Below are 72089 nucleotides of genomic sequence, written 5' to 3'. Positions count from 1 at the left end.
CCTGTTCTTCTTATAACAAGTTTTACCATTTATATGTAAATGGGAAAAACTCAAATCATTCTTTTAGAATTTTTTCTTTTTTTTTTTTTGCCTTTTTTCACAGGAAAGTTGAAAGGTGTTTCAGTCAGACAGGTAAGTGGTCCTCATTACGTATTATAGAAATATTAATCAGCATAATTACATTATCATATTCATTTGAATTATGTATATGTCTAGGAATTTCTTGTTCTGCGTTTTGTATTTCTTACGAATTGTGACATCTCATTTAAATTAAGCCAACAATATCAACATTTGTTTTTAGAGCTAACACATTTGAATAGGTTGCACCATAGACTAATAAAAGTATAGACAAAGAAATCCTCTTACCTAAATTCTTTGACTGAGTGTGAATTGAGTCAGTTAGATATGCACTCAATTTTTAAAATGGCAATAACTATAAATTTTTAAACTATTTATGCTGGTAAAAGACATCTACATCCTCATAAAACATTTTTTTTGAACGGGAGGTATACACTCAATACCATCTTCTGGGATCGGATCTGTGGTATCTTCGTTGCCTCCAAACTGTTAGTAAAATGCTCTATCCATATCCTGAGCACTATTTGTATCTGTAACCAGATTACCTTGCTCATCTCTGCTGGAGGATTGTATCAAATCCATCAGTTTGATGTTTCACTCTATGGTATAATTTTCGGACTTCATTCTGGCTCCTGAACATCTCTGTCGTTTCACATTCCATTTTTTTATTTTTCTCTTTTTCCTGTGTAATAGAAGTTTCCCACCCTCGTTTTCTCTCGAAATCTCTCTAGTGCGCTATAATTTGCTACTGATTGTAGATTAGACCTATATGCCGCAATTTTCTCTTTTGTAGCGGCACGGTGGAGATATCTGGAATCCAAGTATGGATTTGGCGGCTGTTTGCATGGAGTGGGCAATACTTTGCCACTGTGTAGATATGTTATCGGAACAAGGATCCCAACTTCCGCCTTGTGTCCGTCCATACTTTATTTGCTACGTTTAATCAGGGAACGTACGATCGTATATCCAACATGCTCGATGATGAATCTATCACAACGTGATCAATTTGATTTCTTGTTTTCTGATCTATTGACAGCCAGGTGCCCCTATGAATGTCGAAATGCTTAAATCTGGTACTGCTAACTACCATGTTTTTTGTCGCTGCAAAGTCTATCGCACTTATTCCGTTGTCAGACTGAATTTCCCGACTTTTGGGCCAAGGGTATTCTCCTTTCCAATTTTGGCATTAAAATTCTCCAGAATAAATGTAATGTCATGGGCCAGACAACGGTCACATGTTTCTTTTAAGCGCTCGTAAAATACATATACATATCTTTGGTCTGTTTCCTTTTCTTCATGAACTGATGTTGAAAAATTTATTTTATCCGAATTTTAGCAAGTCTTTCATCGGGGTAAAGCTGGAGATCAGATGTTTTAAGCTCCGACAAATCCTACTACAAATCCGCAACCAAACTCATGTTTTGTGTCCTGGTAGCTATAGTACATTGCGTCACCTTTAGGTGTTGTCGCTGCAAAGTCGATCGGACTTATTTAGTTGTCAGACATTTCACTGTGGAGACTGAATTTCCCGACTTTTGGGCCAAGGGTTCCAATTTTGGCATTAAAATCCTCTAGAATAATTGTAATGTCATGGGCCGGACAACGGTCACATGTTTCTTTTAAGCGCTCGTAAAATATATATACATATCTTTGGTCTGTTCGTCCTTTTCTTCATGAACTGATGTTGAAAAATGTATTTTATCCGATTTTTAGCAGGTCTTTCATCGGGGTAAAGCTGGAGATCAGATGTTTTAAGCTCCGACAAATCCTACTACAAATCCGCAACCAAACTCATGTTTTGTGTACTGGCAGCTATAATACAGTGCGTAACCTATAGGTGTTGTCGTGACGCCTTTCCCAATTCATCGTACATATTTCCTGTCTGACATTAATATCGTCTTGTATTTTTCAAGTACATCTGCCAATGCGTAAACTTTCTATAAAGTGTCAGAACGTTTCAGATGCAGTTTCGCAGATCATGGTCCTTAAAAAACGGAGTTGTCAACTTTAGAGGGTTTCGTTTCTTTTTCTTTGTTATTTCATAGTATGTTACTTTTTGGAGAGGTGGGTTTAGACTCTAAACTTTAGAGTTGTGTCGTTCCGAAACGAACTGGTTCAAAGAAACTACTCCACAAAAGGAACGACCGGTACTAGGTCCGACTATGCGGTTCAGTTAGTTCCTTTTGCTACCTCGTTCGTTTTTCTCCCATTCTTTTTGCTCTTCTCTTTCAGTTAGTTCCATCAGTTCATTTAACATCAGTTGTCTCTCTCTCCCTGTCTTTTATTAGTGAATAAGAAATCTCATAGTGTCATTTCGTTTTTCATTTCTTACTAAACTGATCTTAGCCGAATTAAAAAAAAAACAATTGAAGTATTTTTAATTAGCAAAACGATTGTAAATTTGTTTTAAATATTTGTAATCTACCATGAAAGAAAGCCGAAAACAATTTATGTTTCTTTTGTTTTGATGAAGAAAAAGCACGAACGATATGAACTGAGTGAACGAGTATGAGTGTGGGTATACATATAAAGGTTGGTACTAAAAGGAACTATGGAACTAACTGAACGACCTAGTACCTTTTGCGGAACGGAACGGAAAAGATCGAACCGCAAAATGAACGAGATTGCCCAACTCTAGGTGGGTTACTAGCCCAACCCAAGTTTTTAATGTTCTTATGGGTGAACGCGTGGCACATTTTACCTCACTACCTTTAACGATTGTTATACCTTCCACCATATAATGGGGGATATAATAAGTTGAAATTCTACATCGATATAGTCATATCCGTCCATCTGGGAATAGATGAATAAAATGTTGGTTAAGTGTATTGTATGCCCCTAGAACTTTTGGTATTAAAAAAGGGCTATACAGGTCCACGTTTTCGTATAACCCAAATATAACGTGACGTTTCAACGCTTTAAGAAATTTTGAAGGTACTAGTCCCATTTGCCTTCCGAATTGGTTATAGTTTGGGATATTTGAGACACGTCACGGTATAGCCCCCACTTAAAGTATTTTGAAGATATTGACCACATTTACCCAAATAATTGGTAGTAATTTAAAATCTTGTGTATCCAGATCTTAAAAAACATTTCTACAAAAATTGTTCCACGTTTGAGCATAGGTTGTTTGAGTAAAAACTTTCCATCGAATTAGTTGTAACATGGAATTTTGTGTTTTCAGATGTTAGAAAACATTAATAAATAAAAACTGTTTATATAACGGTACTGCCCGATTTCAGGTATTCTGAATTGGCAGTTATTTGGCATTAAGTGTTCCTAGTAATCAACAAATGCCTCCACCAAAAGTTGTAGACATACTCGTAGGTCCATGGTTAGGTATAGCCTCATTTAACAGTACCGTTCGATTTTCGGTATTTTTAAGTTTCATTCTTATCCAGGTAATGAGCAATACCGCGTTCCAACCAGGGTTTCGGAGTCGGAGTCGGAGTCTACGAGTCGGAGTCGAGCAATTTTGCTGGAGTCGGAGTCGGAGTCTGAGTCGAAAAAAATAACTCGACTCCGACTCCGGGCAAAATTTTTTCCACGTTATAGAAATATAACATTCAACTTGGAACAAGAACATTTTTTTTAAATCATCATACATATATTTTAAAAGAAAGGTATAAGAAAACATATATTCAAACGGTATATTATACTAAGTTAAAGGACCATTCACAGGGTATTTACTATCCTCTGAAGTGTAGTCTATTCAACCCTATTTTGTTGATCCAATTGATTCCTTACAGTTTTGCAAACAAGAGTAAAGTTCTATGACAATAGAATTTAGATTGGACCTTTAACCTCTTTCGTCAGAAGTCTTAGTTGTCTTCTCACAAAGATCTATTGGTATTCTCATCTTCTTTTTTTGATGAGTCATCCTTGTCTTCTATTAAAGACATTATGGTCTCTATGGGAAATCTTACTGAATACCCTGTGACACAAAATAAAAGTCAAGAAAGCCCGAATTGAGAGCCCCAAATGATCTTATAGCTGGAATTTCTGAGTTATGACATAATGAATTTTTTGATCGACCCCCATCAATCATTGAGATATTGTTTCATAATGTTAAGATGACATGTTTTCAGTTAAATAGAATGAGGAACCTTTCTCTCGAATATGCTGTCCTTCTAGCTCAGTTCCTTCCACGTCCTTCTTGTTCTTGAACTCTAAAAGTAAAACAAAATGAAATTTTCTACAAAAACGTTCCACCGAAAATTATATTTAGGTTTTCCTTATCCAAGAAATCGATATTGTCACGTTTTCAAAGCACTTTATCAGTTTTACTCGTTACTTTCTCAAAAAAAACCGTATGTTTATGTATTTCGGTAAATTTTGCAAAATCTATTAACTATATATGAAATTCGGATGGTTACGCCTCTGAATTAGAGCATCATAAATTCGTTGTTGGTCAACGACAGATTCATCCTGCCATAACTCAGAAGTCTGACAAACGACGAATCTTTCTTCTAGGATTCATTATATACTCAATGAGGGCTTTAGATGCAGACATTCAAATAACCGGATCCGCCCGCCAGCATGCACGAAATTCAATTAAATACATAATCATAAAGTTTTCATAAGAAAGGATCGGGTAAAAGTGATAAAGGACAATGAAAACATGACAATATCGATTTCTCGTCCTACATAAAATTTTCCTAGCAACATTTTTGTAGAATATTTTCATGCACGAAATCTCATCGTGTGCGAATTTTTCAGTTCGATCGGAACAATATTGCCTTAGTATGAGCGTTGGATGGGAACAATTTATTTTATTTTGTATGAGGCATATAAACGGTGTTTTTCTCGAAATCGGCCGCGAAAATATATCACAAGTGGTTTATTAGTTTTCAAGCTAGAATTGGCACCGCAAAATGTTTTAATAAAAACAGTGTTTCGTAGACGGCCTCAAAACTTCGTAATATTATTCTATTTTAGATAAAGAAAAAAATCTGCCAAAAAATTCCGTAGTTTTCTCAAAAAAAAAAAAAAAAAAAACTTGAAAAATGGCTTTTATTGAGCTTTATAATGGGGGTCTTCTTTTAAGGCTAAGCACACTAAAATGTTGGCTTACATCCATTCTGAAACTCGGTCATGAATTGTTTATAATTTTTATTGCATGTAGTCCTTATGATTTGTATTGCCCCTCAGATATTTTGAAAGTTTAAAGATTTTCTCACGCGGAAGAATTCCGTCCAGAATATACTCTTGCAAAAAAAGGAAAACCGACAAAACCCTTCTAACTTTGCAATTTTTCAATGTAATATTCAAATGCATTCCAATGAATGCCCTTTCCAATGAATATGTAACGAAAAACTAACGCATTAGCCTATATAGGCCAATATATAGGAAAATGATAAAAATTTGTGAACATTTTATTCATTTTTAGTGGTTTAGGAATTCAGGAATTCACACTCGGAGTCGACCCGGAGTTTGAGTCGGAGTCGGAGTCGTGAAAAAAACTCGTCTGGAGTCGGAGTCGGAGTCGAGCCAAAAATACCTCGACTCCGAAACCCTGGTTCCAACACCCCGTCATACACAAAGTCAGATGGAAAAAAGCAGAAACCAGATCGATCATCCATCCAGTGTATTATATGTGCGATCAATACAAGCAGGGGACAGGGATTCAGAACATTTCCTTTTAACCCCTATATATTGATAACACCCGACGTTTTTCGACATTTTCAGCTTCATTTTCAGATCTAATTAGCTGTAATTTGGCATTCGAAGTTCTTAGTGGCCAGAAAACGTCTCCACTAACATTTTTGGATATATGTCCATGTTCTATGCCTCCATTTCAGTTATTTTTAAGATTTTATCCATATTATTTGTCTGAATTTGCTGCAATTTGGAATTTAGGGTTCAAAGTAATCAAGAAAACTTCTCCACTAAAATTGTAGACATAGGTCTAAGTTTTAGTATATCCCCCATATAACGGTACCGCAATGTTTCAGGTATTTATTATCTAATAAATTAAATTGTATTTGACATTTAGGATTTTTAGAGACCAACAAACTTCTCCACCAAAAGTTGTGAAATTTTAGCTAAAATTTGATGTTTGGGGTTCCCTGTGGGCAAAAAATAAAAAAATCAGTTTAAAATAAAACCCACACACAAAGACACGGTTTAAAAAATATATAAAAATAAAAAAATGAAAAATTTCTATTCCTACTATGGTTTGTGCATACTCTATGATTATGTAAGAAAACCCAAAACGAAATCATAGACATGTAGCAAACATTACAAAAAATATTGTTTTCACTCTCCTGCAAATTCTATTTTTTAGACTTATGTTGTTATATATAAAAACCGCAGAATTATTCGAATTGTTATCATATAGTCAGCCCTGCCCGACTTTGATAGTTTCCTTACCGGTTTTATTAGAAATATTCAAAGGTTTAATTTTTAACCTGAATAAATTTATTGACACATTGTTGACAAGTTTGAACATTTAACCAATTATCACATGAAATGTTTTAACAATACCGTCCTAGAAACGGTCTTTTCATCGTTGAAGGGATTTTTAATTTTTAATGTGGAATGTTTCCTTTATGGGACTAATCACCGAAACGATATTACGAGATAATTTAATCCTAAATAATTTACTAATAATACAATAATTTACTAATGACTATAACATCAGTAGTTATCGTTGTATTTCTATGACCAATTTTGATTTTGAAAGTATGGACAAAAGTAATAGCCCCAAAAATGTTATAAAATTAAAAACAGTTGCTAAACTTTACTTGTCAAATTTGCGGAGTAAAGTGTTGAAACCACTCAGTAGTTAATATCATCAGACCGGAACGTGTCAAAGTAGGAAAAAACGGTGTATCCAAATTCATACTAGTACTGTTAAGTCCCAGTAAAATGCATAGCCACTTAAGCAATATTAAAATAAGTAAGCGAGGGCGATATACAGGGCGGGGTTGTCGCTTGTCGTCAGTGTTATTTGTTTCACTTCTTAATCATTTTCTATAGGACATAGTTTTTAGGGTAATTTTGATGCACATTATTAAAATTTCTTGATTTCTAAATAAATTTACGAAATATATGTGATTGGATAAAAAATATTTTAAAGATTAGACCAAAACTTATTACCAATTTACCCAAGTCCATCTAAGAGACAAAACTTGTGTTGAATATTCAGTCATTTAATCTTAAATTCAAACTTAACCTTTTTGTTACAGATGGATGCTCCTTTTTAGTTTCGCAACATTCGAATATTTGCGGAAAAGAAGTTTTCGTTGCATGGACATTGTGTCAATAAAAGCATTTCCTACATTAATATCTTACGTAGCTCTGGATTCATCACAAACAGAACAGGACTGTCGATTTCATTCTCTGTCCTTATCAAGTGCAGCAGCCCATGCCAGGACATGCAAGGCAAGTATGTGGTATCAAATACAATATAAAATTATAAAATGGTTTGTACTCGTATTTGCCACAAAACAAGTTCCTGGATAATATTGAAAACACAATGAAAATCGAAACAAATGCCACAAAAAGTAATATGCAACATTTGCTATGGAGTTAACTGGCAAAAGCAAAAGAACCCCCCACCCCCTTTACACTACGAACCCATCAATATCGACCACCCTTAACAGTCTTGTCGTGTCGATGACAATTGCTGATAGCTTCTTTCGTTGGCTGCAACAACGCTTGGCGAGGCCATTATGTAAATATTTGTCGGTTAAGCTGTGGGATTTTTTCGTTTTCAAGTTTTCACAACCACTCCAACACATATTGTTCAATGTCCTTGCCAAGAATGTTGGCATTCTTTCGGTTGGAAAACGCAGATGTTCTTGGAATGAGGAAACAAAATCATCTGAAAGCTGAGGCTTTAAGTATTTGATTTGATTGTTGTAAAATTGTTTGCTAGTTGTCGAATGGAGTGCATGTTTAGCCCTCACGATGTAGTGTTTGGACTTCTATAACATATTAAACCGATCATTATTGTCGACAACTTGTTACAGAACTCAATTTGCAAATTATGTCATGTTAAGCATAGTACATATTATTTCTTCTTGTTTGTTTTATTTTAGGTTAGCATTATGTGCATGGATGCACAGTGTTGACGGTTCCCTCGAAGAAATATGTTGACTAAAGTGAACCAATGGTAGTATAAGTGGTGAACGGCTCCCATATAAATCGCGATGTGTTTCGGTATAAAGAAACGAGAAATGTGCAAATCTGAATTACCGTATTCATTATGCGGGTAGATATGATTAATGTATGGCTAAGATCATGTGGTATTTACACCACAGCTTTAGCTTTCTTCTGATCAAAATACTTCTATATGAATTTTGAGACACCTATACTATAGCAACTATCTCAAGAAACCCCCGATCGATGTTGTCGTATTTGTACGGTTGATAATAAAGTTCGAATTAAACAAGTGATACCCTACACCACTACCCTTGTGAATAAGCTTCTCATTCGTAAACATTTATTTAAGGGAGATACTAAAGTTTTCACCTATCTGGCTTTTATACCAAATGATTTAAGGCGAACTGAACCAAAATAATTAATACATATTTATTTTTATATTTGACTACTGTCGACATCTACTTGGTACTGATTGAAAGCTTTGCTAGTCTTCTTGATTAGCATACATTCATTTCACCAATTTTGGTAACGCAATTGGGAACATTTTAAAGCTCAGAATGTCTTCATTGTTGAAATGCATCCAACCAAAGCTGAGATACCCGTCAGTACAATTCAAATAAAAAATGGGTAAGTGGGATCTGCGCCAACCTATTTCGCATCATAATAAAAGTTAAATCTTTCCTCATCCATTGACGGGCTTTCCTTTTGGAATAGGACTACTAAAAGCTGAGATATTCGAATATGAATAAAACTTTGAATTTTTGTCCACATAAGTTTTTTTGCCCATTCCGACTTGAATATTATTCCACCATCACCAAACTCAAAAGGCTTCTTCCTCTATGGGACCCCCATTAACTCTCAAATGATCCGATCAAAATTGCGACCTGTAGCGTGTAGAGATGGCGCGTGCCTAAAAAATTAGGCACGAACATGCACGAACACGGACCAAAATTTTTATGCACATTCACGCACAAACACGGCGTTTTTCGACAAGGCACGAACACGCACACTCACGCACCTAATTACAAAAAAGGAGAAATCGATATTGGTGTACATTTATTTGTTTTTAAAACATATTCATATGTACTTCTAATTTTTCTATTCTTATTTAAAAACGTCATTTTGTCCAAGTTAGAACTCAAAAGTCTAGTACGCCTTTCGTTGAGAATATTTCCAGATGTGAAAAAATCTCTCGCTCGTTGCTGAGCTGGCGAGTATAGCCAAAAAATTTCCTGGCTATTTGTTTTAAATGTTTTAGATTAGACTGTTTCCAAAAGTTTAAAGCATCAGTCTGGCTAGATAGGGCACTCGATAATAATGTGGCATTGTAATTTCCTGCTCATCATATGTTCTCACTTTGTATATCAATTAACATTGCTTTTACATTAGCTAATGAAAAACCATCTTCTTAAACGACGAAAATAAAAACGTCTATATAAGATGTGTCATTGTTGGTACAAAGCTTTTAAGCAATGCACTATAAGTAATTTGCCCAGTTTTTGAGGCAAAAAGTCGATTTTGCAACTTTTAATAATAATAATTTTTTAGTTGGCATTGAAAAACGAACATGCCAAAATTTATTAATATGAATGATATTTTTGAAAATAGCATCATTATCGCGGTTTAAATTGCAGGCAAAGTGAAAATTTCGAAGAAAAACTAAAAAATATATATTGTGAGGCATATTTCAATGTATTTAAAACCGCGGAAAAATAAACCAAATATACATATATGTAAAATTAAATAGATTGGCAATTGCGAGAGCAATTTATTTAATATATAATATAGTTAAAAAATTTTTGGTAGCTACCAAAAAACTCAAAAAGTCAGAAATAAATATTATCTTAAACTCGCTTCATATAGACTTATACTAAATTGGCCGTGTTTGGCCGTGTTTGGCCGTGATTTTGCCACCTAGAACACATTACTGAAAGTCTTCTGCATTGGTATTACTAGGTTTCAAAACCCGATTTTACCCGTTTTTTGATATTTATGAGATTTTGTTAAGTTACTTCTTAATAAAAAGTCTCTAAATTGTGGAAGTTTGGTTTGAGGAAATAAATAATAAATATAAAAATATTGTTATTCACAATTTCATTGCAAGTAAAATAAGTAATGGCGACAAATTGTTCGGTATATCCGTGGTTTTCTATAAACGGTGCGGCAGTAGTAAACTTTATTTTATCTCTCTTTTACATATTAATCATTGATACGGTTTAAAGAAGTACTAAACTCGAATTAATAACATATAATCAAAAATATACAAAACAGTAGTACCAATTCGTTGGAAAATCTACTCGCGGGGACAAAATTTTTGTTACTTACTACCGTGATCGTTTTCAACAGTTTGTTGTGTATAAGAAAACTAATGAAAATGGCATTGGAAAAAATAGCTTTGTTCGTTATATACGTAGTAGCTTATAACCGCTGTTCGTTATATCCGAATTTATCTGTAAAAATCTTTGTTTTATCCCACTTTTACGCATAAATAATTTAAAAAAGTTAAAAAATACTTTAATTCCGCTGTTATTAATTTTTGACTCAAAAACAGGGCAAATTACCTATAGTGCAATGATTGTTTAGTTTTAGCTTTCAAATCTTTCATGAATTGAGCAGACTTTCAAAAGTTTTTTAGACCAAAGGGCAAAAATGTGCATAGTAGGGTACTTTTCCGATCATTATGTATCGGAACATTTTTTGAATATTTTATGGAAACCCAATAGAAGTTCTAGCAATGAAAACTTTAATTTAGATATACGATCCAACTCATTCTTTTGTAGCAAAATACTCTTAATCTCATTCTGGACTTGGTATATGCTCTCAAGCATAATATATGTTGAATTCTAACCTGTTCTTATATCTTGTTTTAACATTTTCTACAATTTGTTGCTTAGCTCCGAGTGTTTAAAATATCTTACAGCGTTTTTTGGGCAGTCAATCAGTTTTCTCAATTCGGGAAGAGCATGTTTTTCAATAACATCATCCATAACAGATAACATAGTCAGATCAACATCTGATTTGCAAAGAGAGTATATTGCGTTAACCCTCAGAGTAGTTTTTGTATTTGCTTCTCTCATGAACAAAACAAGTGAGCCAAGGCTATAGTCGGGTCAGGGCCGAGTGTGTGATACCCTATACCACTACCCCTGTGCATAAGCATGTGACTGGTAAAATTTAAAATATTAAAATTGGGATAGCTTAGCGCCTTTGCTATGAATGGCTTCATTAATGCACGTCAATTTTGTTGAAACGCATTTATGTGCATCGTCAGTACAACTCAAACAATGGAAAAGTGGGATGTTCGCCAACCATCAATAGGCTTATTTATATGTGAGACCCCATGTACCCCCAAAATTTCGTGAGGATCCGATCAAAATTCCGACCTGTAGTGTGATTGCACAAAAAATGGAAAAAAGGATGCATTACCGACTATTGCGATATCTCTGTTGTTTGACCAGCTATGACAACCCACTTTACATCGTTGTAAAGGTGATATTTTCTTCTTTCATTAGCAGGTATTGCTTTTGATATACCCCACATAAAAGCGCAGATATTCGCTTTGAAATAAAATGTTGGCTTTTTCTCCAAATAAGTTTTCTGCCCATTCGGACCCCTGAATATTATCCGACCATCACCAAAATCAATAGGCTTCTTCCCCTACGGGACCTTCATCAACTCCAAAAATTTGGTGTCGTTCTGATTAAAATTGCGACCTGTAGCGTGATTACAATGTTTAGATGGACAGACGGACGGACGGACACACATAGCCAGATCGACTCAGCTCGTCGAGATATTCATTTTGGTATATATATATGGTAATTTTAAAATTTCCTTTGCAATTCCATTGGAAGAAATGTTAAAAAAAATTTTGTGAGCACATCCGCAATTTTTAGAACATAGATTAAGAAAAAAGTCGTGGTTTCAAATCTGTTCGCGTTCACAAAATTGGATGCTGCGCTCCAAAGTTATGGGGGGTTTTATTCCCTTATAAAGAACAAATATTTAAAATTCAATTTTTGCTGTAATAAGAAAATGTATATATAAAGCGTTAACAGCATTTAAAATCTATCCGTAGATGCCTAAATATTTACTAAATGTATTTCTATTTTCGCGGAAAATCAAGAAATACTGAAAAAATCTTGGAGTAAATTTAATTTATTCTAATTTAGAGTCCAAATAAAACTCGAAAAAAATAAATTAAGAATACGTACGTATTCTAGACAACGCGTAGAAAAATATGAGACCAAAATTTTAACGATAGGATTTATAACTGCCATATTACAGCAACAACAAAAGACGAAAACTTATTGTTGGAATATTATTTCAAAAAAATATTTTTTGTTTAATACGAAAAATAGAACAAACATTTTTAGGAGTTATCCTACTATTTCGCTAAATTTCGATGCATGGACTGACGGACTTCGCTGAAACTTCTTCAGGGAAAATGCGATGACAAACTCGAAAGTGTATTTGGTTATTTTGATAAATAATAGGATTATGAAATAGAAAGTAATATTGAAATTACAACCAAAGAAAAAATATAAAAGTTAAAAAACGTATAATTCGCGAATTCGTTAAAATCAGTTAAGGCGCATGCGCTTTTCAGATACAGCGAGTTCATCTCTATCAATATGTTGCGATTTTTCCACTTTTCATTCAGCGGCCAAAGTGTGCCGTCAGCTGCATCTTACTGTTCAAAAAACCTTTATGTGGGTAAAAATTGCGCGATGTACATAAGATTATAAGGCGCATCCGATTTCAGTGACCGCCTATAAAAAATACGTCATTATAACAAATTTTAAACAAATTCGTCAAGAACCGCGGATGTGCTACTAAATTCCATTTTGTACGAAATACGAATATTTCTCCAGAATCTCGGCAATTTATGCCACACGGTTTTGGAAAATAATATAATCGCGTATAAAGGATTCCATTTATGTAAAAATAACCAAAGAAAATCGCGGTTCAATGCGCGGAATCATCAAAATATAATTTTGCAGAATTTCCTACTTTCAACGTATCTATGACCGCCGTTTTAGTGGATGGATTTGAAACCGAAAGGGTTCATTAGATCCCGCGCGTAAAAAAACTAAAATCACGCGGGGTTCAAGGGTACCTGAGTCACAGTTGTAAATTTCGAAGCCAAAAAATAGGTTTTTAAAGAAAATTTACGCACCAAAATTTCAACTTTGGACTCCTATTACTAGGGAGCTGTATGAAGCACACTCATGAGATATACATCAAACGACGTGGAATCACGAGTTCTACAATCCAATAAATAGTTTGGGTAATTATCTGCTTGCGCCCTCCAATTATAAGAAAAATTCAAAAAACCCAAATTTCAAAACTTCAAAATGTCAGCATCGATTTTAGGGGGATGCAGTGTATATATCGAAAAGTCATACCCATGTTGCCCAAGGGGTATTCTTCAATTCTTTCTTTGAGCTCAGGTCTGAATTTTCCGTGGTTTGACCAGAAATCAAGAAAGAACACAAAAAAACTTTTAAACTTCAACACATTTTTACCCATTTTTTAATATTACCACCAACACAGCTTCCACATAAATTATTTGTTATTGTTCATTTTATGCGACCGCGGCTAAAACACTTCAATTAATATAAATATATTCATATTGTATAAAATATATTGACAGTTCGCGACGTATTAAATGGTGAACCTCAACTTCAACGATTGTAAAACATTTTTGAATATTACCATATGTATGGGTCTACGACCATTACTTCGATGCGTTACAAACTTTTTGGCCAAAACTAACTTATAATATCCTCCCCACATAGTGGTGTAGGGTATAACAAATGGCAAACAAACATCATTTTTTTCACTCATACTCTGGCCTCTCCATAACAAAACGGCAATAAGTGTCAGACTACAAAAACAAAGCAAATAATTTTAGGAATATGTTGGTCGGTTTTATATTGTTGTTCGATGTTCGTGTTTAGTAAGGTATCTTGCACGACTTTTAAAGGGAGACCAAAAATTTAGCACGATCGTGTCACATAGTGCAGGTCGTGTTTAGTCGTGTCGTGCAAAAACGTGTCGAACAAAAAAACACGATCACGCACGGCCAAAAATGCATTCCGGCACGACACGCACAAACACGGCGTTTTTCGGGAAGGCACGAACACGCACTACTCACGGCACGACACACGCCCACCTCTAGTAGCGTGATTAAAAAATGGAAAAAATGGAATATATTAACGACTATTGCGATATCTCCGTTATTTGGCTACGTACGCCAACCTTCTTAGCATCATTGTAAAAATGGGATTTTCTTTCTACTTTCATAACCCCAACCAAAGCTGTGATATTCATCATTATAATTAAAATCGCAAAAATGGAAAGTTGAGTTTCATTAGCGACTATTGCGTTATATTCGTTGCTTGACCACCTACGGCAACCTACATTTATTTGCGACTTTTTTGATATTTTCGTTGTTTGAACACCTACGACAACCTGCTTTACATCGTTAGAAAGGTGATATATTATGCTTTCATTGTCAGGTTTTGCTTTTGGTATACCCCTTATAGAAGCTGAAATAATCGCTTTGGAAAAATACGTTGACTTTTTTCCAAATATGTTTTTTTGCCCATTCCGATCCCTAAATAATATCCAAACATCACCAAAATCAATAGGCTTCCCCCCTTCGGAACACTCATCAACATCCAAAATTGTATCCGATTAAAATTGCGACCTGTAGCATGATTACAAGGTTTAGATGGACAGACGGACGAAGGAACGGTCACACATGGCCAGATCAATTCAGCCCATCGAGACATTCATTTTGGTATTTATACATAAGTATAAATCTACGACCATTATTTCGATGCATTACAAACTTTTTGGCCAAAACCAACTTATAATACCCGCCCTATAAAAATGTACCTCATTCTTTGCATCATTGGCATAGGTTCGTAAAGATAAATATATATGGGGAATTCTGAGTGAAATCGAACACTATTGCAAAAAGTGATTTTTGATTTCCGTTATTTTTTGTTGTGTTGATACTGCTCCCTCCTCAGCAAAACATTTCAGTATATTTTCAGATTTTTTTGACTAACGGTTCCAGAGATATCGGGCAATGAAAGCTCGAATTCTGTAAAAACTTTATGCAAAGAAATACTTATAACTTCTTTAACCCTTTGAACCGCGATTTTTTTCCTTCGAGATAAAAAAAATTTTATATATGTATTATGATTAGTAGTCGCAAAAAATAAGTGCTCTAAGGGAGTGACCAAATGTTGCCTGTGGGCAACATTGGGCCATTGTGGGTAAAAAAATTATTCATTATTTATGATGTGGAAAACCATAAACTAATGAGTTAACTCCCTAAAATTGAAACATATCAATAATACTGTGCGACACGGAAATTATTAACCATATTCTGACACCGCAGCGTGATAGAAGACCAAAAATAAGAACATACGTGTCCCAGCGTTTTTCCCCATCACTTCAACTTTCGCGGTTATGGGCCCCCAAATACCTGGGGCCTTGATGTCAAAAGGGATCATTTTATCACTCACATATCTTCTAATTTTTTTTTATTTTCTCGGTCCCTTCTGCATAGGTACTAAGCCGGTCAAATTTCAAGAAAACAACGGAACACAATAATGTAGCAAAGATGCCAGTAAACAACTTTCTGGAACATACGAAATGTCTATGACCGGTTCTTAAATGTGCAAATAGCCAAAAACTTTTGAAAATATTCGATGTTTATACTTGTTTCTCCGATACCGGTCCACAGATCGGTAACCGCCCAAAAATTAAGGATACAGTCAACTACAAAAATGTACCTAAGATTTCAATAAACAACTTACTAGAACATAAAAAGATTCTAGGAACGGTTCTGTATTGAACGGTTTAGTATCTATGGAGCAGGGACCGAGAAAAGTGGATAAAAATCGCATTTGATTTGCTATTTTGACCATTAAGAACAGTTTCTACAGAGTTCGTATGTTCTAGAAAGTTGTTTACTAATTAATATCTAAGGTACATTTTTCTACTTGGTTGTTTTCTTCAATTTTAATCGGTAGACTAAAATCCGAGAAAAAATTAAAAGGGAAATTTGACCTTGACGATTTTGACTTTGATGGTGAAGTTGAATGGACTTTATGTGTTCACAATTATTATTCTCTAAGACGAGTGCTACAACTTTTCTTCTACGAGTAAACCCGAATTCTTTACGTTTTAGAAGATATGTGCCTGACAATATGATCCCTGTTGACATCAAGGCCTCAGGTGTTTGGGGGCCCATAACCGCGAAAGTTCAAGTGATAGGGAAAAACGCCGGGACGCGATCTTTATAGGAAATATAAATATCAACATTTTTATTGTTGTTTCTCACGGTGCTCTTGTACAAACTTTAAATGAAAGTAGCTTAAACTACAATGATCATAGGTGAGAAAAATCAAAAAATCGCCGGAGCGCTTTTTAAATAAATCGCCGTCAAAGTTCACATTTTTAGGTTTTGCTTGGAAACCGCAAGTCCTATCAAACTGAGATTAGAGAAAATGTTATAGCTTTGAAAATTCTCTACAAGATTGACTTATGATATTTTCGTAGGTTTTACCATTTTTGAGATATAGAAGTTCAAATTTAGGCAATGCACTGACTGTATCGCCTCCTTATAAAACAATGTCAAGACTGCAATGTCCCAACTTAAACTTATATATATCAAAAATGGTACAACCTAGGAAAAATTGCGAAAGCCAATTTTACAGCTATAAAAAATTTCATAGCTATAAAAAACCTTAAAAATTTAAGTTTTGACCGCAATTAATTTTAAAAGCGCTCCGACTTTTGTTTATTTGATTTTTCTCATCTATTCACTTTGTTGTTTCAGAATCCGCAACAACTTCCCAGGTGTAAGCTCCTTTCATTTAAAGTTGTTTCAAGAGCACCAGTTTTCATTAAGGCTTCTGTATATCTGTGTAAAGTGTTCCATGATCCAATTTTCTGGTTAGGTTACTAATTGATTTTGCAACATACAAGGGCAACTGGTTCTATACCTAGGTAAAAAAACCCTTACTAAAGAACTTCATCAACACATTTATTTTATTTTCTCCCATGTTCATTGTTTTATTACCCAAAATCAAAACTATTTTTTGAAAATGTGATTACAGATATCACAGATAATGTATTCATTTGACGTGATATAATCAAATGTATGTACGTGTATGTATTTTGACAGACCAATGGGAGCCAAATGTGCCGAACAAACTGATTACAATATTATATAAATAAGGCGTCTCCTGCATCCACGCTGTTTGAAAAGTACAAAATCGGTTATCTAAAAAAACACAAAAATGTTCTGGACTCATGTGTTCTTAAAATAGAACAAATGTTTTTCAACTTATTTATTGACTTTTCGAGACCGTTTAACCATAACTTACTTCGTGCGACATGCCCTTGTTGAAATAATGGGTTATAGGTCATTTATATATGACTTCAGTAGCCGGATTTAGCGCATTATCAGGTTTTATTTACTAACTCTTATCAAAAACTCTTATCTCAGAAATATTGTACATACAGTTTGGCAAGAAATGTATTACAAAGATCAAAATTGTAGAAAATTTCATATTAATTGTTCGTTTATGGCAACAAATTATGTAAAAGCTGTACTGGCTTTTGTGCGTTAAGTTAAGACGAGCCGAACTTTTTATACCATAACATAAATTTACTCATAAGTTTTTTAATATTGGTCCAAATCGAAAACAATTTTTTGTTGTTGTATCAACTTTTTAATAAAAAATAGAAAAAAAGTATCAGTCGACATTGCCGACAGAGATATACCCTCAGCCTGTGTGGATTGAAATACTTTTTTTACAAAAAAACTTACGTATTTAGGGGGGTTTTCAAAACAAGCTTTCTGGTACAGAAGAACACGAACTCTTCGTATAGAAGACCACAAGCTCTTCGTATTGAACACAAGGTCATCATATAGAATAGCAAAAATGTTCCTATAGATGAGCACAAGGTCCCCCTATAGAAGGGCACAAGGTCTACCTATAGAATAAAACAAGTTCTTCATAGTGAAGGGCACAAGTTTTTCCCGCAGAAGAGTACAAGTTCTTAGTATAAAAGAAAGCAAAGCTCTTCATATAGAAGAGAACAGGGTATAACAACGACGTTAAGTTAAGACGAGCCGAACTTTTTATACCATACCATAAATTTACTCATAACTTCTTTAATATTGGTCTAAATCGAAAACATTTTTTGTTGTTTTATCAGCTTTAAAAAAAATAGAAAAAAACAAGTAAAAAAGTATCAGTCGACATTGCCGACAGAGATATACCCTCAGCCTGTGTGGATTGAAATACTTTTTTTACAAAAAAACTTACGTATTTAGGGGAGTTTTCAAAACAATATGGATAGGATTAAAGCGCAAAAATTTGCGGGGATATCGATAGATTAGGCTTTTTTTAAACTGAGTTTCGACAATATTTAGGGCACCAAAGTGTGAACGAACGCAGTATTCGGTTCGAGCTCTACAGTCACTACATATGGTGCCATAGGGGGTTTTTACAACTTTCGGGCTTTTTTCTCAAGAAGTATGGACTTGCCCTTGAAAAACTTTTACTGTCGTAATTGAGGCAACGAATGCAAGTTGCTTCAACAAAAATCAAAATGATCCGAGAGCAGGTCTTAAAGAGAATTTATCCAAAAATGTGTGTGGGAGGTACCCGACGGAGTGGACAAATATAGTCCATATTCGAACCTGACCTATACCTGGTAGATATATTAGAATGTGTAAAGTATGAACCAAATCTGTCACTCCCATCAAGAGTTATCGTACGCACAAATTTTCCGAACATTTTCGAACTTTTGTGGGGGAGGTATCTGAAGGAGTAGACCGATATGGTCCATCTTCGGACTTAAACTAAGTTTGGACAAAATATTACGATAGCCAAATTTTGGACCAAATTGACTCATCCGTTTGAGAGTTATCGTGCGCACCAACCAGTCAGACAGACAGACGGACGGACATTGCTAAATGGACTCCAAATTGTCTGAAACACATTTCGTCCAAAGATACTTGGGGTCTAAAACTATTTGCCCGTATGAAAGTGTATATGGCAAAAACAAAAATCATTTGCAATTCCATTTGAAAAAAAAAAAATAAAAAAAAAATTGCGAGCACATCTACAATTTTTGGCAAAGGCGCTTAAGAAAAAATTTCTGGTTTCAAATCTGTTCGCGTTCACAAAATTGGACGATGCGCGCAAAAGTTATAGCGGTATTTATTCTTTGGTCTTCGTCATATTTTGTTCAAACTTAGATTCAGTTCAAAGATGGACAATACCAGCGCACAACTTCCGGTACTTCCCCCCAATATTTAAAAAATGTCACTAAAATGGTATGCACGATATCTGTTGAAAGGGGCAACCAATTTGGTCCATACTTTGGATCTCCTAATATTTTGCCCAAATTTAGTTTAAATTCTAAAATGGCCCACATCGGTCCACTCCTTAGGGTACCTCCCCCACAAAAGTTCGACATTTGTGTTTAAGTGCAGTTTAGGGCCTGTTCGAAGATCATTTGGAAATGTATACCGATGCTGTTCGTTGTGGTCCTGTTTACAGCGATATTATGTATTCTGTTCGAATCCATCCACTAAACCGCGGATATAGATACCTTGGAAACAGGAAAATCAGCAAAAATATATTTTGACAAATCCGCGTACTAAACCACGATTTTCTTTAAAAATTTTTACATAAATGGAATCCTTTATACGCGATTATAATATTTGCTAAAACGCGTGTCATAAATTACAGAGATACGCGATTAATATGGGTTTTTAACGCATAATAGAATGTGGAGGCACATCCGCGTTCTTGAAGAATCTATTTGAAATAGGTGTATTTTGACGTATTTTTGATTGGCGCTAATGAAACCGGATGCGGAGAAAAAAAGGGAGAAGACGATGATCAACATATTGCTCGTCCAAAACTAGAAGAAGAAGCTGCTTTCGTCAAACTCGGAAACAAGCTAAGCGCTATGAACTCGATAGTGAGTGACGCCAAAAATATCCACAAAACCCTCAGATATATTCTCATGTAGGCAATGGCCATCTACCAGCAGCTGAGGAAAAACAGGGAAGCAATTGCGCTGAGCCAAGTTGTGGGAGCAATGCACGAAAGCGAAAAAGTGTAACTGGAAAATAAACACGTACAAAAGGCACTTAAAAAAGAAGGGCAAAAGTGAACAAAAAGTTTCGCACATCTGAACCTGAAACAAATAAAGCGCCTATGGAAAATAATACTCAATGGACCACAGTAAAAGAAAGAAGAAAGAGAAACATAACTTCGAAAACGACGCACAAGAACCCGGCTAAAACCAACAGCGAATCAATATCGATACAAGCCAACGTTTCGTCCTTCGCCGATACCTTGAAGAAAATGAAAACCTCCATCAAACCTGTGGAAATTGGAGTGTGAATAAAGAGAATCCACAAAACTAAAGACGGTAATGTACTCATTGAGCTAGGAAAGGGAGATGGGCAAGCCAAAAAATTGGAAAGTGTAATTAAATCTTCATTCGGTGAAAATGTCGTAGTACAAACGCAAAAAGATAATTTTTTGGTGGATATCAAAGATATCGAAGCAACTACTGATGAGACTGAAATAGTAAACATCATCCTAGAGGCATCCAATGAAACTGACGCTTCTAAAATCAAAGTGCATAATGTCCGAAATTTCTACAGAGGTACAGAACAAGCCTTTGTAGAAATTCCTGGAAACATTGCTGAGAAAATTCTAAAGATTTGGTTTATTGAAGTGGGCCTTATAGATTATAGGATAAGGTGAAAATTATTCGCCAAGCGGTGCTACAGATACTTGGAAATAACATTGCACGAAACTGCCAAGGAAAAAAAACTGCCAGTAAAATGTGCAGAATATGTGTGTGGACACAAAGCAGGTACGTGCCAAAAACAGCCATTTACCAAGAGGCCGGAGACAAAAACATTACCCATTACATGGGAAGGGGCACTTTGTGCAATGGGTTTTAAGATTCTTCAAATAAATCTTGGCAGGGGTCGTCAAACTCAAGACTTCATGATAAAGCAAGCCGAAGAAAATATGTAGATATAGTATTAATAAGCGAGCAATACAGAGCTCGTGAGGCAAATAAACTGTACCAAGATAAGAAGGGCAATGCTGCTGTGTATATAAGGAATCCTCGCCTGAATATACGCATCATGCATAAATAAACTTATATTCCACATAAAAAGCCATGACACACCCGTACTTATTGGAGACGACTTCAATAGCAAATCACCCGAATGGTTCGTTAGATCAACGGACAGAAGAAGATTAGTAGTCAGCGAAATGATAGCATCTCTGGCGCTAATTATTCTCAATAGAGGAAATACACCTACATTTATGCACGGTGAAGCAAACTCGATAATTGATATCACATTTGCCTCATTATCGATTGCAATCAAAAACACGACAGTGGAAAGTATTCTATGATGAGACTCTAAGTGATCATCAATACAACACAGTGGATATAGATTGCAATTCCGCTGTAGAAAACACCGTTAGACCAAGATGGAACACAAGGAAGATGAACCCTAAAAGATGCAAAGAAAAACAAGTAAGAAAAGGCTATAGTTGGACAGGGCCGACCATGTGATACCCTACACCTTTACTCCTGGAACACCTTTATGTAACAAATAAACTTATTGTAAGAAGTAACTTTGTGCATTCTGATATCTTATCACACCAAGGATAAATAATAATATAATAATCTCTGTAATAGAGGGTAATAAATGAAGTTGAGCCAATGGGGGAATACTCCACTCAAGCAATCATAATATACATAATAATTGTTTCACAAACATCCTTGAAGAGACAAGGGAGTCTTCTCTCATATCAATTAGATTCATATTCGTTCAATGATATGGGACACACAACTTATCTCCGAGTCCGAACTGCATGTCCTAAGATACTCGTACCACTTGTAGAGAAGTTTTACATGGCTGAAATACTCAGAAAATGTCGCAAACCTTACTGAAGGATATTTTGCCACCGTTGAAAATTTGATTTTGCCTGGCTGGGGAATCGTTTTGAAAAAAGGTGGCAAAGCGACCCTTGCTGCAATATATGTATAAAAATCCAATTGAACAATTAAAACGTTAAGGCACCATGCAATTTGAAATAATGCAAAAACTGGGAATGGGCATATGTGGTTCTCTACACAAAACCCAATATATATTAAGCAGTAGGCCCGTTATATAGCAGACATGAAGATCTGTAGATATATTTCCATATGTAGTCTACTTTGCCGGTATATGTCCTTCAGGAAATAAAATATAGACCGCTAAATATTATCAAATCATCATACAAAATTGTAAGCATCTACTTCGACCTAATGTCTTACCTCGTGCAAAATTTCGTGATTATTGAGTTATAATTGCGACCTCTAGCGTGTTTATGATTACACTACAAAGAAATAACAAGGTGTATTAGGCTGTAACTCTGTTATCTTATCATGTACACCAACACATTTGACATCAATAGAAAGGTTAAGCGTTCCTTTTCCAAGTATAGCTTACTTGCCTGGAATGCCTTTTCCAGGGATAAAGATAAAAGCTGTATATTAAAAATTTTCACAGTTTTCACACAAAGGTTGTGGTCTATTTAACTATCTAAATATTATCTGATCGCCATCTCAGATTGCAAGCTTCTTCATTGTCATATTCTCTTACCTTATTTAAAATTTCGAGGTGATCGGACTATTATTGCAACCTACAGAGCCGCTAGAAAATTGAATAAATATTATGTTTTTGGTCCATTTCACTCGCTAAATATTTCTCGACCATCACCAATAAGAATAGGGATCTATTCTGGCCTGAACCCGACCTCCATACAAAATTTCGTGACGAGCGGTCCATAATTGCGGCCTGGAGCGTGTTTACAATTTATAATGGACAGAAGGACGGACGGACACACATCTCACAATCGCTTTATCTCGTCGAGATATGAAGATTGGTATACCAAATTGGGGGTCTCCGACGAAAATTTCGCGGTGTTACATGAATTTTTACCAAAACAAACTTATAATACCCTTTCCACATTGTGGTGTAGGGTATAAATACCAGACATCAAAGAGAGTTTCATTTTAAGAAACCATACAGATCTAAAAAATACTGTAGAACAACTTATGGCAAGATAAAGATACATACATTATAAGAAGGTGGAAGGGCGACACATTCGTCCCGTATGTTGCCAATGGACATTCATTTGAATGAAGGGCACACATGCAATATTAAATAGAAGTTATAATCTGGAACGAATGTACTATGGTATATAAGCAATCCCTAGAAGCTTTAGATCGATTCTTGAAGGATTTAAGAAGCAATTCACTTTTAGATTTCAGACAAACACTTGCAGTTATACTATTCCAACAGCTGAAATAAATGCATGCCTAAAGTCATCAGTACTTTGGCGGTATGTTAAAATTGCATATCGGCACCAACATTTTTGAAGATTTTTTATTTATAGTCACTTGCAGTTCCCCACTAAATACCGATGCAAGAAAAATATAATTAACTTAAGAAAAGGTAACATAAAACTGTTTCAAAGGCCAGCAACGCGGACCAGGTCGGCTAGTGTATGTATAAACAAGTAAGAAAAGTCTATAGTCGGACGGAGCCGACAATGGAATACCCTATACCACTATCCCTGGACAATCGCTCTCCACGAAACTTCTTTTCAATGATTGTGAAAATTTAATTATCAAATATCAGAGATGTAATGTATAATACACATGACCAAAACCAAAAAGTTATCTAGCATGACAAAGACATGTTTGTAGCAGGAAAGGAATATTTAGTTCACACAAACTAAAATGTATTGAAACCCACTTATGTAGTACTACTACTTCCGTTGTTTAACCGCTACGTTATTGAAATTTTTACCAATTTCACACAAAAGTTTCAGTCCATATAACCTGCTAAGTATTATCTGATCTTCACGTTGGTTTGTACGCTTCTTCTTCATCATAAACTCAAACTTTGTTTAAAATTTTGCGGGTTATTATTTTGACCTACAGAGCCGCTACAAAATTGGTTAAAATTTTGTTTTTGGTCGATTTCATTCCCTGAACATTTCACGATCATCAGCAAAAACTAATCATTTCTATACTGGCCCGAACCCAATCTCCTTAAAAAATTTGTTACAATCGGTCCATAATTGCGGCCTTAAGCTTGTTTACAATTTTTAATGGACGGACACACATCGCTAAATCGCTTCATCTCGTCGAGATATGAATTTTGGCATACCAAATAAGGGGTCTAGACGAATATTTCGAACATGTAGCATGGGATAAAAATATGGTTCTCTACACAGAACCCATTATATATTAGGCTGTAGGCCCGTTATCTAGCAAACACTTTATTGCAATTTACATCAGAGGAAAGGTCAGTAGTTTTTCCCATATGTAGGCTACCTTGCGAAATATATATGTCCTCAAGGAATTAAAATATCGACCAAAAATAAAATTTTTATATATTTCATACAAAAGTAATGGTCCATTTCACCCGCTAAAGAATATCAGATCATCATTCAAGATTGTATTCATCTTTTTCGACCTTTACTCTTACCCGGTGCAAAATTTCGTGACTATTGATGTATAATTGCGACTTCTAGCGAGTTTATTACTACACTAAAAACAAATAACGGAATATATTAGGCTGTAACTCTGTTATCTCATCATGCACACCAACATAATTGGCATCAATTGAAAGGTCACTTCCAGGAATTAAGATATAAGCTGAATATTAAAAATTTTCACAATTTTCACACAAAAGTTTTGGTCCATTATTATATAATATTATCCGATCGCCATCTCAAATTGCAAGCTTCTCCTTTGTGATATACTCTTACCTTATTTAAAATTACGCGTTGATCGGACTGTTATTGAGACCTACAGAGCCGCTAGAAAATTGGATAAATATTATGTTTTTGGTCCATTTCACCCGTTAAATATTTCACGATCATCACCAATAAGAATAGGGATCTATTCTGATCTGAACCCGACCTCCATACAAAATTTCGATCGGTCCATAATTGCGACCTGGAGCGTGTTTACAATTTATAATGGACAGACGGACGGACAGACGGACGGACACACATCTCAAAATCGCTTTATCTTGGGGGTCTCCGACGAATATTTCGCGGTGTTACATAAATTTTTACCAAAACAAACTTATAATACCCTTTTCCACATTGTGGTATAGGGTATAAAAAGTATATCAAAATAGACATGCGTATAAGGAGGAAATAGCAAAAAGTCCCACAAAGCTGAATTTTTGGGGGAAAGATCTGGTATACCATTAGAAGTAACGTCTTAAAAGTCCCCATCGATCTGTTGTGTGCAAATATAGTTATTCAGGGTCAAAGGTAATTTTTTGGAGGCCTTATTCAGTTTTTTTTTTTTTTATTTTTCTCAAAAACGGTAAGACCTATCAGAAATCGACTAAAGAAAAAGTTGTAGGTGTAAATATTGTCTACAAGAATGATCTTTATGGCTTTTTAATAGGAGTCATCATTGAGATAACGTGACAAGTGTCAAATTACACATGTGAAGAAGTAAGCCGCATAAGAACATCATGAGGCAGGCCGGATAAAATAATAGCGTCACGTGCTAGGTATTTCCATAAGCTTTCAAACAATACCCACTTTGCAGTAATCGGTTCAGTAGAACCGGGTCTTACCTTTCAGGTCAAATAACCGTCGAACCGGATCCGCCGCCCATGAAAATTATACATTTCCGTAATCAGCGCAACAATCGTTACCTTTTAACAAAAATTCAAAAAATCGGAGATTTTTCGTTGGTGTTTTCATAAAATGACTCTGACATGGAATAGCTCTACTAAAAACGCTCCGATTTTGTTGGATTGTACTTTTGACTGGACTATATGACCAATTTTTTGTTAATTTCTAGAGAAAGAACTAATTATTATTTGTGAATTATTCATTTATCTCCCAAATTTTCCCACAAAAACAAGGGTAAATCCCGAAGGCTCCAAAATACGAATACAATTTTTTGCGAGGACACTGTTCATCTAAACCTTGTAATCACGATACAGGTCCAAATTTTGATCGGATCGTCACGATATTTTGGGGGTTAATGGGGGTCCTAGAGGGTATCGGATCATGTTCAGGGGTCGGAATAGGCAAAAAACTTATGTAGAGTAAAAGTCAGGGTTTTATTTTAATGTGAATATCTCCGCTTCTATTAAGAATATTCCAAATACAAAGCCTGACAATGAAAGTGGAAAACTTCAGGTTTACAACAATGCGAAGTAGGTTGGCGTTTGTGGTCAAACAACGGACATATCCCAATATTCGGTAATACATCCCATTTTTCCATTTTCTTGTAATCACGCTTAAGGTCGCAATTTTGATCGGATCGTTACGATTTAAAGAAGGTTGGCGTACCATTTTTCTAACTGAATTATAATGACAAATATTACAGCTTTGGTTGAGTGCATTTCTACAAAAGTGAAAAGTGAAGTCAATACATTCTGAGCTTTAAATTGATCCCAATTGCGCTACCAAAAGTGGTCAAATGCTAGAGATATAGAAAAGACGCTCTGATACCCCAATTTGCAATTTGTGGAATTTTATTTCCAATGCGGATATTTATTTTATCCTTCTGTAGGACATATTTCAAAAGGAGAGCCTGATAGTGAAACTAGACCATCTGAGTTTTAAATTAATACCGAATGTGTTGGCATTGCAAGTTGTTGTTGCAAAATGCGCTAAGCTATCCCAATTTTAATATTTTGAAGTATTTTTTTTAATGACAAATACCTCTGCTTATCTTCTTCTTCTCTTTTGCAAATTGTTCAATTATGTAGTACCAAGTAGATTGTCAAATATAAAATTATCCATTATTTTGGTTCAGTTAGCCCTATGTCATTTGGTATTAAATCCATGGTGGGTGAAAACTTTATTATCTCATTAAAAGAACTGCTTACCATTGAAAATCTAATGGACAGGGGTACTGGTGTAGGGTATCATATAGTCGGTCCCGTCGCGACTATAGCCTTTGTTCACTAGTTTTAAATTTAAAGAATTTTTTCTAGAAGCAAAAGACGTTTGTCGTATTATATTGCTTTTTAATTTTTTTCTAAATAAATAATAATAATTGTTTATTATTTGACATTTTTGTACTCAAAATCTTCTTACTAGATTTTTTTCAAAACATGACTGTTGTAATGAGTTCTGCGAAAATTATCTTCAACCTCACTTTTGTTTGGGAGGTATATTATCATATTACGATGTACGAAGGCTGAACCTATGTCAATCACTCCTTTCCATACTTATCGTGCCCATCAGGAACTTAAGTTGGTCACAGTGTGTTTTTTGAAAGTTTTTAGATTATTATGTCAGGAAGCGAGGGCTTGCCCACGAAAAACATTATATTGCTGTAAACTGGGCTACATGAAGTACTTTCGGCATCCGCGAACAGCCGTTAAACTGCACTTAAGCCAAAATGTTGAGCTATTGTGAGTGCAGTACCCGAAGATGTTTTCCAATATAACTCTTCTTAGGCATTGATGCAGGAAGTTTGGACTTGCCACCAAAAAATTTGTACCATCTTAAAAGAGGCCGCGAGCACAATCTGCTGAAAAAATGACGTGTGCATTACGTATACATAGTTTGTTCATACAAACGGCCGGTGTCCATTTACCTAGATAGCGAACTAGGTAGTTCAATATAGTTCAACTGGCACGACTTTACGGGAAATATGTATGTACATCTATCACAACTGATATTGAATAAATAAACTAACAATTTAAGAACCTATGATGAGGAATTAAATTACAGTTTCTTTTATTCCACTGAATTGGAATTCGACTATAACACTGTGAACACAAATTTTGGGGCAGAGATAATTCCTTTTCGAGATGAAAGCCCTTGGTGAGTATATTAAGAATCCCAAAGGACAGATCCGCCGGGAGTCGAACTTTCGCGTTATGGCGTGATGAAATGTTTGCTAGAGACCCAGTATGGCATTAGGAATTAGCGTTATATCTTTGTTCACTGTTGTTTTAGCTTATTTTGGAGATGACATGTCTGCAGTCAAATCGAATGAGGATTATTTTCGTAGAGCACATCGACCTTCTAACTCACTTCCTTCAATGTCTCTTTCGTCCTCTATTTAAAGAGCCGCTATAAAAGTACCACAAGATTACGTTTTTCAGCTTCGAAATGTTCTGCAAAAATGTCGCTCAGAAAATATCCCACCGCGATTAACGGCAACCAACGCGCGAGAACAACAGAGAGCTTTTGTATATTTATCTGCAACAGATGCAAACAAACTCATCATAAACGCAGGATATTTATTGGATTGGGTTACGCCCAAATAAAATACAAACAAAAAGTGAAGCAATGCTTCAGATGTGAAGCAATGCTTCAGATGTTTCGAATCGGGTCATATGCAATGGGACTGCAAAGGACCCGACCGAAAAAGCATGGGAATGTGCTTGACGTGTGGCCAGAAGGGGCACAAATTGAAGAAATGTACAAAGGCAGTGAATGGCTGCATCTGCTCGCATAACAAAAATAGCCGAACAAACCACATGCCCGGCAGTTATAGGTTTAAGCCAGAGCTGAGCAAAATCGAGAGAGAGGCAAATTTAAAATCGTCCACAATGTAAATTATTAAGAAATATAAATAAAAAATTGTATAAACTTTTAATTGTTCATGGTTCATAAAAAACTAAGAGTACATTTTCACAATTTGTTTGATTTGGTTTAGCACACAGGCGTGCTCACCCCTGGTTTAAACCAAACAAACACAATAAACAATGAGGTTCCTCCAGGCTAATATGCATTGGGGCAAAGTTGCGCATGCGCTTCTGTCTCAAATTGTACACGAAGAGAACACTGACGTTGTTATAATCAGCGAATAGTACGCAGGTAATCGCATGCGGGACATGGATCGAAGATGAATCAAAAACCACCGCAATTTGGGTCCCATACGGTGAGCATAATTTAAGAAGGAGAGGTCATGGAAACGGTTTCTCGTGGATTCAAATTTACAATTATTAGCTTCTACCTTACTCCAAGCGACAACATTGACGCCTTCCAAGACAAACTAGAGCGTATAGATAATGTCCCAACATGATCAATTCTCGCGCCGTGGAATGGGGAATGCCGACAACAGACGCTAAAGGTAAACGGATTGTGGACATAATAACTCGGCTAGGTGCAACTACCCTAAACATCGGAAGCACCGCCACTTTCAGGCCACCTGGGTGCGGAGGCACGTGTCTCAGATAGATTACTTGGAAAATTTAATGAATGGAGAGTCTTGGAAACTTGCACAGGAAGCGACCACCAATATATATCATTCCAAGGCATATTTATATAAGTTATATGCATGAATTACAACAATTAACAAATTTACAAAGCAATATTGTCAAAGAAAATATTGAATAATGTGGTCGTCCTAAAAAATTGCTTAGGGAAAACATAAATACATTTTGAAAATCCTCTAAAAAAGAATAAATTTGAATCAAAATGTAAATATAAAGCATTCAGAACTATCGTAGGTCATTGTTATTACACGTTTACGATGAAAAGAAGTATTTTATGGTAGCAAATTTCGAAGTTTCGAATTTCATGAGTAGACCCTATTACATTTTGAACACCAAATTTATAAAAAAAGTAAAAGTACAGTTGATTGTTACTTCTACCTCATATAAATGTGCCTTGTATCATTCTGTATAAAAACAAACCTGCAGACCAGGTGTTCCAACGTAGCAAATCGAAAATGGAACGTAAACAAACTCAACACAGCTGTACTAATCTCAGAGATAGACAGACTAGCGGAAGAAGCACAAGACGATGTAGACGCGAAATGTACCGTGAATAACGTAATGGGTATTGTCACCAGAAGCTGCAATAAGGCCATGCCGAAAGCAAGTACTCGTACAAACCGAAAAGAGGTTTACTGGTGGAACGCCACGATCGACGAGTCCAGGCGAAATTGTCTCAAGATGAGAAGGAAATATACAAGAGCGAGACGAAGAGGCGAGGCACATATTGACCACGACGCATACAAAGACGCCATTTCCAAGACCTACCACCAGAGATGTTCCGACTGAAGCAGAATCTTCCACATACATACATGCTCACAGCCTTAAACCGAAGAAAGCGCCGGGACCAGGCGGCATTCCAACCTAAGCTTTTAAAGCTATAGCAAAAAACCGACCGAATGTGCTACTCAAAATGTACAACAGATGTTTAATGGAAGGTATCTTCTCAGAGCCTGGAAAACGCAGAAACTAGTTCTATTGAGCAAAGGAAAAGGAGAATGCACAAATCCATCTTAGTACCGACCACTCTGTGTGCTCGACAAAACTGGAAAGAGAGAGGTGTATCAAACCCAGATTAAATGAAGCCATTCAAACTGCAGGCGGTCTCTCTAGAAGACAGTACGGCCACGGCCAAGCTCACGGTAGGAGCTCTCAAAGACGTGATAGATACGCTAGAAGGTGCTCAGTTCTAAAATCACTACTCCCGGCCCATTATACTTTTAGCAACGTTGGATGTGAAAAACGCGTTTAACAGCCTTCGATGGAATGTCGTAATGGAAATATTTAATATTCCGAACAGAGGCCTGCATTGAATCACCGCAACAAGGCAGTGCATAAATTCATTTCATAAACAAATCATTCATTTCACAGAGTTAAAAATTCCGTTAGCATAATCGAATATGCAAAAATCAACATACTCCAATGATTACCTTTGTTTTGCTCAAACAATCGTTTAGATCGTTCACAAATATGTATGCATTAAAAACTACTAATCAGTGGTGGGTGAATGTAAAAAACCACCACCGATTGAATAGAGAGTAGTTCCTCTACATTGGATAGAGTATGAGAGAACAGTAAACAACAATAACGCAACAGTAACAACATAGTCAAAATTTATTATGGGAGAGATGTGTTCCTTTGTTATGCAAAGGCGGTGCTAGGCAAAGAGAGAACACGTTTCGTTTTTTGTTACGGCAATGTACAGGAGTGGACATAAATGTCATTACATTTGATCAACGATGCTCAGGCCATACGAAAAAGTATAAACAAACCACTCTTTTCTTTCTTTATTTTCTTCTGCCGAGGTTTAACAATAGGAATGTTGGCTTATCACTATCAACACACTGCATATTTTGAGCATCTTTGCATTTGACGTGTTTATTTTTTTCTGTTCCTTTTGATTATGCTGTTCTCACTAATTGTATATTTCTGCATACTCGAAACGAAGTCGACACGAACAATTGAATCATGAAGCGATTGTTTTGACGAAGCAGTAAATTGATTACCTAACACTCCGTTTAATATTGAATCAATATGAATCATTGTGGACTCTCAACAGAGTGTTGATTACATTCTAACGCAAAAAAGGGAGTAGCGGTGTGTATTAGTATCCCTTTCTTTTGTGCATACCGCAACTCAAAAAAATGACACCGGTTGCAGGTCGCTGATTCCGAAGTATTTACTCAATATCATCAGAAATTACCTGAGTAATAGAACTCTGTTGTACGATATCAAACAAGGTAACAAACGCATGGAAGTCACGTCGGGGGCAGCCCAAGTCATTCACCATTTTTGCACATGGTGTTTTAAATATATTTTTTGTGTCCGTGATATTTTCCCAAGTATGAGGCATTTTGAGTATTTATTAAATATCCGAATCGATCAAAAAATCTAAAATTTCTTTCTGATGATTATATCATTCATTTTAAAGGGTACTTAAATGCCATATACATATAAACATTAGGGCTATTACAAAAAAATACCATGCCAGTACCATGTGCGGAATATTGTCCTGATAACCAAAACACGTGTTTTAGTTCGATTCGGTGAAAAAATGTCAGCACCGACTAATATTTCTAAATGAAATGACTTAGATTTCTAATAAGAAAAGTTTTCATTTATTTGTATACATATGCTTTATTTATGTTAAAATAATCGCTTAAAATATAGCGATTTGGCAAATTTATGTATTTGACGTATGTAGAATTTCCCGACATTAAAGAATATATTCAATTTCAATAATAAATAGCTTATTTAATACCGATATGCTATTATAATGGAAAACATAAGAAAAAACTGCAGTGAAACACTTGTATGCAATCGGTGCTGAAACTTTTTAACGGTAGGGGAAAAGTGATAATGCATATCTAAATATTTTTTTATGTGGCTATGTGGTGGTATTTTTCATATTTTCAAAAAATGCAGAAAAGTTATAACCCTAATGTACATATGTATGACTTTAAATCCAAAATTTTCATTCCAAACTCGCTTATTATAGTTATATGAATACAAAATCCTTGGAAAGTAAATTTCAAATTAAAGTGACATCCTATTATTCAAATAGATGTATATAGTGGAAGTGTGTTGGTATGTGATTATGTACATATGTATATATTATAAATATATCGAATATATGTTCATAAATCGAACAAAACTGCATCTATTTTATCTTCTATGTATTGTTTTTTTTTTTTCGTTTTCGTTGTTTTGTTGATATTTCGCATTTGTCAACTAACTAACAACTATGGCATAACAGCCACAACTTCTCTACCGCCACCCACTTCCAATTATCGTTGTCATCGTCATTGTCATCAGGGTGGCCAGCATGTGGGTGCTTCTTGACAAGATAAGAACAATTTTACCATCACTCAATTTATGTTTTCCCTCGTAGCAACAATAACGAAAAGGAAACACTCAGCCAGCCAGGTTCTCACTCAATTGTTGTTTTATATTTCCTTTGGTTTGATGCGGCATGCGCAATATACAGAGAAAAGCCCTCGCCAGCACTAATGTGGGTTGTTTGGGACCAACCCACTTTGCCGCTCTTGCACGCGTGCTGCGTAAGCCAGTAAAGCCAAAGCAACAGTTGTACCAAAAACAACTCATTATTGACACTCGTATGAGGACATCGTCGTCATACTTGTTGCTCCGCATACGAGTGACTATTGTATTCGTCAATTTGCCGGCAGTTTATCGATGTTCTTCGTTTTGAAACTGATGTTGTTTTCATACGTCGTCACTTGTTGCTGACGGCCCACGCGGCAAAAGGAAAAGCTCGCTTAGAGATTGTTATGGCATTCCTGCGACATTCTACAAGTGGTAGTCTCTAACATTTCCGGTTAAGTGGGCATCCGCTTAGTTGAATTTGTACACTGGCGTACGTTGGTCGATGACGATATATCGGTGTGGATTTTAACGGTTTTTATCAGTTTTGAATAAGATCAGATTATGAAAATATAATAATGTGCAATAAATGATCTTTAAATAAGAGATAATAAAAAATAGAAAAAAAAAACATAATAAATTAATAAATATTAAAATATATTAATATATATACCAGTGTAAATAGTATATAAATACAAAAAATACATATATTCAAATTCGTCAAGCTGAACTCTAAGATGTGCTCAAGTTAATTTAAAAATGTTATAACTCTCTTTCAAAAGTCCTGGAAAAAATAAGTAATACCAAAACGCCACTACATTATTTTCAGCAGGTAAGAATAGAATGTGTGTAACTATAATAACAAGTGATACTCTACACCGCTACATGTGGGTATAGGCTTTCATTTTACTCCTTTAAAGGATGTCGATGTTGGAAAACTTTGCAGTATTCAATATCCAGATTAATGAATTATGTTATGATACTATGGATTGGAAACGTTGCACTCACGGGGAATTGTGTCACAACTGAACTAAATTTTGAATTTTGTAACAACTAGAGTGGCTATGCTTACAAAATAAACAATTTAAATTGTGGGACCTTATCTGACTACATTGTCACCGTAATTGTAATAAAATGCAATTTTCCCTGTTATATGATGGTTGAGCGTTATGACTTGTACCCCCAATAAATACACCAACAAGTTTAAAAATGAAAATGTTCTTCTTTCTACACCATGGTTCGGAAAATTTTGTTTCCGCTTAAGAAAATTAAAAAATAGACTACATCAATCATTTTTATACTTATTTTAAGAAAACAATCATTTCAAATCTTTTTAGTTAAGAATTTTGGTCGTTGCGTGCAAAATACATATATGACGGGTTTAATTCTAAGTATTGTCGTTTTATAACGGACAGTATTTTCAGTTTTTTCGTAAATTTCCAAAAAGTAAAATTTCAATATTTTAAAACTTGATTTACATAAATTATTATTATCTGACTTGAGAAAAAACCTTAGCTTTTCCCAAAGCATAAATAGAAGATATTTAGCAACACTATCAACACATTTTAGGAAATTTGTACTACATATAACGAGATTTGTATTGAAATCGAAAGAAAAAAATGGATTACTTGGTCCTTACTGTGATATGAGATGTTCTACTATCATGAATAGAAGAAGCGGAGATATTCGCATAAGATAAACATTTTGCCTACTTCCCCACAGACATCTTTACCGATTCCGACCTTAAATATTAATTCAAAAACAAGTGAGCAAAGGCTATAGTCGGAACGGGGACGACCATGTGATACCCTACACCACTACCCCTGTGCATAAGATTTTCACTGGTAAACATTTCTTTTAGGGAATATAATCCGACCACCACCAAACATAATATGCCTCTTTCTCTCTGGGACCCCCATAAGCAATCAAAAATTCGTGACCATCCGATCAAAATTGCGACCTGTAGCGTGATTGCAAAAAATTGAAGAATTGGATGCATTACCGACTATTGTGGTATCTCCCTTGTTTGACCACCTTCGCCAACCTACTTTACACCAATGTAAAGGTAATATTTTCTTCTTCCATTGACAGGCCTTGCCGTTGGAATACCCCTGCTAGATGCCGATATTTTCACAAAGAATTAAACTTTGAATTTGTCTCCACACGAGTTTTTTCCCATTCCGACCCCTAAATATTATCCGACTATCACCAAAATCAATACGCTTCTTCCTCTGTGGGACCCGCATCATCCCAAAAAAAAATCGTGACTATCCCATCAAAATTCCAACCTGTAGCGTGATTACAAAAAAAGGGAAAAACTGGATATATTACTAACTTTTGCGATATCTCGGTTGTTTGCCCACTTACGCCAACATACTTTGCACCAATATAAAGGAGATCGTTTCTTCTTTCATTGACGGGCTTTCCTTTTGGAATACTCCCACCAGAGGAGGAGATATTCTCATAAGAAAAAAACGTTGACTTTTCTTCACATAAGCTTTTTGCTTATTCCGACTCCTGAATATTATCCGACCATCACCAAACTTAATAGGCTCTTCCTCTGAGGGACCCGCATCAACTCCCAAAAAATTCGTGACGATCCAATAAAAATTGCGACCTGTAGCGTGATTAAAAAAAATCGGAAAATGGGATGAATTACAACCTACTTTGCATCGTTGTAAAGGTGATATTTTCTACTTTCCTTGCCAGGTTTTGCTTTTGATATACCTCTTAAAGAAACAGAGATATAGACTTTGAAATAAAACGTTGACATTTTCTCCAAATAAGTGTTCCCCATTCCGACCCCTGAATATTATCCGACCATCATCAAAATCAATAGACTTCTACCTCTGTGGGACCCCCAATAACCCCTAAAATTTCGTGACGATCCGATCAAAATTGCGACCTGTAGCGTGATGTGGACAAAATTGATGTATTATTTGGCCACCTACGCCAACATACTTTTCATCATTGTAATGGTGGGATAATCTTCTTTCAGGCTTTGCTTTTGGAAGCTCCCCAACCAAAGCTGTGATATTCGTCATTATAATGAAAATGAAAAGTTGGTTTGTATTAGCGACTATTGCGATACCTTCGCTGTTTGACCACCTACGGCAACCTACTGTACATCGTTTTAAAAGTGATATTTTCTACTTTCATTTGCAGGTTTTTCTTTTGATATACCCCTTATAGATGCGAAGATATTTGCTTTGAAATAAAACGTAGACTTTTTCTCCAAATAAGTTTTTTGCCCATTCCGACCCCTGAATATTATCCGACCATTACCAAAATAGACTTTTTCCCCTCCGGGACCCTCATCAACACCCAAAATTTGGTAACGATCCGATCAAAATTGCGAGCTGTTGCGTGATTACAAAGTTTAGATGGACAGACGGACGGACGAACACATACATATAGCCAGATGGACTCAGTTCGTCGAGACATTCATTTTGGTATATATAAGTATATATGGTATATATAAGTATATGGTATATATAAGTATATAAGTATGGGCCTACGACCATTATTTCGATGTGTTACAAACTTTTTGGCCTAAACCAACTTATAATACCCTCCCCACATAGTGGTGTAGGGTATAATGAATAGGTTTGTTTGTAGAAGTTATGCTCGCTTGACCGTGTTTATATCAGGGTCTCGGAGTCGGAGTCGAGCAATTTTGCTGGAGTCGGAGTCTGAGTCGAAAAAAATAACTCGACTCCGACTCCGGGTAAAATTTTTTCCACGTTATAGAAATATAACATTAAATTTGGAACAAGAACATTTTTTTAAATCATTATTTATTTTAAAAGAAAGGTATAAGAAAACATATATGAAAACGGTATATTATACTAAGTTAAAGGACAATTCACGGGATAATTACTATCCTCTGAAGTGTAGTCTATTCATCCCTATTTTGTTGAATTATTTTCTTATCTTACGACTGATAAAATTCGCGATAACACGAAATCGAAAATTAATGATATTACACAATGATTTAAACATTTTCAAATTTCCTCCATCAAAACCTCGAGAAATGTCCTCTTTTAAAATTACATCGCCTTGCAAATTATTTGAAATATTCCTAAATAATAATTTCTGACACGATGTACTTTTACTTAAAGAGTTCGCATACATGGAAAGAACAAATACCGTCAAACCCATCACTATCCCTTACTTACTTAGATGACTTTAATTCTATACAGAACGTTTTGTTCCTAAGTCGAACTAAGAATAGATTTCGAAACGCACCTATAATTCTATTTTACTTCTCCAATTTTGAATGCCATGGTTGTGACATGATCTTCAACTTGTCTTTTCCATCGGAGTTTGGGGCTAAGTGGCTCGTATTCATATGCCTTTCTGGCGGGGGCATATTTATCCTCCCCAACGACATTGGCCAGTCGACGCAATCGATGTAGTTCGATACGTTTTACTAAATAAATGTAAGTCGGCTGGTACAATTCGTGTTTCATATGACACCGGTATTCACTGGTCCATAAATCTTTCAAAGAATTTTTCTTTCAAATAAACCAATTACTGCCTCATGTGCTTTCACATGCATCCATGCTTCGGATCCATACAAAAGTACGCATAGTATCAGTGTCTAACAAAGCGTGACTTTTGTTTGAAAAGAGGTGGTTTTACTTTTAAACTGTTCACTTAGACCAAAGTACCGTCTATGGTCCAAAATTATTCTTCTCTTTATTTTAAAACTTATGCTGTTTGTTTTATTTATGGCGCTGCTGAGGTAAAAAAGTCATAACTCAAACTTTTATTTTTCAAGGTCCACAGTTGGTTCGTGCCGCCGTTCGTCTTGCCTGTTGATACTATAAACTTGGTCGTTTACTGCCAGGCCCACTTTTGGCAGACTCTTTTCAATTTTTGCAAATTTCGACTTCAAAAGACTAAAAAGTAAAGTGCTATTTTTATCAGAATGTGAGAGTAGACCTATTAAACTGGTAAATTTCTACACTAACCCCTTTTATTATTAGTGTTCTTTTGTTATTGATTTAGATTTTTCGAACAGATTTATAGCCTACGGTTTATCTTAAACTAAAAAGTGATAATTAAAATGAGAGGAGGACCACATCAGAATTAAATTTTAATATGAAATTTATATTATTAAGGCTTTAAATTTGTTTATTTCACATTTCAAAATCCAACCAATAGCAAAAGAAAATGTTATAATAGTTATTATTTTGGTTATAATGTAGCAGTTTTTTATTGAAACTTGGCTTAAGACTGATGTTAAAGACTTTAATCCTGCTCTTAGCAATACTGAATTTGAATTTGGGATAGCATACTCCTTTTTGAAAATTGTATGCATCAAATAAATCAAGTTTTAAATGTGAAAGATCGATTACTACACTTGGTGTTTACCTCCACTCTTAATATTTCCCAAAGCAGGTGTTGTCCACCTGTAGCACCTGCAGATAAATGCCACCATACACCATCAATTAAATTCGAACTATAAAATAATAGCAATAAATATGCACTTAAAAAATAATAAAATTTTGGTAAACAAACCTTATCCGACTAAGATCGATTTTATTTACAATTAGTATATTTTATAGTGGCGACATAGTTCCACGTGTTCGTTCAAGGCTTGTAAGACCAAATTAATATAGCCTAGCCTTTTCTGTGTATATCTCACTACTTGATAAAAGTAACATCTATGCACTTGAAAAATAATAAAATTTTGGTAAAACAAACCTTATCCAACTAAGATCGATTTTATTTGGAATTAGCGTATTTTATAGTGTCGACATAGTTCCATATGTTCGTTCAAGGTTTCTAAGACCAAATTAATTAGCCTAGCCTTTTCTGTGTATATTTTACTACTTGATAAAAGTAACCATCAAACTATAAAATAATAGCAACATCTATGCACTTGAAAAATAATAAAATTTTGTAAAACAAACCTTATCCAACTAAGATCGATTTTATTTGGAATTAGTGTATTTTATAGTGGCGACATTGTTCCACGTATTCGTTCAAGGCTTCTAAGACCAAATTAATATAGCCTAGCCTTTTCTGTGTATATTTCACTAGGGGACCCAGAGAACTTCGGCTAGCAGTCTGTTAGGTACTGAAGTTGATAAATATCAGTTTGTCGAAGAGAGAGGGTACTGAGAGGCAAAGAGTTTCTATTTTCCTCAATTCTCTGTCCCATAAACTGACAATTGGGCAACTTTAAACCGAGACTAAGATTTATTTTTAAAGCAAATAACACATTTTGCGATGCACAGTTGAAGCAAAGTAGTATCATAACGTTCTATTCGTTTCATAATCGATGGGTTTCTTCTTATCATTTGATAATTTATTATTGTGATAGAAAATTGTAGTGCGTCATTACTAGACATCGGATTTTGCATATTTGCATATTTTTTAATATTAAAGATACGAAGATTCTGATTGGACCAAAATTCGTTTCAAAGAAATCTAAATTCAATGGCAGGGTCATATTTCGTATTTAATTTGCATATTTGCATATTTTGCATATGCACAAAATATGCAAAAAAATATGCAAAATATGCAAAAAATATGCAAAATATGCAAAATATGCAAAAAATATGCAGAATATGCAAAAAATATTCAAACAGATTTTGACCGAAAATCGTCATAAAAGGCGTAAAATTGACATTTAATGTTGGAAAAACCATCAAAATCAAAATACATAACAGTGTTCTAAACTAAGACTGTTGACCGTATAACGTCGATTTTTTCAGCAGATTAATTTGTTATTGAGAGCATTTACGACAGTGTGATGTAGGGTATAAAAATATGGTATCGTAATACCATTTTTTTATTATTAAACTATGTACAAATATAAAATTTGATAAAATATCAAATGTTTTATGTAAAATTTAATATTTTATTGGGCTGGTTTTAACTCAAAGGACCAAATCGATCGATGAGTTTTTAGCCAGGGAGCCGCCTAAACCTTTTAGTATTATTAGATTTTAAGATTGCCAAAGTTTGAGCACAATTCGAATATGTTAACACGTGGTACTGGGGCCTCGAAGTTATGAAAATCTATTTTTTTTTTTTTGCTATTTGGCGACTTCGACCGCCCATATATGTGGAACGGTTAAAGCTACTTCCCCGTATTACGCATTTAATTAAAAGCTATTCTGTTCTTAACATTTCTTGCTGAATAACAAAGTACGTAAGTGTTACTGAATTCGAGGCAAAAATGGAGTCTATTAAAAAAACAACTTTTTTCTTCCTATATTATCAAATTTTTGCGAATGAAAGCGAATATATTTTACTTTATTTGAAAATGTTGCCTATTAGGGCGAAGATCTATTTTGATATTAATTTTAATTCATTTCTCTTTGGAGTCGAGCTTAATGACTGATGATGTTTGCAAGTGAAAAGGGAAAGCCGAAGATTCGAACCCCCACAACCATCATTATGTGACTTGTTTCGCCTTTTGTAGAGACTCATCGGACATATCGGCCGTGGAATGGCATCGCTATCCATCAAACATTTCCTTTTTCAAATACAATTTTGTTTTTACAAAGATGGACATTTGTGCATTCATTGTATGGCTTCAATGACAAACGCTTACATTTTGTTCATACATATTTTAATTTACTTATGCCCGTAATTTCATCGTCTGGTTAAACGGGTAGGTAGCTACCTATAAGTTATCTTTACCTACGCGTTTGGTAATTTCTACATACCATTAACCGAGGCGTGTACATTTTGAAATCATGTGGTAATATTGGTGATTTTCATTCATGATTTCGCAAAATCATTGCCACTTAGAAATGTTTTACAACTTTTAACACATTGGCAACGATTAACTAGGTAAAATCCTTGGTGTAAGTAACACGGCCATTTTTGACTCGGTAACGTTACCTATGCGTTGAAATTATAAAATGTTGCTTACACGGGAGATATGTATCTATGAACTCATAGATAACTACGCGTTGAAATTAGGGCATTAAGGGACTGACATGACAACTTGGTGATGAACTCGACTCCTTGCTATGTCGCTCACAATTTTCAAGTTATTTACCATCCTTTACCCCTCCTGGTAATTGATGTTCTGTGGTCAAATTGCAGGATCTTTTTCAAGAAATTCGGAGTTAAAGTTTAATCTCTTGAACAACAATTAAGTCTCACTTATAATTATGCCTGGTAAACCTTTTTCTAGGAATTTCGGCAGTTGATTTTTGAAAGTTTGGATCGATTATTTCTGGAGAAATTTCTATCTTTGGTTTGTAAAGATTTTTGTCGTCTTTTGGATCTTTACGGCGCTTTGCACTATCAGAACAAACAATGCCAGACCAATAAGTTCAGGACTAAGGTAATCAAATCGATTGATCCGCTCGGGAGTTTTCATGCGCAACAGCCAGGCAGACGGACGAACATGGCTATATCAACTCCAAATCCTCTGAAACTGATTTCGTCCAAACACTCTTGGGGTCTAAAACCATTATTTCCATGAGAAACAATTTTGGTAGTATCAAAGTTTACATACCTTCATTAGGCTGAGGGTGTAAAAAACATAAAGTTCGACCGAGCCGAACTTTTAAATAAATAAATAGTCTTCTTTCGGTTAGCAAAGTACCAATGTCCAATCCTTCTTACCAATTATATCAAATTTTGGTTGAAAATGTAAATTAAAACTTCAAAATATATACACTTGGTCGTTAGATGTTATATCCAATGTCCTGTAATCGGACTGTACCATTATACGGTGGCTATACCAAAACGTGAGCCGATATAGCACATCTTCGAACATGACCTGCCTGCAAACAAACGATGCATCTGTGCAAAATGTTAGTGTCCTATCTCAATTCTGAATTGTCAAAACGGATGGACATGCATAAATGGACTAAGAACTTTACACTGATCAACAATATATACATTATAGGATCGAAAATGATTACTTCAATAGTATTGTGGAGGGTATACAAAAATTGAAAAAACCTTGGGTTGGATATCGTGTAAGTCTTTTTAGAAGATACCCGATCTTCGAAACCATGCGTTGTTTGTATAAGTTAAAATAGGCATAATGCATGATGAAGGGTTTATGTCTTTGTTCATTTCCTTTGTTCCTTTAAGGATATATGTACATAGAATTCTTTTTTCGAGTCGATTCCTGTCCGTCTGTCCATGTTTTCTTGATCGCAACTTTCAGAAATCGATTTTCCTGGCCAAAAAAACCAATTTTTTGTTGTCACCGATTGTTATTTTTTTTTTGGATTCGATGGTAATTATATTGAAACTAAGAAAACAAAAAAATTAGGTAAAACAAGTGAGCAAAGACTATAATAGGGGCAGAGGTTAAGTAAAGTAAAAACTTCAACATATTAAAATTGTGATAGCTTGCGATATTAAATTGTGATAATGATAATTTAAAGCTCGTAAGGTTTAGTTTAGTTTCAAGCTCTCTCCTTGAAATATGTCCAACAGAAGCAGAAATATCTGACATGGAAATGAAATTCCATAAATTGGAAACTGGAATATCCCAGCGTCCTTTTCAACATCACAAGCATTTCACCAATTTTGGTAACGCAATTTGGAACATTTTAAAGCTCAGAATGTCTTCATTGTTGGAAAGCTTCCAACCAAAGCTGAGATACTCGTCAGTACAATTCAAATAAAAAATGGGAAAGTGGGATGTGCGCCAACCTATTTTGCATCATGATAAAAGTGATATTTTCCTCATCCAGTGACGGGATTTTCCTTTTGGAATACGAACAAGAACAAAACCTTGAATTTTTGTCCACATAATTTTTTGCCCATTCCAACTCTTGAATATTATCCGACCATCACCAAGCTCTATATGCTTCTTCCTAATAACCACCAAAATTTCGTAACGATCTGAACAAAATTGTAGCGTGATTTAAAAAAATGGAAAAATAGAATGTATTGTCGACTTTAGCGATATCTCCATTGTTTAACCACCTACACCAATCTACTTTGCAACAATGCAAAGGAAATCTTATCTTCTTCCATTGACGGTCCTTTTGGAATACGCCTACTAGAAGCGGAGATATTCGCATATGAATAAATCTTTTTATGTTCTCACATAAGTTTTTTGCCCATTCCGACCCCTGAATATTATCCGACCACCACCAAAATCAGTCTTCCAACAATTAAAAGTTGGGTTTCATTAGCGACTATTGCGATATATGTATATTCGTTGCTGACCACCTACATTAGAAAGGTGATTTTTTCTACTTCCATTTCCGGGTTTTGCTTTTGGTATACCCCTTACCCTTATACCCTTATAGCTGAGATATTTTCTTTGGAAAAAAACGTTGACTTTTTCTCCAAATAAGTTTTTTACCCATTCCGGACATCGCAGAAGTAGTCTTCTTCCCCTCCGGGACCCCCCATTAAAAAAACGTTGACTTTTTCTCCAAATAAGTTTTTTACCCATTCCGGACATTGCAAAAGTAGAAGAAGCTGAGATATTAGCTTCGGAAAAAACGTTGACTTTTTGTTCAAATAAGTTTTTAGTCCATTCCGACCCCAAAATCAATAGGCTTCTTCGCCTCCGGGGCCCCTATCAACACCCAAAATTTGGTGACGATCCGATCAAAATTGCGACCTGTAGCGTGATTACAAGGTTATGATGGACAGATGGACACACAGCCAGATCGACTCAGCTTGTCGAGACATTTATTTTGGTATATATAAGTATGGGTCTACGACCTTTATTTCGATGCGTTACAAACTTTTTGGCCAAAACCAACTTATAATACCCTCCCCATATAGTGGTGTAGGATATAAATATTGGGATGTATGAGCGTGATGTGTTTCCAAAGACTGCAATTTTTCCCCAATTCGGAAAATAAATTGTTTTCGGAAATTATAACAGATATTGGGTTCATTCTTTTTGTTAGTATGTAAGATTGTTGCCTTTAGAAACGTTTTAAATTACGGAAGTGTTTACACCAGGGTTTCGGAGTCGTAGTCTAGCAAATTTTGCTGCAGAATGAGGACGTCTGCATTTTTCTAATAGAAGAGCATGTGGTTATCTGTAAACCTACTTATTACCTCTTAGAATGGTGGATATATTAATTTATATGTCTATTTAATCATTTCTGTTTGTCTGTTCGGCCTAACTGATCATTGGTTTTACCAATGGTTTTCTTTTTGAGTTGGTAGACTTTGTCATACCGTTTGTAACACATCGAAATATTTGTCTGAAACTCTATAAAGTATAAAGATGTCTGTCCTCTCTTAAGATGTTTGGTATTCAAAATGGGTTATATCGATTATGTTTTGATAAAACCCCATATATCGGTACCGACTGATTGTCATTATTTTAAAGGATATTTAATATAATGTGGGAAATACCTACATATATAGTCTAGGGGTATAAAACATTCCAGCAAAGAATGGTCGGTATAGGTTTACGATTAAATATAACGCAATATAACGGCACGGACCGATTTTATAAATTTCGACGGTTTTTTGTCACAGTACACTGTGCAAGACGAAAAAATATCTATATTCTGACACCGCAGGTTTATAAAAGTCCGGAAAATTTAATTTTTTAAAGTTGTTTTACTGTTTTGATCTTTAAAACCCGTTCCTAGAAAGTTCAGATATTCTAGAAATTTACTTACTGAGACCTTCGGAACATTTTTGTAGTTGTTTTCTTGAACTTTGAACAGTTTAGTATCTATTGACGGACAAGAACCCCAGAAGCAAGGATACAAAATAGTATTTATAATGTTAGTTTGCTAATTATTTTTGAAGGCTTTTGTTAAATGTTCATACTGAAGCGTGTGTTGCTTTGTATTCTGGATTCCCAACGGATAGAAAACCTCCGCGAAGAATACGAACAAAATAGGAGAATGTTTTGGTCCCGATGTAACGTATCTCGAAGGTGTCACACTGGAATGACTGTAATTTGAATTTTGTATTATCACTAGGTAGATAACAGCGAGGATAAATTAACTGTTTAGTAAATATTTAATACATTTTGAGTAGTTGATTTTATTTTCGGAGACGACTCCGCAGTTGGAGTCGAAAAAAATAGACTGGAGTCGGAGTCTGACCAATAATGCCTCGACAAATGTTAGTGAAATTCCAACTTTAGTGGACTAAAACTTTTAGGGAATAACATGGAACAATGTTTCGAATAAGATTTCTGAGAATATCCTCTTTCAGTCCATATATACTTTTGTAACCTCCCGTTCCGTTCGTTTAACACTTTTTTAAATTTATTGAAATTACATGGGCAAAAATGTGTGTTTTTCTATAACGTTTCCCATATTAATTACAGCTTTTTGTAACAACTGGTCATTTTTAAGTATATGAGTTTTTATATGAGTGCCATTTGAAAAAAATTTGTTTTGTTTTTGTTGAAGTTTCAATCTCATTCGATTGTTTTAAGTCTGGAGTATTACCCCAATGGCGGATGGTACGGGGAGGAAACAGTATATCCCCTCTCCTCGCCGATCTCTCCCAAAAACTCAATTTCCTGAATGAATTGTCACTTTAATCAAAGCAATATTGAAACGGTTATAATTAGGCTATTAAATTAATCTTCAATAATATAAATGGTAATATTCAAAAATGTTTTACAATCGTTGAAGTTGAGGTTCACCACCGGGGTCTCATAATATAGACCATAATAAATCAATTACGTGGAAGCTGTGTTGGTGGTAATATAAGCAAGTATGTAGGAAAAGCGTTAAGTTCGGTCTGGCCGAACTTTTTATACCCTCCACCACAAATTTCAGCCATTTCGGTGGATTAATGTGGCCACAACCTTCAAAATACCGAAAATCGGAAGGTAACGTTCTATAGGGGCTATATGATGAAGTTACAACCGATTCTGTTGTCAAATGTGACTAATACATTCAAAATATATTAAAATGACGCGTACTTTATATGGGGCGTTATATGGGGGCTATACCAAAACGTGGACCTATATAAACCAACTTTGGTAGGAATGTTTTTTGGCCTCTGGAGACACAAAATACCAAATTACAACCAATTCGGTGGTAAAATGGGACAAATATCTTAAAAATTCCTAAAAACGACGACGCGTCACGCGTCATTTTGTATGGGGGCTATACGAAAGCGTGGACCTACATAGCCCGCTTTCAATACCAAAAGTCCTACGTACAAATAATAGATTTTCCCAAAATTTCATCCACCTACGTCAATCCGTTCGGACGCTAGAGTGATTTCCACAGACGGACGGACATGGCCATATCGATGTAGAATTGCACGCTGATCAAGAATATATATAGTTTGTGGGGTCTACAATGATTATTTCGAGTAGTTACAAACGTTGTGACAAACTTAATATACCCCCATCCTATGGTGGAGGGTATAAAAAATGGGTAAAAATGTGTTGAAGTTAGAAAGTTTTTTTTTTGTGTTTTTTCTTGATTTCTGGTCATACCAGGGAAAATTCAGACCTGAGCTCAAAGAAAGAATTGAAGAATACCCTACCGCGATCGAATCCATCCACTAAAACCGCTGATATAGATACCCTGAAAATAGGAAAATAAGCAAAATTTTATTTTGACTAATCCGCATACTAAACCGCGTTTCCCTTAAAATTTTTTACATAAATGGAATCCTTTATACGCGTTTATAATATTTGTCAAAAAGGTGTGTCATAAATTACAGAGATTCGGGAGTAGTATTCGTATTTAACCGAAAATAAAATCAGGTAGCACATCCGCGGTTCTTGACGAATCTGTATAAAATTTGTCGTATTGACGTATTTTTAACAGGGGGTCACTGAAATCGGATGCGCCTTATAATCATATGAACATCGCGTTATTTTTACCCACATGAATCATTTTTGTGTAGTAAGATGCAACTGATGGCACACTTTGGTCGCTGAATGAAAAAGCACATGCTATTTCGCGCGTTATACGGTTTTTAACTTTTATGTTTTTTCTTTGATTGTAATATCAATATCACTCTTTATTTCCTAATTCTATTGCTTATCATACTAAGCAAATATACTTTCACTATGATAAACTATTTTCCTTGAAGAGGTTTTAGCAAAATAATTCAGGTTTTTTTATTTTTTATTTTTGCCTTATTAAGGCAGGTTTTGTTTGGAAATTTAGCGAAATAGTAGAATAACTCCCAAAAAATGTTCTCAAATTTTTCGTATTAAACCGAAAAATATATTCTTGAAATAATGTTCCAACAATAAACTTTTGTCTTTTGTTGTAGCTGCAATATGCAATTTAAAATCCTAATCTATAAAATTTTGATCTCACATTTTTCTGGACATTGTCTAGATTATGTACGTATTTTTATGGACTCTGAGTTAGAATAAATAAAATTTACTCCAAGTTTCCTTCATTATTTTTTGATTTTCCGCGAAAATGAAAATAAATTTAGCAAATATTTAGGCGTCTACGGATAGATATTAAATGTTGTTACCGATTTATATATACATTTTGGTATTACAACACAAAGGGAATTTTTAAATATTTTTTCTTTATAAGGGAATAAAAAAATAAAACCGCCCAATTTTGTGAACGCGAACAGATTTGAAACCACGATTTTTTTTCTTAACCCATGTACCAAAAATCGTGAATGTGCTTGTAAAAAATTTTTTTAATTTTTTCGATGGAATTGTAAATGAAATTTGAAATTTACCAAATACACTATTAGGACATAATAACTGAACTCGAATGAGAAATAAATAAGAATATCAAAAACGACCTTCACCATAATAGTTTGAGCTCGCCTAACAACTGACATCTATATATGTATCTGATAAGAGGCTTTATCACTAACGATACGATCGAAGCATATTGGAGAAATAATTAATAATATCAAATGACCTTCGACCTAATTAGGCATAAATAAAATAAAAGAAGTTACGTTATGAAATTGCCCACAAAGTTATTTTCTAATAAATTTCAACAAAATGTGTAATAGATGGTTCCTGCAATCAAGAAATCTCAAAAAGAGAGAGGAGAGTTTTTCTGTTTGATTCCGTGCTTCAATGTAAGTATACATCATCAACATATGTACATATGTATGTGTGTATATTTGTTATATCTGCCGATTACGGCTTAAACAATAATATACTTAGCTCAACAAGTGACTGTGTCGTTCATTAAACCGCAGGTGTCTCATGCTGATGCTTCTACTGAAGATGCACTTCTTATGTTTTAAACAGTTGGAGGAACATTACTCGGCAACAACTAACATTGGGTGAAGCAGACACAAGTCATCGGCGACCTGTTACATTTGGCGCCATTTGTGGCATAAATGTTTACATCCCCACCAGATGATTTTAAAATGCCTCGATGCATGGAGTAAACATTTTTTCAAAACTTGAACAACTTTACTATGCATTAAAATTGTGAAAAGGTTCATTAAAACGTACACGTTAGTAGATTTATTTTCCAACTTCTTCACCATGTCCCCAGAGCCAAAGAAAACAATGAACTTGCCGTTTGCCGCTATTGCATCCTTAATGGCATCACACTAAGTAACCAGAAGTGTAACGCACAAGACCGGTGGCAAAACATTTATTGTTGAGATCCTTTGGTGGTTTTCTTATTCGTTATGATTGTAACCTTATAACCTTATTCCTTCAAAGACATTCTATGAATGGAACGTGTAAAACAAAATCAAGTGTAAAGAAAGGAAATCTAAGAATGGCGAACAACAAGAAAAAAAAAAAAGAAAAAAAAAGTGTAGAAAAAAACCTTATCACAGAAAATGCAGTGAACTCTACAAGAATGCCATGAAACCCCCTGCAGGTTATTTGATTGTTGGACAACACCATCAACACTTTCGCGGAAAGGAAACCATTGCTGATTGTTACTACTATTGTTGTTATTGTTGCTCCAAGTCGGTGTTAATGGTTATGTTAAGTAATAGCAGCATTGTTTAATAACAAGGACATTGATGACCACATCAGGCGTCAAATGTCCCACGAAAAGATTTTAAGTTTTTTTACATAAGTGGACGGACTTTAAAAATATTGCCTTATAAGATTTTCCAAGCAAAAAATTAAAGTGAGAAATTGAAAATGAATGTAACAAAAAAGAAACGGTCCCGAAGTACCATATCAATTCAAGTGTACATGTGAAGATCTTAATGATTTCAATGTGAAAGATTATGAGGGGCAAACCATTTTCAATATGATCCAACGTGTTTTTCTCCTAATAAAACTCTGGCAGCACCGGTTCCTTAAATTTTACACGTTGTTGATCTTTCTTCATTTTGGAGGTCCGGTCGACATTAACTTTATTTTATTTTGTATGTAGTATTGTTTAGGATAATTCCTTTTTAATTTCTTTTATAAGCAATGCTTTTTATAACCATCGACTATGTTTACCACTATTTACAGAATAACCCGCCCACACACACACACAGAATTGTAAAATGAATCATGAATTGATGTGTAAACTAAACATGCACGACACTCAGGTGATGGATTTGATGGCATCCCATGATTTCGTACAGCTGCAGCAGCAACAGCCACAAGCACAGCAGCAACAACAACAACAACAAATGCTCAATTATACAATGACAGAAACACAAACATCACCGCCAAATGCACCACATACCGATAATCCGGATAATACAAGATCTTCAAGGCCAATAAGACGAGCCAGTCGCAGAACACCACAGGTATTTACATTTTCCATTTGGGAACATCTTTCTTCCAATAATCCTTCACTCTATACCGCATACATTCATACATATAAAAAGAAATGAATTCATATTTTCATTTGCATGACCGTGCAAATTGACGGAATCGTTATCTTTCGATCAATAGTTAATCCTTTCATTCTCCTCTTGCTCATTGATTTTCACGTACATATACACTACGGTTCATCTGAATAGAACCAACTAATATTTGCTTACAAATACCGTTGTATCTGACGATAGGAGAGGAATTGTCAATTATATTTTTGTGGACATGTAGAGTATGTAGTAGCCGATATTTTCAATACCTAACATGTTTTACATATGCGTTATAATGGTATTTTTACTAGCTTTATGAAAAAATTTCAAAATATTAGCATGTTTTAATGGTTCACCAGGATAGAACCACCATAAGAATTTACACAAATCCTTTCTCAGATGTGGTAAAATTTTAGAATAGACTATTAATAATTATAAATAAATGCCGTGAGTGTTGATTGCCAAGAAATATTGTTCAAAAAATTTGTATTAGAGACTTGGAATTTGATGAAAATCGGTGATTAGAGCTCCAAAAATGCTCTTAAGAAGAAATCTGTAGAAATAAATTATAAAGTCAACATTTTATACTAAATTGTGTTTGAAGTTTTCATGACCACGATAAAATTACAAAGAAGTCATATTTGATGGGTTTATAAGTCCGAAACATAGGAAATATGCTAAAGATAGCATATTTGAAAGTGAATGCAAATCGATGGATTCCACCCATTTTCGTTGGCTGTGGATATTTACAAGCTTCATGACAGAATCAAGTCTTTGAAATTTAAAAAGTTTCTAAGGGATTTGATGTGAAGAAACAACTTAGTGATAGGGGAAGGCAAACGTTAATTTTTTCGAACGGAAAGGGCTTAGTTTTGATGGTTATGAAGTTCACACCTCTTTTACTCATGTTATACGTACCGAAAAAATATTTCTGATTCGTTATTACACAAGAAAGAACGCCTATGTTTCCGTGCTTTTCATGACATAGGATGTCTTCTAAATCAAAGCCCTTGATGGTGACATGAAGCGTTCGGCGGTAGGATTTTCTTTATTTTTTGGACCTGTAGATGTCCACAGCCAACGAAAATGGGTGCAACCCATCGATTTGAATTCACATTACTAGGATAAAATATAAATTTTTTGATTGGAATAGCAGAAAATTGAGTTAACTTTAGCAAATTTCCTCTGTCTCGGACTTATAAACCCATCAAATATGACTTCTTTGTTATTTTATTGTTGTCTTGAAAATGTTAAACACAATTTAGTATAAAATGTTGACTTCATAAATTATTTCTATCGATTTCTTAATAAGAATATTTTGTGAGCTCAATAATCAATTTTCATCAAATTCCAAGACCCTAATACAATATTTTTTTCACTCAAGACTCACGGCATTTATTTATAATTACAAATAGTTTTCTGTAAGTGTTTACCACATCTAGAAAGGATTTGTGTAAATTCTTAGGGTAGTCCAATCCTGTGAACCATTAAAACATGCTAATATTTTGACATGTTTTCATAAAGCGATTAAAAAGTACAGTTATAACGCATATGTGAAACAGGTTAGGTATTGAAAATATCGGCTACTACATACTCTACGTGTCCACAAAAATATAATTTAAAATTCCTCTCCTATCGTCAGATATAAAGGTATTTGTAAGCCAATATTGGTTGGTTCTATTCAAATGAACCGGAGTATATTTGTATTGATTCGAATCAAAATCAGTTTATTACTTCAGGGCAATTTTATGCAGATAGTTAAAGGAAAATGTTATTTTCATATTTGTTGAAAGTGCACGATGGTGCAATGATTAGCATGCCCGCCATATGGTTCTCATCGTAACACCCAAGCAAGTACTGCAACGAAAGCATGCCATTGCGTTGCTGTACCAGAAGGATCTTTGTCCACTGGCACCCTGTCGCAATTCTCAGGTGGGCATTCTGACAGGTTTGAATATTTTTCCATCGCGTTGCACTTATATTCGCGGGCCATACTTGCGCCGCATAGCTTACCACAGACCGACCACCTATAGCGTTTTATGAGGCGCTCAGCGCCAAAAAGACCTAACCCACATTTTCAAAAAAAAAAAAATCAAACTGACTATAAAGATCTAACTGGAACCTTTCGAAATAAATACTAAAAAACTCCATATTGTATTGTTTTAGCCCTTAGTATAACCTAGAGACGGGCAATTGAACGACCTAGTTCACTGCCCTAGTTCAAAAACTAGATTGGCACAACTCTAGTATAACGACCTAGTTCACTGCCCTAGTTCAAAAACTAGATTGGCACAACTCTAGTATAACCCAGTATTATACAATGCAATATGGAGTTTTTGTAGTATTTATTTAAAAAGGTTTCCGGTTAGATCTTTATAGTCAGTTTGATTTTTTTGAACATGTGGGTTAGGCCGTTTTGGCGCTGAACGCCTTATATGGTTTCTTTATCTACACCCCAAGTACTGCCGGCTAGGAACTTGAGGAACTTGTTCTACATCTCATCTTGTCGCTGAAAACTGCGTCATGCGCGAACGACATGAACATGCTGTCGAATGTGACTCCTAGAATTTTGGCGTAGTTTGTGGTCGGAATACGTTCTTCATTCTATTCCGCAACTAGGCACATCTTTTTCAAAAGATTCTCCGAACAGTCTCCTTTCCGTGGTTCTTGCTTGGTGTGTAGATATTTTTCTTTTATGTAGGTTTTGAAATGTTCTGCTCTTAGAGAGTTCCTTATTTATTATTACATATCTGGGATTTCCACGACGGTTGTATTTGTTGTGTTCTTGCTATCGGATTCGGAGTCTGAGTCGCTACCTGTCTCTAAACGCTGGGTCGTGCTTGAGCATTTCCTGAGTTCCTCAGTCTCCTCCTCCCTGTATTTGCCCTTACGATGGAGTGTGGCTCATAGGCCCCCGGTACTGGCCCTGCGCCGTAACGTTTATAAACTTTCCAACTTTCTCCATGATTTTTAGAGGGTGCCCCCCTCAGTTTTTTTTTATCTGAGGGGGATATAGATTCCCTGAGGGAGGTGATGGTATTATGCTGTTCAGAAACTAGTCATATCAAAAGTGATTTCCCCAGCCTCCCCCTATTCGCCGGTAAGAACTCGCCCAGTAGGTGAACTGACAAACTCCTCGGGCTCTCCATACTTTTGATATTTTCCATCTTGCGTCGTACCGAACATATCACGACATCAATTGTAGGGAGGTTTGCATGACTCAATAAAAGTCCGGAAATCTAATCCAACATTGACCGGAAGGGTTTTACCATCGTTGACAAATGTGTGGTTCTTGTTTGACGGCCAGTGCACCAATTTCTGAGGAAGTATGGACTTGCCCCCCGAAAAAAGTGTAGAGCCGCCGCATACACTACATGTTGCCAAAAATTTTAAAACGATCCCAGACGAGTCGTTAAACTGCACTCTTTCCCAACTTTGTGTGGGATTTGCCCGAAAGAGTGGCCCGATGTAGTCAATGTTCGGGCATAATCCGAGTCTGCTAAAAATTATAATACGATGCACAACGGTTGGACAAAATCCGTTTTGACCCTTCGACGGTTATCTTACGTACTACCCAGTTTAGTTGGTGCCGGCAGGTTTTTTGAGCTTTTGGGTCATTATCTCAGGAAGTATGAACTTATCCCCGAAAAAAATGCGCCTTCGTAACAGGGCTCGCAAGAGGAATTTGTTGCAAAAGAATTAAAAACGATCCGTGATATTTGAGTGGGAGATACACGAAAGAGTATACCGATTTAGTCCATACTCAAACCTGACCTATACCTGGAAGTAATATTAGTATATGCAAAGTTACGACTAATTCTGTTACTCCCTTCGAGAGTTATTGTGCACACCATTTAGCGAAGGAATGGGCCGATATAACCTATCTTTGAACTTTAATTAAGTTTAGACAAAATATTACGATCAAATTCAAAATTTAAACCAAATCGGTTGATCCGTTCGAGATTTGTCATGAGCACCATCCAGCCAGACACACGGACGGACATGGCTATATCAAATTATAATTGTCTGAAACGGATTTCGTCCAAACACTCTTGGGGTCTAAAACAAATGTGTTCTTCTTTGCCACGGCGGTGCCGATGATTTTCGGCAATATACACACACACGACCCGAATGCACAGAAAGAGCGTACAAAAGAGAACAAATGTTTTGATTTGTTATTGTTTTATAGCTTTCGTGAATACAAACTTACTAACACACTGTTATAAGTTGCCAATATTTTGAATTTTCTCCGTTCTCTTTTTGGTCATGCCTGGTCTAAAACCATTATTTCAATGAGGCACAATTTTGATCGTATCAACGTTTATATACCTTCTTTAGCCTAAAGGCTGATGGCATAAAAAGCATTAAGTTCGACCGAGCCGAACTTTTAATAAATAAATAGTCCTCTTTCGGTTAACAAAGTATCAATGTCCAATCTTACGTACGAATTATATCAAATTTTGGTCGAAAATGTAAATTAAAACTTCAAAATATATACACTTGGTCGTTAGATGTTATATCCAATGTCCTGTAATCGGACTGTACAATTATATGGGGGCTATACCAAAACGTGAGTCGATATAGCACATCTTAGAACATGGCCTGCCTGCAAACAAACGATGCATCTGTGCAAAATGTTAGTGTCCTCTGAATTGCCAAAGACGGACGGACATGCATAAATGGACTAAGAACTTTACACTGATCAACAATATATACTTTATAGGATCGCAAATGATTACTTCATTAGTATTGTGGAGGGTATACAAAAATTGAAAAAACCCTGGGTTGGCTGTCGTGTAAGTCTTTAGAGTATGTTACTATCTGCATTATGTAAAACGGGTTTTTTCGGTCAAGAGCTTATGAAATTTGTATGTATTGAAGTATGTATTTATCTCTTTGTTACTACTCATAGATAGGTGATGTCATTCTTCAGTATATAAAGCACTTTCATACAGTCCAATCATCTCGATGCAATACGTTCTTAAGATCATAATTAAAATCCCTTAGCAAATCTCCATATTCGAAAGATTTAAATAACTAACTAGAAGCTCAATTATTGTGTTTGACGTCATCTCTTTTCGGAGGGATTGATAAGAATAGACTGCTATTCATATTTGTTAACGCCTTTCTACAGATTTGGGTTATCAAGATTAGATATCACTGGTTTGCCAAAAAAAAAAATGGAAATAGAAATTACTGGAATCACAGTAATAGATGTTTTTATATGGATGAATGTGTGCATACGACTGGGAACGTTATACAAATGTGTGTATTTATGTATATGAAATTTAAGTTACTATTTATATATATCGAACGTTTGTATTTTTAATTCTTCTTTTTTTTCTTTGCTTTGCTTTCGTAATTTCTTGGTAAATTTTCTTGGCGTCCCTGTGTGAATGTTGCGGTTCTTTTTTGTTTTTGTTCGCAAGCAGTTAAGCAATAATTATGATATGGAAATGACAGATTCAAGTTCGCAAAGCGATGACACCAGCGGTGGGGGAGGCAGCAGCAATGGCGGCGGCAGTGGTGCACGACCTTCAAGTCGCGGCAGAAATTCATCGGGTACAAATTCCAATCGCCGTCGAAAGGGTACACTCAATGCCAAGGAACGTAACTTGCGTCGTCTGGAGTCCAACGAAAGGGAACGCATGCGAATGCACAGCTTGAACGACGCGTTTCAGGTATGTCATTTATGAATGTACCTTTATTGCAATGAATATATGAATTTAAAGATATATAAGCAAAAAAGTGATTGATATGTACAAATGTATATCGTATGTAACACAGTGTATAAAGATAAATGCACACTTTTTATGACAGGATTTATTTTAGATTTAAAATATCAATTGCTGACGGAAACAGTAGGAAGTAGGAAATATGTAGGTCATATAAGTATGCGTTATGATATCAATTATACGCACCAAGTATACCGCAGAATAATACACATTTACAAAAGCGTTCTTAATATTATCCAATTATGGAAAAAATGAGCAAGCAGCTCATGAACTTGAATGTTCATTAGATTTTACATTTTTCTATTACTAGCAAATGCCCGTTTTTGGGTACAGATTTCTGTGAAGCTGTGTGGACTACATTTACGACACATATATCAAATAACTCAGAATCTCGAGTTCTACAAACCTATATATGACTTTTCAAAAAACCTGTTTGCGGAATGAAATTAAAATCTCACAAATCGAGAGGAAACAAAAAAGACACGTTAGTACAACCCATTTTCAATCATTTTTTATAGCCACAGCATCCACGCAAATTAATTTTTAAGGCCAATATTTATTGCCAAGTCTAAAAACATTTCATTTTATCCAAACGCATTTAGTTTTTTATAATATATAACCACAAAGGATAAGCCTTCGCTTCAACTACAAAATTTCAAAAATATTGCCCATATACTTAATAGGGTCTCCGACGAATATTCGAATTCGATGTGTTCCAAACGGAAGCACAAATATATATATATATATATATATATATATATATATATATATATATATATATATATGGGAACTATTCCTGTTACTCCTCTTGGGAGCATCGTACTCGATTTTTTCATAGGCAAGTCCATACTTCCTGAGAAAATGTCCAGAAAGCTGTAAAAAACCTCTATTGAACCATCTGTAGGGGCTGGGTCGCATGATAACACTTGAACGGATTAGCCGATTCGGTCCAAAATTTGGCCTTTGTAACACTTTGCCCAAAAATAGTTTCATTTCGACGATGAGCCATATCATTCTACACCTTCATGTACCTCCCCCATAAAAGTTCACAACTGTTCGTTTAACTGGGGCGCACGATAACTCCCGAAGGCAGTAACGGAGTTGGTCCATACATTGCAAATTGTAATATCTCTACGAGACATAGTTCAGGTCCGAATATGGGCTATATAGGTTCACTTCTTCAGGTACCTCCCACACAAAATTTCTGAAAAATGCAGATTAAGACCTCCTCTCGAATACCTTTGATTTTTGTTATAACCATTTGTACTGTCTGCCCCTGCTCCGACTGCACAAAATTTTCCAGGAAGCAAGTCCATACTTCCTGAGAAAATAGCCCGAAAGATGTAAAAAAAACCTTATGGCACCATCAACCGATACGGTCTAAATTTTGGACTTCGTAGTATTTTGTTCAATTTTAATTTTAACTTCGAAAATGATCCATATCGGTCTTCTCTGAGGGTACCTCCCTCACAAAAGTTCAACATTTTTGTTTTGTTTAAGTGCAGTTTCAGATCTGATCGAAGATCCTCAGTTTCAGATCTGTTCGAAGATCCTTTGGAAAATAATACCGAGCGCTACTCCTTGTGTTTACCTGTTTACACCGATATTATGTTTTTCGTGGACAAGTCCATGTACGTCAGGATACATGGTCCAAAAGTTTTAAATTATATTGTGACCAACTGCAATGACTGATGGGCGCGATATATATCGAAAAGAGATGACTCTCAAAAATAAGATCGCCTTCCCCAACACTTTTGAGTTTTAATTCAATTCCATATTTTTGTCGGCAGAAGCCCCTCTAAATCAGAGCTCCGATTTACTCGCCAGAGTTCCGATTAAAAACTTTTGGGGGGAAGTGGTAAGTTTTTCTTGAATGCAATTTTTATGGTGGGTGTGGGGCAAGCTTATTTGGGAGTGGGGTAAGTTTTTGTTTGGTGGTGGGGTGGGGCCCCCTCAACTTGCTCGAATTCGAGAAGAGAGTGGAAATCGTGCGTATTTGAGCGAGTATTAGGTGATCTGCTCTAAATACATAATACTCGTATTTAGAGAAAAGGATCTTGGTTGTGTAGCAGCTTTTCGATCTTACCGTAAATGAAAGTTTCAACTTACACAGACTGAGGGTATGCCTCTCATTGTTTTAATACCTGTGAAGCAAAGCGATCGTGTTTTTTCGAAATTTCTTGCGGCGATCCACGCGGTATCCAATGAGAAAAACCCATTTTTGCATCCAGGTGTTCATGCAATATCAAATACTAGTTGGTGGAATAAACGTCCATGGTGATCTTTCATTATCCGTTCAGGCACGGCATAATTTTTTTGTAGCACAACGACCATTTTTAGACTACCTACATTTTTTAGAGAGTGCCGGCCACGAATGAATTCATTAAACCTGTTTTTTCACATCCAAGCAAATAGTGCATCGATAACATCCTGTTGTGTTGATACACCCGTTAAACCTTTCTGGCAGGTTTCAATGTTCTTCAACTGCGTAACGCTAACATTTGTATACCACGCTGGCGCTATATACCTTACCACAGACCGGCAAATTGCTTTGTAAGAGGTCAACAAGGTTTCTTTGTCAGCACCCCAAGTGCTGTCGACCAGCGACTTTATGTGTTTGTGTTCGAGCATGTCGTATTCTATCCTGTTGTTGCTAATTTTCATGACCTTTGTTTTCTTAGTGTTAATCTCAAGTCCAACTTGGATATTTTGTGAGATAGAAAACAGTATCATCCGAATAATCTGAGTTTTCGAGTTGTCCTGAGAGACTCCTCTTCTCTGAGAGCCGACTTCATTCATTATTTCATTCAGTACAATTGTGAACAGTAGAGGTAACAGAGGGCATCCTCCCGAGTTGGTGAGAAACGATTGGCTTAAGTTCTCGTTGTGAAGAACAGAGAGTTCTGCATCCTCGTATATCGCTCTTATTATTCAGATTATTTTCTGGGGTACTCGCTTTTTGCTCAATGCTTCCCATATGGCAGTTCGACGAAGGCGTTCTGGAAGTCGATGAACTGCAGATATAGGGGATGCGTCGTTCAACATATTGTTCTATTACGGAGCGTAGGGTGTTGGCCTGGCCTGCACAGTTTCTATTTTTTCAGAAGCAAGAGTGTAGCCAGAAATGCATATCGATACCATTCCAAGTTTGTCCAACGGACAAAATTTGAACTTTTGCTAGTAAAATATACAAAAAATCTCTAAAATTACCATTTCGGGCCCGGACAGCCCCTCTAACTACGTCGGTGGTCTGAAGCCATTTTGTTGATCTTTCAAAATGTTCTCAACTTGCCTTTGAATTCTTTTTTGTATTATGGCTACTATATTAAAATCTTAACTAATTACAATATTACGCATTTTTCAAATTTCAATTAAATTTTTCATAAAATCGGGCGAAAATACACATATAAAAGAATATAAATAAATCTGAATAATTTCAATATTATTTGAGCCATTTTTCTACACCAAATTCCGTCATGCATCAATTGCATGAAATCGGGAGAAATAAGAATATGGGAGCTATATCCAAATCTAAACCAGTTTTCGTTCGTACTTTGATCACAAAAATATACGGACATACGGACGGATGGACAGGCATAAATTGACTCAGATTGAGTTGCTATTTACATCATCAAAATTACCATGGGTTTATCCCGTTTCCTTTTACATGTTACAAACGAATGCACAAAGATAACGTAAAAAATTATTTTTTTTAGTCATTAACATTTCATTTATTTCTTACATCTCTTTTTGTCTATTACAGTCTTTGCGTGAGGTGATACCGCACGTTGAAATGGAACGACGCCTATCAAAAATAGAAACATTGACATTGGCTAAAAATTACATTATCAACCTGACACACATTATACTGGCCAAACGTAATGAGGAGTCTGCATTAGAATTTAATGGTGTCCTGATGAATGGTACTGGTGCTGTAGAAAATGGCAACGTTAATAATGTTGTAGATCCCGATGTTAATATTATGGGTCTTAATACAGGCAACGCTGTTAACAACAATGGTTTAATTGCTTTGAATGGCAACTGTTATGATGACTCCTCACTTACCAATGGCACTACCTATAATTGTACTCTCTTAGCGGAACACCATCAGAATGGAGGTACCCCACAGTCATTGACTACTGCAACTACCACCATACAGATACAAAATCAGCCACTAAGTCATATGCATCATCAGTCGCATCACATTATGATATCGAATCATAATCAAATCATGATGCCACAACAGCAGCAACAACAAACACAATCAGTACCACCACCTCCACAACAGAGTGCAATCATAATGAACGGCTATGGTGATTCTACGGCCGATAATAACAATTTCGATGAGCCTTTTCGAGAATTTTTGTAAGAACTTCAACAATGCTGAAAAATATACAAAATCCATAGAAGGATACCAACGAATGCATGTCTAGATCTAAGGTTTGTTCAAATGCATGAACGAGAAAGATCGGAAACAGCTGCTGCACATCCCAAAATTCACCGAATTATTTCAAGAACAAATTAGCAAATAAATAAATCAATATTGTATTTAATTATGAATAAATACTAACTGTAACAAAAGTAACGAATTAGATTTGTAGGCGTAGCAGATGTAGACCAATAAAATGTTAGAAACTGAAACTGAAAAAAATAAAAAAAAAAAATAAGAAAAAGAAACGCTTCCCGTGGGAATCATTGTTTGCAATTAAGTCACAAATGAAATCTAGTGAAATATTAATACAAAAGCATTCTATTGTGTTGAAAGCAAACAAGATATTTGAATAAATAAATGGTTTTGAACTTTCTAAATATTTGTATTATTTTTCAATACTATCAAATATATCGCTTATTTACTCAATTTAGAAACATTTCTAGACAAAAAATAATATATCTGCATCATTTGATTAGAGCAATATCTAAGACTCTAAGAGAGAAGGACTTTCGGGTGTCTTAGAAAAATATATTCGGGTCTTAGAGTTCGTTTACATGTAACCCGGTTTAACAAACCCATTGGGTTTCAAATGTCAATTTCATTGCGTAAACATCAAATATATCCTAATAAAGAAGATTAACACAGACAGAAAGCTTTAATATAAACAGGTTATTATATAATTGGAAGATCTTCTGGTGGAGGCTTCCTGACGGACGTCCTTTCTTTTTTTGTTAAATGGCCTTCTGCTCCTCTTGGGAAATACCTTATGGTTTTCTATGAGAAGATTTACTTATCTTTTATAAGATTTTCTTTTATTCTATAAGAACTACCTTTTTGACTTCTCTAGGATAATTTTATAAACTTCTATAGAAGAACCTCTTGGATTTTGTATCAGAATTTAGGGTCGAATAACCGGGTAACCGGGTCCCTTCCCAAGAAAATAATATATTCTCATAATCATCGTAAAAATTCCTAGCTGTAGACAAAAATTCCAAAAAATCAGAAAGAGTTGCAAAACATTATTTTTTACTTGGGTTTTAATACAAATGCAGAAAGGGAATACAAATAAACAATATTTCTATCCTAGACAGACGGCAGCGTTAATTTGCATTAACTGTCTTAATTCAAATTAATTCATGCATTATCCACATTCTTAATGCACAAAATCAAAGGAAATTTAAACTGAATTTAGGTATTTCAATATGGCAATGCTGTAAAAGAGAGCCCATATTCATGTAGGAGAGAGCATATTCCTATATATTCATGCTCTGAGACACAATTTGCATTGAAAATCAATTGTCTTTTGTCAAATTTCCATGTTTAAGAAAATAAAAAAGGAAAACAAATCAGAAATTTTCGCGTTTCTTTCAAATAAGTAGTGGTCTTTCTCGAATAGAATAGCAGATAATCGTTTTTCGCGCCTTCTATCAAATCTATTTTTAAAATTTTTATTTTCACAAGCATTTCATTACCCACCATACCAATTCTATCGAAAATAATATCTTCTTCAAATGTTCCTTTAGAGTTTTGCGACATTTTTTAATATTAAAAGGACTCAAAACTATCGCAAATAAATTTAATTTATTTTTGCATTATCGTGGTGAAAGGGTCAATGGTAGAAAGTATATTTGTTTCACATATTTTGGCGAACTTTTGTAAAACTTTATGAAATGGTCTGCTGGGTACAAACAAACAACACATAAATGCAGAAAAAATGTTTCATAAATGCAGAAACTATCGTCTGTCAGGATTAAAAGTTAATTAAAATTAAGGATTTTTTAATGCAAATTAACTCTGCCGTCTGTCTAGGGTATTAGTATGATAATGGTGACCACTGAAAATTTCGTTGTACTCATATCTAGAGCTGGGAAATCGAAAAGTACCCATTAAAATGGATAACAAGTAAGAACGGCGTTAAGTTCGGCCGGGCCATACTTGTTATACCCTCCACCACAAGTTGTATTGAAGTAAAATGGAATAATTAGTTTCCTTTCGTGTTTGAAGAAGACTTAATACTAAATTTCAGCAATTTCGGTAAAACAATGTGAGGCACCATTCTATGGGGGCTATTTCAAAACGTCGATATAGATATATCGACAAATTTCTGACGGAAAGTTTTTAGGCTCAAAGAAGACTAACTACCAAATATCCTATATTTCGATATTGACTATATATTTCGGTGTGGCTAAAACTTAAAAAATACCAAAAATCAAGAAGTACGCTTCTATGGGGATATAGGAAGACGTGGACTTATACTAATAATACTCTTCTGGAATATTTTATAACTCTTGGAAGACGAAATAACGAATTTCAGCCATTTCGGTTGGATATTGACGTCGCAATCTTCAGTATTACGAAAATCGGGAGGTACCGTTCTATGGGGGCTATATCGAAACGTTGACCTATACCGACGAATTTTAGTCAGAAATGTGGCAATATGAAAGCGTGGACCTGTACAGACATATTTCTGGCTAACAGTTTTATATCACATTGAAGACTAAATACCAGATTTCAGCCATTTTGGTGGAGTATTGAAGACACAACCTTCAAAATACGACAAATCGGGAGGTACCTTTCCATTGGGGCTATATGAAGGCGTGAGCCTATACCGACAAATTTAAAGAGGAAGTTTGAGTACCCCCAACGAAGTCTAAATACCAACAACGTTCAAAATACCGAAAATCAGGAGGTACCGTTCTATGGGGCTATGCGAAGGCATGTACCGATACCGACAAAGTTCTGGGGGAAAGTTTATACCACCAACGTAGACTAAGTACCAAATTTCAGCCATTTCGGTGTGATAATGAAGCGAAAACCTTCAAAATACCGAAAATCGGAAGGTACCGTTCTATGGGGGCGTTTTGTACCCCTAAAGAAGACTATGTACCAAATTTCAGCCATTTTGGTAGGATAATGAAGCTAAAATCTTAAAAATACCGAAAATCGAGAGGTACCGTTCTATGGGGGCTATATCAAAACGTGGACCGATATATCCCTTTTTCAATACCAACCATCCTGCAAGTAATTAAAACTTCTGTACCAAATTTTGACTCTCTATCTTTAAAATTGCGAGCTGTATCTTGATTTCAACAGACAGACAGACGGACTGACTTACGGGCATGGTCAAATCGACATAGAATTTTATGCCGATCAATAATATATATACTTTATAGGGTCTCCGACGAATATTTCGATGTTTTACAAACGGAATGACAAATTTAATTATATCCTCCATATGGTGACATGGTACAATAATACAGGTAAAAGCAAGTCCCAGCTGATTAGATTCACCCGTAATACTAGTGTCAAAAACAATATGAAGTTTAATACATGTTGTTCTTTTCGTTAATTATCAATTAATATTTATATTTTTTACTTTCTGATAAACAAACATAAAACACATATTTTTGAAGTTATAGACTTCACGTATAATACTTACATGCGAACTTCGAATAAATAGATCAGCAGAATGCAACTTTCGAATGGTGTAAGGATGGTGTAAGAGAACAAAAGGGAGTTTAAAATGGTGTGTCCGCAATTTGCGGATACAGGTCAGTGCTATATTTATTCATGGTAAAGTGGGTATGCACGTAAAAATATCTCATTGCAGACAACGATCTGATGGAAAACCTTATGAATGGAATCTCAATATATTGGATGCACTGTGAATTATACGGAATAAGATAATCGCAGATTATGGTTAACCTTCTATTATGGAACCTCAGCCGTGTTATTTTGGCTAACTATGGAGAACCAGGTTTGTTCAAAATATCCCTAGGAAGAGGTATCAGAACAGCAGTTTCGTCTCAGGTGTTGCTGTGGTTGGCATCACGAAAGCAATCCTATGTGGTTGTTGTTTTTAGCTACACAAAACGTCAAGCGATGGATTAAACAGACCATAACCCCGCGTTCATATTTCGTAAATCTAAACTTACTATAATAGGGGGCCACCGTGGTGCAATGGTTAGCACGTCCGACTTGCACTGAGAAGGTCTGCGGTTCGAATCCCAGTCCAAGCAACTTCAAATTTACAATGGTGTCAATATTCCCCCTCAGTAATGCTGGCGACATTTCTTGAAAAACTTCTCTAAAAGTAGTGCCGTAAGACACGCCGTTTGGACTCGGTGATAAAAAGTAGGTCCCATATCATTGAGCCAATATGAATCGGCGTGCACTCATTGATATGAGAGAAGTCTCCCTTGTCCCTTCGGGGATGTTGTGGGAACATATGTACGTATGTAAACTTACTATAATGCACGTTGACACTCACCTTTCGTTACCTCGTTTTATCCTGGGATGAAAATAGTGAACCAAGTTTGCATCTAGGAACTTCAGCCAACAATTTTTGGGGATAATGTCTAAACACACTGTTTTTAAATGGTTTTATTTTATTTATTCTTGGGTCAAATTTAGTAATTCAAATTTCACCCTCTTCCTGTCAACCGACTAATCTGAAATTTTGTATACACTTTGGATTTTGGTGACAATACAATTATGTTTATTCATTATCATTATAAATTCAAGATGGCCGCCGCTACAAAATGGCGGATAACGTAGGTTTTATCAATCCCATCAATATGGGTTTCAAATGAAAGGGCTTAACAAGCAGAATACAATATACTATAAAAAATTTAAATCCAAGATGGCGGCCGCCACAAAATGGCGGATAACGTAGGTTTTATCAATCCCATCAATATGGGTATCAAATGAAAGGGCTCAACAAGCAGAATACAATACACTATAAAAATTGAAATCCAAGATGGCGGCCGCTACAAAATGGCGGATAACGTAGGTTTTATCAATCCCATCAATATGGGTATCAAATGAAAGGGCTCAACAAAAAGAATACAATACACTATAAAAATTTAAATCCAAGATGGCGGCCGCCACAAAATGGCGGATAACGTAGGTTTTATCAATCCCATCAATATGGGTATCAAATGAAAGTGCTCAACCAGTAGAATACAATGTACTATATAAAACTAAAATCCAAGATGGCGGCCTCTACAAAATGACGGATAACTTAGGTTTTATCAATCCCATCAACATGGGTATCAAATGAAAGGTCTCTACAAGTAGAATACAATTTACTATGCAAAATTGAAATCTAAGATGGCCGCCGCTACCAAATGGCTGATAACAATTTTTTATCAATCCCACCAATATGGATATCAAATAAAAGGGCTTGACAAGAAGAATACAGTGCACTATACAACCTCAATATTTAAGATGGGCGCAGCCACTAAATGGCGTATAATTAAGATTTAAATTTAGAAATTGAATCTGTAATTTAGGTATCAGACTACTCCAGCCTGAATCCGCCACCCAAGTCAAGATTTTTTATCGTGTTGAGGACTGTGTGGCGTTAGGGTGGCTAAAACAGCTGCGTCGTTAGCGGTACACCACCCAAGTTAAGGTGAAAGGTTAAAACGCGCCGAGAACTGTATGGCATTAGGGTGGATAAAAATTATATGTCGTTAGCGTTTTCCCTTCAAGACTCAGGCGCATCTTGTTGTACATAGTCTTGCCCCTTTATTGGACCTCTGGGGGGTCGACCGTTTAAATGTCCATTACTCGTGGGAACAAAATGGTAAAAAAATATATAAAAAATACAAACACAAATAAAACAGAAACTGCAACACAACGTAAACGAAGGCTTCAAAAAGTGAAAGAAAAGTATAAAGCAAAACGAGCTAAAGAAAGTGAAGGTGATAGAAATAGTCGATTACAGAAACGACGGGAACAATTAGCGTCAAAAACACCTGAGCAATATGAGGCCAGGTTAAAAAAGCAACGTCAGCGATATACACAAATGACGCCGTCAGAAACGCCTGAAGAATATGAAGCCAGGTTAACAAAGCAACGTGAGCGATACACACTGATGATAGCGTCAGAAACGCCTGAAGAATATGAAGCCAGGTTAACAAAACAACGGGAGCGATACACACAGATGTTTGTTGCCTTTAATACTATCATGGGCTTCTACAATACATAAAATGCAGGCCAGCACTGTGGATCACGCAGTCGTATACTTAGGTGCGAAACTGTTTGAAGAAGGTCAAGCCTACGTGGCTCTTAGTAGAGTAAGATCTTTGCAGGGACTACGTATAGAGGAGTTGGACTGCAATAAACTAACGGGCAAGAAACCTTGCAATAATGAAACACTAAATGAATTAAACAGAATGCGAAATAAAAACTAAAAACTAGAAAATAAAAATAGGTAAAACGGTTTTATGTTAAGCATACATTGCAATGTTTAAGATAAATGTACTAAAAACCAAAAAATATTAAAATAGATACAGTCGTGCCCCACGGTGTTATTTTAGTCTAGTCTATGCATATGTTTATAATTCCCACGACTGTATCTATTTTTTTATTTTTTGGTTTTTAGTACATTTATCTTAAACATTGCAATGTATGCTTAACATAAAACCGTTTAACTTAAAAAGTTTTTTACCTATTTTTTTAACATATGTATGTACATACATAGAACAAAATATATAATTTATATTTCGAATTGAGTTGTTTCATTTATTTATATCTTATAAGGGAGCCAAAAAATAGAGCTGTTCGCTTATCCTGACAATAGCATCGGCTACATTTCCTATTATTGCAGGTATGCAGTTTTCTCTTAATGATACTGCCATACTGTCTTCACCACCGGCTTTCTTGATTTTTTCTAGCGGTGTTAATGTTAGTACATTTTATCCTGTGCCATGGAATTGGCGTTTCCTTAGCATATAATATCGTAGGATTAGGTTCAATGTCCCATCTGAAATAAACTATGAAATATTTTATTCCGGATATTTAGTTGCATTAATACTTACTACTGTCAACATTTTTGCGGAACGCACCACGCAGAAATGTTATTGATGTTAATTTAATTAGTTTTTATTCATTTTTTAATTTACAATTATGAAACTTCAAAACATATGTATGTATTTATATTCCATATTTTGTTTACATTTTTGAAAAATTACATTGACACTAGTATTACGTACTACAAAAATGTCTATGTGGTTGTTGTATCGATTGTTGTACAACAACACTTGCTTTTAACTGTAATAATTGTACCATGATATAGTGGAGGATATAAAAATGGGTAAATACCCAGAAATTTACCCAAAATGTAGGTAGAAACTGTACAACCAACAATGCTCAAATTAGGGTAGAAACCCCGTTGTTTTAGCAATTTTTATATTAATTATAATAAAGATTATTTTATTTGCATATGAAAACAGTTTAAATATGACCTATTTTGCTCCATATTTTGATAAAACTCCCAAAAATAGTACCAGCATCATTTCTGGTATATTAGATTATTTAGAGCGGTTGGTTGTAGTGCTCTCTGCAGGAAAACACCAATGTTGAACCACGCTTCATCATATCCCATATATCAAATGGTTTTATCCTCGATTTCAGTTTATTATCTTGAGATTTGGCCATTTCCGGTAAAATTGTGATTTTTGCAGCATACATGTTTTTCCCCTTTCCTATTTTTTTAAATTTGATTTTCTATATAACAGAAAAACAAAACAAATAAACACCCAAAAATGGTATTTACCCAAAACATGTAAATACCGGGTAGAATCCCATCTATACTATAAATATTTAATTTAATTTGTCACTTTTTTTATTGGCTTATTTTGAAGTACAGGTAGTATTTCCCAATTTACATTAGGCAAGTTTACTTGCGGCAAGTCTCAGTTTGTAGGAGAGACATGTAAGGGGTATGGAGGTGGAAAAAAAATTACTCGTACCGGCAATTTTCAGGCAATTTATTTTATATTTTTCGTTTTTGACATTATTTCCAATGAGCAATGAGAGCAATTTCAAAAGGGAACGAGAAAAATTGCAGCAAGAAAACTCGCCCAATATAAATCGGGACTATAGAGCATGCCGCAAAAAAGTCGATCGGAGCAAAATTGTCTGAGATATGAGCATGGAAGGCAACAATTTTTTTGTAATTTGTATGAAGCATAGAAACTTTGAGCGCGTGTTTCTCTAAAAGGCATTTTTGAAATCGGTGCCAACGATAGCTCGAAAACGATTTGACCGATCATCATATGGTTTGGTGAGCTCATTAAATATATAGAAAGCTTGTCTTTTTTGAAGCGAGACAGATATTTAAAAAATGATGCCCAATTTTTGACAAAGACAGTCAATTTTTTTGTCGTTAACTTGGGATAAACCCTTAAGTGCTGTTCAAATTTTCAAAAAAATCGGCCGTGTCTTTCAGATTTATTGCTTTGCCAATTCGCTAAATACCGAATTTCCTAAACTGCGACCTTATATCTCATATACACACTAGATTCGTTTTAACTCAAAGGGAAAAAATCGATGTCGGATATTTTAATTTTTTTCCATAGTAATTTGTATGGGCCAAAATTGCTCTAAAGAACATATTTATTGTCCAATCGATGAGAAAATTTTACCAGTACAATTCTGTAATACTACAAAAAATTGTTAAAATCGGCTGGATTTTAATTTTTTATAGGACCCCAATTGGCCAAATATACTATTGGAGCAATATCAAAATCTTACACGATTTTCCTAACTTTTTGTAGGATTGATTTTCTAACCACAGCAATGAACTGGTAAAATGGACAATAAATGTGGCCTTTAGAGCAATTTTGTGAAAATGCACCTTTGGCATTTAGGGCAATTTCATGAAAATTCACCTTTGGCCCCATAAACGTGTTAAAATATTCCGATTGTGCTCAAACTTTGGCAATCTTAAAATCTAACAAAACTAAACATTTTAAGGGGGTGTCGCATAAAAAATCCGACATCGATTTTTTTAAAACCACCCTAATAAAATGTAGTACCATTTAGTACTTTTCGCATATGTAAGTGTTTAATAAGCCCACAAAAAATAGATGACAATCCGTCTAGCCGTTTCGAGCTAGAACGAACAACGCAAAAGGCTTTTTTAAAACACAATTTGGTAGGCGGCCATTTGTCACAAAACTATGCGCTATTGCCAACAAAATATTACCGAAATTAGCTCAAAGTATGTCATTTCAGATACAAGAAGATCTTCAATAAATATTGAAAAAATATGATTTTTTGGCTACAGAGTAACCGCTTAATTCCGAACTTCAGGATTCCAGGTAAATTCGTATATCCAAATCCAAATTTATTCCAAATTTTAAGGATTGCGTTCACCCAAATCCACAATGTATTTTATTTTTTATTTATTTTATCGTACAAATAAATACTAAAACTATCTCAATCCTCCAATCCAACAGTAGTTTTTATTTCAAATTTCAGGACACAAATCCATTGTACCAAATTTAGTACCATTTAGTGCAAATTTCCAAAAATATCTTAATACTGCATTCCGTCATGGAAGCTTAATTCAAAATTTCGGGATTGCATTGCTACCAGTTCATCAAAAACCAGAATTGTACGAATTTCCAAAACTACCTCTATATCTCAATTTTATATACCAACAGTGACTTGAATTCCAAATTTCAGTTTTCCAGCTCTATCCATACGTCCAAATCCAAGTCCTACTAATATAAATTTAGTACGTTTCGTACATATGTGTACACTAAGAATATAAACAAAAATACCACGCCAGTACCATGTTCAGATTTTTGTCCTGATAACGAAAACAGGTTTTTATACCCTACACCACATTGTGGTAAGGGGTATTATGGTTTTGTGCATTTGTATGTAACATGCAAAAGGAAACGAAATGAACTCATAGTTCCTTTTATTGGTATACATAAAATCACTTTCTAAGTGGATTTATGCATGTCCGTCCGTCCATTCGCAACGTACATGCAGCATTTATTGTCCAACTGGCTAAAAATTATATCAACCGTACTTCTCAAGCTTGATTTTCACTCCAAATTACTACCTTTCAGCTTTATCCATTCACAAAATTAGTACATTTTAGAATTTTTGTGAAAAATTTGTGCACATACAACCAATATGCTACGATCGTTTCGCTTGTGGTTATCCAGCTCATCAGGCATATCAGATGTGGTGCTAGACAAAGGTTGAGAACTTTGTATTTATACTAAACTATTTGGAAATTTGCAATTGTGAAGTATTTGTGAAGCCTTTTTAATATCAAGTCAACCTAGCGTCTCTGGTCTTCCTAGAATGATTCATTAATACATACACACATACAATCGATGCCTTGTTTCCTTCATGAATTGTAATGCCTTCCAGTTCGAAAAATCTGTGTTTCTTTCTACACTATAAAGTTTTTCTAGACGGCCGTCCTTTGGTCGGGGCTTAAGATTTCCATCTATGGGGTATGTCAAAAATACGGTTATGTGATCCAAAGTTCTCCTGAATTCACTTTTTGTACACCCTCCACCATAGTATGGAGGGTATATTAAGTTTGTTTTTCTGTTTGTAACGCATTGAAATAATCATATATAACCAATATTTTTGAAAATTTAACATGGCTGAAGCCAATGTTTACCCTTTTAAAACTCGCGACTTGTGATTGTATATTATACAAATGAAATATCTTTAAATATAATGAAATGTTTTCGGACGTGGCAAAAAATATTGGCCTTAAAAGATAATTTGCGTGGAAGCTGTTTCTGTGTTTATGTTAAAAAATGGCTAAAAATGGGTTGAAGCCAACTTGTATTTTTTTGTTTTCTTCGATTTGTGAGGAAACCACACTTTTCAAAGTAAAAGTAGAAGCAAGCTAAATAAGGATGATATCACTAATGTATTACTTTTCAAAATTTAATCTGCTTCTATCATTAAATGATGCTGACATTTTGAAGCCAGATTTCCAGTGTTTTTTTTTGACATTTTCTTCTAGTTGCGTTCCGCAAACAGGATTGTAGTACTTCTGAAGTATTTGATACGTATATCGTAAATGTAGTCTGCACAGCTTCATAAAAATCTGCATCCAAATGAATAAATGTTGTGCGAACATTTTTCTAAAAATCATATTTTCTGCGTCTAATATTTGCAATTGTCGTTCGATTACTTCTTACTCTATTGCACATTTTAGTTCCGGATCTAATAAATCATTCCCCGTGAAAATCCATCTACTAAAACGCGAGTTACGAGAAATTCCAAAGTAGAAAAGTTACCTTTTTTTTAATATATCGCGTATTTTATCGCATTTTTTGCGGGTAGTTTCCACTGCAATGAAAAAACTTATACAGCATTTTCGTTTTTGCGGAAACAGAGATTTAAAAACTTCATTGATAAGGGAGCTACATTCATTTTATCCCAAAACATAGGCTTCGTTACAGAACTAAAAAGTTTTTACACATTTAACACATTTTGCACATTTTTGCCCAAAATGCGTCCCCGTACACCAAAAAGGTTGCAAAATGTTCACTTCTCTTTGAACAAAAATGGCGCTGAATAGCTTTCTCTTTAGAAACTTCTTACACGACAAATTTGGGCGAGCAAAAATGTGCAACATGTTTGCCGGCTTCGGATTGGCTGACACGTCGACTTTGACATTTGTTCCAGTTTTTATGACGTTTCCGCCATTTTTCCGTTCCCGTACATTTTGGAAAAATGTGTGTGTTGGACTCATTTTCAACAGATTGCTCTTTTGACACTTTTATCATAAAAAAAGTACTGGAACGAAGCTATAGTGTGTGATGCTACATTTACTATTCTTGATTGATAGCCTTGAAATAGATATACCCCCATTATTATAAGTCTTCTTTTGCTATAGTTTGAATTTACCGAACAGATTTATAGCGTTTCGGTTATCTTAAAGTTAACTTGCATTAACTTTCATTGCAAAAATTATATTTTTAATGCCTCCAGATAATAAAAGAACACATAAAATAATGGCCCATACATATGTATATCGATATAGATTTTCATGGTGACACTGAACCGGATGCGGACAAAAATTGTATGCACTCTGCGCAAATTAGCGATTTTTTACAGCTTTTTGAACACTAGCCTCCAGATTAAATTTCGAAAAATATTTACAAATTAAAAGATATGGTCTTGCTGTACATGAAAATCACATGCGGACAAAATTATTTTGATAATTACGGCATTTACACGTATTTTAAAATGCATACATATTAAAATGGGAGATATTTTACTGAGAGATTTAAGTAAAATGAAGGATGTACTCCTATAGATTTTTCCAATATTTTCAAATACATAATACATGTGAAAAAATATTTTGTCAAAAATAATATTTTGTTGACCAAATTATGTATGATTTTAGTCTGATTTGACTCGCCGTGAAGTTTTGATCCACAACTAATTATACCCTCAGCCTTTAGGCTAAGGAGGGTATATACACTTTGATACGATGAAAATGTGCCACATCGAAATAATGGTTTTAGACCCCAAGTATGTTTGGACG

The 72089-nt window shown here is 35.2% G+C and overlaps 1 protein-coding gene across 1 annotated transcript; it reads left to right on the top strand.

Annotated features, from left to right (window-relative positions):
• The first annotated feature begins 33637 nt into the window (after positions 1-33637).
• Positions 33638-60135, top strand: dimm (basic helix-loop-helix family member dimmed). Its single transcript, XM_073968296.1, has 4 exons — positions 33638-33758; positions 49251-49534; positions 55024-55272; positions 59090-60135. The coding sequence occupies exons 2-4, from the start codon at positions 49286-49288 to the stop codon at positions 59693-59695; spliced, it is 1104 nt and encodes a 367-aa protein (XP_073824397.1). The 5' UTR covers positions 33638-33758; positions 49251-49285; the 3' UTR covers positions 59696-60135.
• Positions 60136-72089: the final 11954 nt, after the last annotated feature.

This window comes from Musca autumnalis, unplaced genomic scaffold (assembly GCF_047663935.1).
Source record: "Musca autumnalis isolate F117 unplaced genomic scaffold, ASM4766393v1 scaffold_2, whole genome shotgun sequence".
NCBI lineage: Eukaryota > Metazoa > Arthropoda > Insecta > Diptera > Muscidae > Musca > Musca autumnalis.
The sequence above is the reverse complement of the archived record's forward strand: the minus strand, read 5'-3'. Positions and strand labels throughout refer to the sequence as shown.

Bases quoted from the DNA above. Each gene is read 5' to 3' on its own strand.
- dimm (XM_073968296.1), top strand. From the start codon at position 49,286: ATGAATCATGAATTGATGTGTAAACTAAACATGCACGACACTCAGGTG. The intron at 49,535-55,023 runs GTATTTACATTT...GTTCGCAAGCAG, and splicing joins CCAGTCGCAGAACACCACAG to TTAAGCAATAATTATGATAT. The intron at 55,273-59,089 runs GTATGTCATTTA...TGTCTATTACAG, and splicing joins GCTTGAACGACGCGTTTCAG to TCTTTGCGTGAGGTGATACC.